The sequence below is a fragment of the Chenopodium album genome, chromosome 10 (genome assembly GCF_948465745.1).
Source record: "Chenopodium album chromosome 10, dcCheAlbu1.1, whole genome shotgun sequence".
In the NCBI taxonomy this organism is placed as follows: domain Eukaryota; kingdom Viridiplantae; phylum Streptophyta; class Magnoliopsida; order Caryophyllales; family Amaranthaceae; genus Chenopodium; species Chenopodium album.
Genome location: NC_137843.1, coordinates 54,873,253 through 54,933,715, shown reverse-complemented (window position 1 = coordinate 54,933,715; position 60,463 = coordinate 54,873,253). Strand labels below are relative to the sequence as shown.

General features: G+C 34.6%; 5 protein-coding genes across 10 annotated transcripts; 3 read left to right on the top strand and 2 right to left on the bottom strand.

Moving 5' to 3' along the window:
• Positions 1 to 11,535: 11,535 nt before the first annotated feature.
• Positions 11,536 to 20,466, top strand: LOC145562561 (COP1-interacting protein 7-like). Of its 5 annotated transcripts, none has more exons than XM_081622872.1 (14): positions 11,536 to 11,745; positions 12,103 to 12,164; positions 13,238 to 13,417; positions 13,494 to 13,614; positions 13,730 to 13,769; positions 13,987 to 14,039; positions 14,156 to 14,208; positions 14,291 to 14,443; positions 14,580 to 14,797; positions 15,899 to 17,415; positions 17,792 to 18,784; positions 19,144 to 19,513; positions 19,971 to 20,036; positions 20,125 to 20,466. In XM_081622872.1, the coding sequence occupies exons 2-14, from the start codon at positions 12,106 to 12,108 to the stop codon at positions 20,190 to 20,192; spliced, it is 3,891 nt and encodes a 1,296-aa protein (XP_081478998.1). In that variant the 5' UTR covers positions 11,536 to 11,745; positions 12,103 to 12,105; the 3' UTR covers positions 20,193 to 20,466. The 5 variants fall into 5 exon arrangements, with proteins under 5 accessions (XP_081478998.1, XP_081478997.1, XP_081478995.1 ...); XM_081622871.1 differs by having other exon boundaries at positions 11,536 to 11,904; XM_081622869.1 differs by having other exon boundaries at positions 11,536 to 11,904; positions 12,063 to 12,164.
• A 245-nt stretch (positions 20,467 to 20,711) lies between these two features.
• On the bottom strand, positions 20,712 to 24,686 carry LOC145565435 (putative protein phosphatase 2C-like protein 44). Its single transcript, XM_081625443.1, has 5 exons — positions 24,516 to 24,686; positions 21,833 to 22,135; positions 21,329 to 21,611; positions 21,037 to 21,158; positions 20,712 to 20,928 (listed from the first exon to the last, which is right to left on the bottom strand). The coding sequence occupies exons 1-5, from the start codon at positions 24,684 to 24,686 to the stop codon at positions 20,791 to 20,793; spliced, it is 1,017 nt and encodes a 338-aa protein (XP_081481569.1). The 3' UTR covers positions 20,712 to 20,790.
• Positions 24,687 to 24,763: 77 nt separating this feature from the next.
• Positions 24,764 to 26,532, bottom strand: LOC145564159 (large ribosomal subunit protein eL14y-like). Its single transcript, XM_081624497.1, has 5 exons — positions 26,429 to 26,532; positions 26,220 to 26,321; positions 25,304 to 25,433; positions 25,109 to 25,221; positions 24,764 to 25,009 (listed from the first exon to the last, which is right to left on the bottom strand). The coding sequence occupies exons 1-5, from the start codon at positions 26,429 to 26,431 to the stop codon at positions 24,956 to 24,958; spliced, it is 402 nt and encodes a 133-aa protein (XP_081480623.1). The 5' UTR covers positions 26,432 to 26,532; the 3' UTR covers positions 24,764 to 24,955.
• A 15,029-nt stretch (positions 26,533 to 41,561) lies between these two features.
• Positions 41,562 to 43,883, top strand: LOC145564158 (uncharacterized). Its single transcript, XM_081624496.1, has 2 exons — positions 41,562 to 42,101; positions 43,284 to 43,883. Exons 1-2 carry the CDS (start codon positions 41,967 to 41,969, stop codon positions 43,506 to 43,508), a joined length of 360 nt encoding a protein of 119 aa, XP_081480622.1. The 5' UTR covers positions 41,562 to 41,966; the 3' UTR covers positions 43,509 to 43,883.
• A 1,102-nt stretch (positions 43,884 to 44,985) lies between these two features.
• On the top strand, positions 44,986 to 50,936 carry LOC145562560 (glycolipid transfer protein 1-like). 2 transcript variants are annotated; one of them, XM_081622866.1, is made up of 7 exons: positions 44,986 to 45,135; positions 46,486 to 46,623; positions 47,557 to 47,612; positions 48,014 to 48,144; positions 48,516 to 48,651; positions 49,923 to 50,051; positions 50,668 to 50,936. In XM_081622866.1, exons 2-7 carry the CDS (start codon positions 46,497 to 46,499, stop codon positions 50,701 to 50,703), a joined length of 615 nt encoding a protein of 204 aa, XP_081478992.1. In that variant the 5' UTR covers positions 44,986 to 45,135; positions 46,486 to 46,496; the 3' UTR covers positions 50,704 to 50,936. The 2 variants fall into 2 exon arrangements, with proteins under 2 accessions (XP_081478992.1, XP_081478993.1); XM_081622867.1 differs by lacking the exon at positions 44,986 to 45,135 and adding an exon at positions 45,396 to 45,510.
• Positions 50,937 to 60,463: the final 9,527 nt, after the last annotated feature.

Genomic DNA, 60,463 nt, shown 5'->3' with positions numbered 1-60,463 from the left:
ATATATATATATATATATATATAATCGGGTGCAAAAAACTTATATTAAGTAAAAAAAAAAAAAAACTTTATTATGTTGAATTCATATCACTATGTGTGCACTTAGGTGTACATAATTGTAAAACTTTATTACTTCGTATGTTGAAATCCTATCTCTATGTGCTCTCAGGTGTACATAATTGTAAAACTTTATTATGTTGAATTCTTTATTAACAACACCTTAAAATAAAAAATATCAACTAAAAAAAATTAGGAGGGATGCTCTAACCACTTAAGCTATACTCACTCTCATATTTTTTATTAATTTCTATGTATTGGATATAAGTGATATCCCTTCAAAAACAAAAAAAAGAAAGAAAAATGTAAGCGATATCTTATTTTATTTTGAAAAAATATATTATAAGGTTGGGATACAATGAGAAGGATCTTAAAATAAAAAGGAACAAATGTGCATGTATTTTTTTAATACCCCGTATTTTTGAAACGTATTTTTAATTAATTAATATTATCTTAAAAAGGGTATTTTAGTAATTTATTTTACTATTTGAATTTTTGAGCCAAAATGATATTTGATTTTTTGCGCCAAAAGTATTTTAAAACTCAATTATTAATTTGGATTTTGGATAAGATTTATTATCCATTTATTTTATTTAAAAACCGGATTGTTTATATATATTTTGAATATTTTAATCAAACAAAATTATATTTTAAGAGAGCCAAATTTCCTAAATAATTAACTAGGAATTTACGGATTTTCTTGGTAAAGAAAATCTTATTTTCTTAGTGAAATTAAATAGTGAATAATTGGTATTTTCCTAATTAATTATTTTATACAAAATATATTATTTACGCAATCATTTTTCATCCTTAAAATCTAGCAAATATTTCCCTAAAACTATAAGTGGAGGTCCAAAAATATGAGCATAGATATGCTCAATATTTTCGGCCACCATATGCTAATTTTGGGTTAATTATTTTGTTAGTTTTGTACTTTAATTATCTTTCTCAAATTCCTTATTCCCTTAATTCCTATTTTCCATCTCACAAAAATTTGATCATCTTATTTTCCTACCTTATATCTTCCTGGATTATTCTTCAAGTAATCTCTTTTGCCATATTATATTTCATGACAATACACCGTCCTTAAATTAATTATTCTTAGTCACCTTAATATTAAACTTTCCATAATTCTTTAACTCTATTCTCCAAATAATTTCCTTAATTCTTTTTATCATAATTCTTTCTACATTCTCCTACCATAATTCTTTCATTCATGAGCCTATAAATACCCCCTTCATACCTCTCATATTCTTCACACCAAAACTCAATTCTCTTTTTCTCTCTTATTCTTCTTTTCCCTAAACCTTTTCATACTTTTCTTCTCTTTTCATACAAATATTATCCCGCATACCTTTAAAGCCAGTTTTCGGGCACTTCCGGTCAGTTTTTGGGGTTTTGATGTTTCACAAAACATTGTTCCTCTCAAAAAATCCTTGAGTTTAAGTTTAAGAATCACCCAATTCGGAGTTATATTGAAGGAGTTATGGCCTCTGCAAGTTCTTCCTATTCTTTTCAACGAAAATTCAATTCTCTTTAATCCTATTCTTTTATCTTCTTCATGGTTAGTTTTCTAAAATACAAATACCTATTTTAAAGCTATAATTTTATATTAAAGTATTATTTTAAAAGAGTTTTATAGTCCATGCACATTAGATTTGAGTTGATGTTGTGATAACCTTATGGTTATGTCATTTGCAAGGTGTATTCGTGATTGAACTTTGAAAGTGCGAAGTGTTGATTGATATTTGGAATCAAGGTACGTTTAGGTGGCTAGATACCTTTGAAAGTGATTGGTTTGAATAACATGTTTTATATGATTTTATTGATGATTTTATTTGAATTATGAAATAAATTATGTTTGGAGGTATTGATTTTAATATTTGTTTTAATAAATGTATTTTTGAAGGATTGATTTTCATATCATGGTTTGAATTACTTATCATGTTTAAATAAAGAAATTGATTTGAAAAGTTTGTTGAAATAAATAAAAGGGTTTTTAAAGGAAGCTAGAGTTATTGATTTTGAAAAGTTATTAATATGAGATTTTATTCTCAAGTATTTATTAAAAGGTTGATTTTGAAAGCATGATTTAATTGGATAAAAAGGAGTTTTGATTTAACCTATTATAAAGGTTTATTATTTAAGGAGGAATTATTGAATTAAAGCTTTACAAGCATGTTAGTAATCTCACTTTGCGGATTTGGTTTGATAAGGACTTGGACTTTATATGTCCGGGTCTTTCCTCAAGAATAGCCTTGTAATATAAGAAGACTAGCTTGGGGGGTGTGCACACTTGGGTGAGGAATTGGTTTCATTATTTATTCTATTGAAATATTGGATTACTGGTATTGGTTTCAAATCATGAATTTTGGAATGATTGGATTAATTATTGGAATTGGTTTTAAAAGCATGTTTGCAAATAAAATTGAGTTTACATTATCTTACACTTATCGTACTTAGCATATTTTGTTAATCTATATTTCCTATTAGTTTTGGTTCGCCCTATTTACCGTAATGGTAAGCAATGTTGACTATTTTCAGGCGGAGTCATGAATGAGCATATGGGAGTCCCGGGATTTGTTTCACCTAGTTTAGGAATGTTGGTCTCGTCTATTTTGAATACTCATAACAGTGTTACTATTTTTATAAGTATTAATAAAAGAAAGTTGAGTTTTCCGCTGCAAGTTTTGTTATAAAGTTAAGTATTTTGAGTAGCTTTGCGTAATCACACGGCGGTAACACTCCTAAGTCTATCTCTACAGTATAATTATACGTATTATATTAGTATTTCCGTAGAGAGAGATTTGGGGGTGTTATAATTTTATATTATATGTACATTTTTTTTATATTGAATATGCATAATTGGTTTCAAACTGCTTAAATTTTTTAATTTTCTGCAAAAAAAAATTATGCACTTCAAATTTGAGTCAAGGAAAAAATTATATATATATTGGCATCTTATTTTTATATACAAGGAAAATATTTACTAATTTTACATTAATGTCATATTTAGGTAGGAAACCAAATAGCAGATTAACATTTCAGCATACTATCAATTCAAGTATTTCACTATTAGTTTCATGATCAGTCCTTTTACTTACTTATTTTCTCGAGAGTGATTTCATCTTTTTTTTTCTCTCTAATTACTAGTTAGGGTTTGTTCTAATTGACTGAACTGAGCTAAACTGAATTGAACTTAAGTGAAGTAAAGTGAATATTTTCTGAGAGAAGGAAATTAAGAACTGAACTGAACTGAATTTATTAGAGCTGAACTGAATTGAACTGAACTAAAAATAACCAGAAGAGAACATTAATCTCATGTAACAAACCATATTCTAGAGATTCAGTATTTTCTACTGCCTTGTGGAGTTGTGGTCAATGTTGATAAAAACATTATTAAAAGCATTGAAAAAGTAGATAAGCTAATTCTAAAGGAAATGCATAATTACATGTAGTAACCAAAACCATTTATTTAGGGTTCGTTTGGCATCACTATGGTTTTCTGTTTTTTGGTTTTTTGTTTTTCAAAATCATATGATATATATCCTATAATGAATCAAAAATTAGTCAAACTTATTAAGATAAAAATATTTTTGAAAACTGACAACAAAAATGTGGAAACACCTTTTTCTTGTTTCCTGTTTTTGGTTTTTTGTTTTCAAAAAAACTGAAAACTTAAACAAAAAACTCTGCCAAACAAGCCCTTAATTTCTAAAAATGATTGTTAGACCCCAAAAAAACTTAGATGTTGATTTTTTTTTTTTTATTTGCCATCCATTATCAATCAACAAGTTGGTCCATGATATTAAGGGCCAATTATTGTAAAAATGAGACTTAACAAGCATACTTTACTCTTAGCAAATTGCAATAATACTTTTAAGACTTTAGGTAGGACAACATGAGCCTTATTAGAGGTACTAGAGTGCTTGAATGGTGTGATTAATATTACTGAGACTCGTCACAATTATTTTTATTAAATTATTTATAAACACAATTTTCAAGCTAACAAAATTTGATCTTAATTCGCTAAGAAAGAGTCCAGATAAGCTAGCTATTATTGTAGATTTGTAGTACATAAGGCTCACATCTTGGTCATACGGCGACCATTTATTATTATTATTATTATTATTATTATTATTTTTTTAGAAAATATGGCGATCATAATATATATCACCTTAATTGGTGATAAAAAAAAAAAAAAAATCAAAGTCCAAAACAAAATTCACATGGGTCATCGTCTTCATATCTCTTCACCATATGTCTTGATTAAAAGGCTTATTTAAAATAATGCTTTATTTTTTAAGCATGGGAGTTATTAAAGGCTAGTATGCCATATGTCCTTTGTAAATAACAAACAATCTTCACCCATCAAATTTCTTAGATATAGAGAAAAAACAATGGACACCCACAAATTATAGCTAGTTTTTATTCAATGGTTAGGGGTAAATGTTTTTATTCAATGGTTAGGGGTAAATGTATTCTTCAATTCCCAAATCGCATATCATCTTATTTATCTCATATATCATGCATCATAATATATAACACAATTGAACCCAAATTATTTCAAAAACAATAGTTGAACATTGTCAAAAACATATAAATACTACTATAGGGGAGATTGTTTTAAGGGCTTTCACAAATTTACATAGAATTTTAGATAATGGGAACATTGTTAATGAGGCAAGCATCAAATTTCTTGCAAGAAAAATATAAAGCTGCAAGATTGGCATTAACTGATATATCTGAAGCTGAATTGTAAGTATAGTTTGTTTTATTTTGTTAAATTTTACAAAAATAATGACAATAACAGTAATATTAATAACTATTTTTTTTTTCCTACTTTTAAAAATTATGTAGCTTGTTTCAGCTATGGCTGAGTTGACTACACACTCCAATTAACAAGCAAGTTCTCCAATCTACTAGGAGAATTTCAAGTTACAATATAAGACTACTCCCATCTGTTTTAAAAGAATTGGCATTAGCCAAACTCGACACATATATCAATATGCATGAGTTTGACTATTTATATATTTAATTAAATAATAATAAAAATTATTAAAAAGTTAATAATATGTTAAATATGTATTCAAAAGTTATGGCTAGAGTTATTAGATGGACAGTAAAAAAAAAAGTCAAAGTGTGTCAATTATTATGTAATAGAGAGAGTATAGTTTTTTTTTTTTTTTTTTTTTTAAATAGTAAATAACTTCATTAATAAAAAGTCATACGACATCTATAAAATAGATTCGACTTTAACAAATACATATGATATTGAATCAAATAAAATTTTTCTTTATAAAAACTACGATTGTTGATAGTTTTTTCAAAAGAAAAACTAAAATAGGACGCTACCAATGGAATTTCAAGGTGTGCATTGACACACGTACATGTCAGTCGAACTGATGCATTTATTTAGATACAGAGAAAGTAATTTGCTTGAATACCAATTAACTTAATATGATGTATATGTTTTTCCATTATTCTCTTCAAGAAAACTTATATAGTTAATGCAATCACAAATCTTATATATGATGGTGAAAGAATTTTTCATATTTAAATTTACATTAATAAAGGTTAGTAGAAGCAGTTACAGATGATAATCCTTGGTGTCCTGATACCAAGACCATGGCTCAAATAGCCGAGGCAACATATGATTTTGATGGCTATTGGAAAATTGTTGATCTCCTTCACAAAAGGTATGATAATAATTAACTAAATCGTTTAGAATGGTGACAACTTTTATAATATTCATATACGTAGTATATACCTTCTCATGAGCTTTATAACATGTGATATAATGATATGTCTTTATCAATATAACTATCAATTGCATTTTAATAAAATAAATCATTAAAATTTTATGTTTAGATCTACCCATATAAAAGTAACTTTAAATTAAATCTTTTATCACATAGTATGATATAAAAATTGCATATTTTTTAAAAAAACACTTTAAAAAATAAAAATTAAACACTTAATTACATAGGTTACACAATAATACACACATTAATTAACTGATTAGGACATACATGTATTTGAAAATTGGTTGAAACTCATTAACAACTTAAAGGCTAGCTAGTACAAAGTATCAATTTTTCTCAACATTTTTATGTAATATTAAAGAAATTTTAACTTATATAAATTAAATGTGCAGGTTGTGTGATGTTAATTGGAAGAAATGGAGACAATCTTACAACTCATTGATATTGCTGGAATTTTTAATAACACATGGTCCTGAGGATTTTGCAATAGAATTTAGAAGTGATGTTGACGTTATTAAGGAGTTGGGAACATTCCGTTACATAGACAAAAAGGGGTAATTTTCTCATATGTACATCCCTCCTGCCCCCTATTCTACAAAATATTTTGTCCTGTTTATCGAACGATATTACCGTAAATGGTTGGATGGTTATAAAATAACTTACGTACTCGTACATTATATATATAATACATCTGTCTTGTACTAATTACAACACTTTTAGTATTGGACTACTAAGGTCTAGCTAGAACTATATTATATATATATACATACATATATATATATATATATATCGCTTTTCATTTTTCCGTTTGGATTTCTCTTATATTGGAATGGATTGAAAAGTTTTGATTAATTATATATCATTTTCTTGGCTATATACCTTGTATATTAAATCGTATTTGTAATATTTATCTCATGCATGTCAATGTAGAAATATGCATCTTTTTTGGTCATATAAATATTTTTAATTTTAGAATATTGTCTAATTGATAATGATATGATGATAATCCAATATAATTGAACCACATTATATTGTACATTTTAAATACAAGAACAATTGTAAAAGGTCACTAATATTTTCAATATTGTAATCATTGTAGGGTGAATTGGGGGCATTACATGAGAAACAAAACAGAAAGAATTTTAAAATGTCTTCAAGGAGGATCATCACTTCAAGAAGTTCGATCCAAGGCAATAAAGCTTACAAATGAAATCCAAGGATTTGGAAGTTCATCATCATCAACATCTCCTTCATCAACTGCATCCCCAACAAGCTCATGGCGATCATCATTTGAATCTAGTTCTCCTTCAAGTCCTACGTTAATGCATGATGACATTACAAATTACCAAAAATATGGTGAAGTGAATAGACAACCCTTTAATCGACAACAAGACTTGTTAGAAGTTAATTCTCCGAAAGAGAATGTCTATCAACATAAAATGCTTACAAATTTCCTTATTGATGATAGAGACATATTGGATTGGAATTCAATCGAAGAAACTTTCACTGAAATTGATTTGAATGATGACTATGAAGATCGAAATAAGAAAAAAGTAGGATTCTTCAAAGGAATTTACGGGAAACATGTTGGATATAGCCCATTGAAGAAGGGAAGTGAGCGAAAAAAGAACACTTGAGTTGATAACTATATATTGTTCACTAAGAAGATATTAGCTAAGAACTTCTTCAAGAGTCAAATAATTTAATTAATGAATGACTTTGCTTGATAATCAATCAATATATTACTTGATCATAGATTCAACCAATTGAAAATCATTTGTTATAATGCTTGAATATCTAATGGTAGTAATTTAGCTATATGAGAAAGTAATGATGAGGAGTGATACAATACGATTTCTACCATTATGATATCATTTAATAATACATAGTATATATGTACCATTGTACTTGCATGGGTGGTATGTAATAAAATTTATGTGTTATTAATATGGTTGATATACATATTAAATAATGAATGAAATTCATGAGATCAAATTCATCCTTACCTAATACAGAAGTCTAAAATTGTACACTAATTATAGTTGATTATGAATCACATTAACGGACAATAAACAACTCAATTTATGTCAATTCAGATTCACAGTCCAAAAAACTCAAACCACATATCAAGCTAAGTATAAGGCTAAAAGTCTAAAACAAATTAACAATATCTAATTTTAAACGTAACCATTGTAGTTTTTATCAAATTTGTAAAAAGAAAATCTCAAAAATTAACAATGAATATAGCAAAAAAAAAAAAAAAATATTAAAAACTTACAACTAAAGACAATGAAAGAGATATGAGACATGGAACCACTGCAAAAATATGGAATAAATTGTAGCTATAAGATTGTTTGTTTGTGTGCAGCGTAAATGCGGGACCATGGACCATTATAAATTCATCATACTTGTTAGTTGTCTTATTTGAAGAGAAATAAAAGATGGACTAAATTTATTATTTGGACCATTAATATTATTTATATATGTATGATGATGGTGAGTTGTGATTAGGGATGACAACTGGTCGGATTCGGAGCGGATTATGCTAAATCCGACTCCGACTCGATAGGAAGTCTGAGGCTAAATTTGACTTCAACTCCGACTCCGACATCCGACTTCGAGACTCCGACTCCATTATCCGGCCCCCAACTCCGACTCTGATTCGACCCGACTCCGAGTTTTTTTTCGTTATTCAATATAGTTTGAGAAATTGGGCTATTTGGGCCTTTACAAACCACACCCAATGCCACCATGACCCATAGAAAAATCCACTATCTATTGGAGTCGGAGTCGGATAATTCGTCAGAGTAGGACACTTGTCGGAGGCGGATTTTTTGTAGGATCTGACTCCGACCCTCCTCCGGCTCGGAGTCGGTTTATTTTAACGGAGTCGAACTCAGATTACTTTTTTCTCGGATTCGAAGCGGATTTTTTACCTCGGATAGGGGCAAAGTAGGATCGAATCCGGACTGGATTGCCATCCCTAGCTGTGATGGAAAATTTGGAGTATTAGATATGAAAGATGAACCTAAACTAGGTTGATATATGTTTTGGTTTTTTCTGCCTTAATAGATTTCTTTTTAGAGGGGAAAACGGGTCGTTGGTAGTTGCTATTGCCTAGCCGACAACCAAAATAAGATGAAGTTAAAGCATGAAACAATTGTCTTTTTAAGATTTGGAATTCTTTTTTTTTTTTTTTTAAAAAAAAAAGAATAGGTCTTTTTAAGATATTTTTTTATTTTTTTATTTTATTTTTTTTTTACTACATTGAGTATAGATAATTTTTTATTCACTAAAAGAAAAAAGAGGGGGGGGGGGGGTGCAAGTATGTATGGAGACTATGACAAGAGAGGAAAAATAATATTCTTAGGATTAGTAAGATGAATAAAAATAACTATAGAGGTATATTTCTATCCAATATATTGATGCAATTATTTATTCAAAAACGGCTAAATAAGTTAAGGCAATGATGCAATTATTCATAAAACGGAGGGAGTATAACTTGATTAAATTCTAAAATACTTTAGAGTTAATTAATTTATTATTTTTATTAATTTAAATCTCTTTATTAGGTTTTTTCCTAAAAAAAAAAAAAAAAAAAAAACTCTTTATTAGGTTTAGACTTTAGAGGTTTGCAAATTGTGTTGTGTGGAGCTTTGGACATTTCATTTTTTTATTTTATGCCAATAATTATTGTAGGTTTATTTTTTGATGCAAATTTTTAATTTGTAGGTTTATGCTACAAGTACATAATTTCTTTTCCGTGATATAAAATTCCAACAAATCAATTAAATTATTCTACTCCGTACTAATTATTACTCGTACAAGGAATAAAGTACTTGTAATAAACTAGTACTGGACTTCCTGTAAAAAAAAATAAAAAAAAAAAAAAAAAAACAACTAGTACTGTAATATTTTTGCTAACAAATTATAGAAGCTATTTATTTATTTTGTTTAATGAAACATTGCATTTATTTCTATTCTCTGATAAACGAGTATGATGATACTAGTGCCAATGATAATATGAGTCAAGGGTGTAGTTCAGTAGTTGAATATAAAATTAATAACGATTTAGCAATATATAATTTGGTACATATCTTTCGATTGATCTGTCAATAAATTAAACAGTTTAATACGAATTGAGCATGAAGTTGCATTATAAAGATCATGATCTTAATATCTTAATTAACAGAGGTACCATATTAGTGGTCCCATTATATATTCAACAATAATAATGTCTAAATGTCACTAATTATATTATATACTACTTGCATATGGTTTTAAATTTGTACCTTTATAAACTTTGATTTGTATATATGTGATCTCTTAGAAGATGGCTGATCAGACAATGTAGATCTTTTTCTAATATTTCTTCAATTATTAATTATGGAGTACTATCTTATTTGTTTATCAATATTAATTTTCGAAGCCATGGAAGTAAACATATACGTAGTTCATGGGACTTATTTGTGGTCAAACATGTTTAGATTTCAATTTCTTACTTCGTACCTCAGATTCGAGTTTTTTTAAAAAAGAAAAAAATTATGAACAATATTCTAATTATACTATGCATTTAATTAAAATAGGACAATGGTATTTGCCAACTTAAGATATACAAAGTCTTTAGTATTTTGAGCTAAGGTTGAGGTTATAGAGTAGTGACAATTGCTCCTACCTTGTATCCCCGTGGTCTAGGGATCAAATCTCATGAGACTCATTTAAGGGATTTCCTTATCTCCCACTTCAAATAAGCCAATTATATCAAAATAAATTGGTAGAACTCTGAAACTTTATGAAATTATTTGAGAGGTTACATAATAAAAAATACTTTATTTCTCCTCCAATTCTCTCTACTGTTTTTGTTTTTTACAATTTTTTGAACTTTCACCTACACTACTATTTTCAATTTCTTCTAAAACTCCGAGCATGGAGAAATGGAGCAAGTATTTAAAAATGGTGGGAATAAATTTTTTTGAGAGATTTTCCTTAAAAAAACAATACATAAAAGCTCGTGCTGAAACTTTTGTATATAAGTAGTTTTACCACCTATAATAGCATGCATTTCGTATTTACTGTTAGGAAAATTTGTCCAAAAGGTACTTACATGCTCATTTTTTTGCGAAAAATGACCTTATATGTTCAAAGTGGTGAAAAAGGTTTTCACAAGTCACTTTGTTGTGAGGAGAGATCTTGGCGTTAAAATATGTCTCTTGACTTTACTTTTTCGATATTGGCGTGATATTTTTAAAAGGCCATTTTGTTCTTTTTTTCTCCACGTTTTCACTTTGTCTCTCTCCTATTCCAAAATTTTCTCTCAAAATTCATTCTCTTTCTTTAAAATCATGGGAAAAAAGAAGGAAAATGCATTTATGAAACATCACGTGCATTTCACATGATGGTCAATGCCGGAAAAGTGTAGTCAGCGGTCATTTTTTAATGTCAAGATCCCTCTTCACAACAAAAGTGAGTTATGAAGACCTTTTTCACCACTTTAAACATATAATGTCATTTATCACAAAAAAGTGAATATATAAATATCTTTTGGACAAATTTTCCTTAGTGTAAATCTAATCAGTTCAATTTTGTTCACTTCAGCTCAGTTTAGTAAATATGAACAGACCTCAAGTAGAATTCCAAAAAGTTAAAAAAATTTAAAACTCGAGCTCTTCATGTCTCGTCTCATTAACACCCATACGAGCTACGACTACCGAGTTTCCAGCACATCTTCCTAGTACATCTTCCTAGTTTCCTACCAAGGAGAAACAAAGAAGGCGAAAGAAAAGAGAGGAAAAACACAACATCATATTGCTCCTTGAAATTGGAATCTTTGGATCTTCCGTGTTTAATTTTCTCTTTCCTCTCATTAATTTAATTTCTTTGTTGCCGTTATACCTTTACTCTACTAACTCCTACTCTCCCATTTGGTGGGTCTCACTCATTTTCTCTCTCCATTGAAGTAGTAGCAAGCTCTATTTAACTACTTTTCTCTGCTAAAACCCCCTTTTAATGCTTCTTTTACCCATTAATTTCCTCCATACTTTTTCTTAAGGAAAAAAAAGGAATCTTTTTGAGCTGTCAAAAAAGTAATTTTTATTAGCCTGAAGAATTCCCAGAAATTAGATCTTTTTTTAATTTTCCCGGAAAAAATTATGCTAAATTGAACATGATTACAGTAGAGTTTTATAAATTTTAATTGGGTTTTCTTTTCTTTTTTTTTTTTTTTTTAATTTACTCTCTTCAGATTTTGGGTTAGTTTAATTGATTAATTGTTCTTCATGAAGCTAATGAAGTTCAGTACTCGCCTTGATTCTATTGTCTTCCAGCTCACACCCACTAGAACCAGGTGAATTTTTTTACTTGCAATTTCTTCCTAATTATCTTGTTTTTATTTTATTTTTCTGGGTGTTTTTGCATTGCTTTACTTGAATATATGGAAACTTGCTTATTTTATATTTGTCCCAGTTTTTTCGTGGGTTAATTTTTAAAATTGTAGAATTTTGATTCTTTAATTTTTGTTGAATTATTGGCTGAAATGGGTAATTTCTATTTGTATTAAATATTTACATGAGGTTTGTTATAATCTATTTAACAGATGAAGTATGTATTGGGTCAACAAAATTATTGTGAAAAATTATGTTGCCTATATTTTGTTTTGGAAATAATAATCATGTTGCCTGAATTGGCACTAAATATTACAGTAAAATTTTCAGTATATTATTGTGAAAGTATTTAGTATATTTATTGTATACCAAATACGTAGTATTGGATTGTTGCCTTTGTGGGTGAGCAAGAACTATGTAATGCAAGATAACATGGTCATGGGTTAGAAAATTAGATTAAACTTGTGCTACCAAATTCTCCAGTCTTGCATTTTGATAACTTAGAAATTTTACCTACCGGTATTTGAAATGTCTTGTTGATTTATGTTATTAATTTGGGTATTTTGCAAATTTGCAAAGAGGTGAATGTGGATAGCTCTCTATGAAATTGTAAATATTGATTGTATGCTTGTGGATGACATTAAGATGTGTATTAGAGTTGCAGTTATAACCGAGTAGTTGTTTTGGCGGTCCAAATTTTTTTTACACATTGTCTCAATCTTCCATGGTAGGATTAGAAATGGCTTCATTGCTGCAATAATTGGACAACACACGCTCACACTGTTGCTTACTCTTAGTTGGGTGTTTTTGGAAATTCAATCATAACTTCATAAGCCATCCCTATATGTATAAAGAAAAATAAATAAATTTGGACATCCCAAATTAGTCAATGAGATCAAAATTTTCGAATGAAGAGAGTTACTTAAATCTAGTTTTGCTCTTGGGTTAATACCAAATGGGATGTTCTGGCCGATAAGCATTCAATCTGGCAATTGATATTGCGAGGAAGTCAATCTAATTGCTACTCTTTCATCAGGTGTGACCTAGTAATAACTGCTAACGGGAAAAGTGAGAAGATTGCATCTGGTTTGCTGAAACCTTTCTTAGCTCATTTGAAGGCAGCTGAGGAGCAGATAGGGAAGGGAGGATATTCTATTGTCCTTGAACCAAAGAATGGAAGTGATGCCGCATGGTTTACGAAGGGAACAGTGGAAAGGTTTTGTTGATTCTAAATCTGTCTACTGTTGATTCCTTTCTTTTCCAAGTATATGATTTTATATCCTTGTATATAGGTTTGTTCGTTTTGTGAGTAGTCCAGAGATCCTTGAGCGAGTCTACACTATAGAATCAGAAATCTTACAGATTGATAAAGCAATTTCCCTTCAGAACAGCAATGATAATGGGTTGCACAATGTAAGTACACACATGTCAAATGTACAATCTATAAAGATTACCTTTTATGACAGCTGCTAACTTAGCTTAGATAAATTTTGTGATTTTATTTTACTAATTATCTTGTGTTTGTCAGGTTGAAGGCCTTCCAGCAAAATCTGAGGAAAGGCTTGAAGGTACCTCAAAAAAATTGATAAAAATTATCTTCTTTTTGGTGCTACTACAAACTATCATCTGCTTCAAATATAAAATTTGCATTTGGATTTTTTACTGTTTCCTTTCTGATAGCTATATACAGAGTAATTATAACAGAGCATTTAATTGCAAATTAAGGACTATTTCAAGTGCTTTAAGATCTACTGTGATTTCATAACGACTTTTGACATTGAACAGGCACCAAACCTGTGCCCGGCTGTAATGAAGAGAATGCAATTGTGCTTTACCAGGTAACTTTGGCGTGTGTGTGTGTGTGTGTGTTTTTTTTTTTTTTTTTATAAACAAAGTAGAATTTAAACTGGCCACTGGGTTAAAAAAAGAAAATGGTTGATCTGTTTGTATGCAGCCCCCCAGCAATCGATCAGAGGAAAATGCATCTAGTGTACAGGAGAATTCAAAGTAAGCACTTCAGTGGTTTTACTGAGCTTAAATAAGTGTAAAAATTAGCTTTGTAGATCTAATAGTTGAAATGCTTTATCAGAGTTCAACTTGTACAAGTTCTTGAGACACGTAAATCGGTGCTACAAAAAGAACAAGGCATGGCTTTTGCACGTGCTGTTGCTGCTGGCTTTGAGATTGATAACATAGCTGCACTGCTTGCTTTTGCTGAATGTTTTGGGGCATCACGAATGATGTAAGCTTCTAACCAAACAGTGTGGTGTAAAACTGTAAACTGTGTAGGGATTAAGCATATATCATTTTTGCATGTGCTTTGGCAACTTTTGCATTTAGGGATACTGTTTTACTAATGAGTGATTTTCATGCCACAGGGATGCATGCAAAAAGTTTTTGGACTTATGGAAGGCAAAGCATGAAAGTGGTCAGTGGGTTGAAGTTGAAGCAGCTGATGCAATGTCATGCCGGCCAGACATGCCTTCTACAAATGCAGCAGGTATTGTGTTTCTGAGCCCAAGCGAACAGAAGGAATTCAAGGAATCAAGCCCGCAGGGTGAGGAAAAGAAGGGAGTATCATGTGTGGCTAATACAGGTGGGTTATTAAATCTTCCTTTTGATTTTTTTAAGATTTATCATTCAATAGTAGGCTATCAGCAAACTTAGACTGCACATAGTTCATTGTGGTTTTATTAATTTATTGGTTCAAGGTTTTAACCTTATTTGGTTTGATCAGATGAACTTTTAGGATCCTAGTCCTGCCTAGATTCTATAACTTGGTAAACTTTGTCTATAATTGGGCTGTTCTTAGATAAATCTCATACAGAAATAGTGTGGGCTGACACTTTGAGTTGCTTGAAAAACAAACTGTTCAAGTATACCAATTTATTTTTGGGATGACTTGCTTGAAGTTAATCGGGGGCCTTGGTAGCCCGCTTGTTCTCGTCTGTCAAATTTCCTAGCCACTTTCAATCAAGTTTCAGACATAAGCTCTATTTTTTTATAAAAATAATCTGGTTTATCCTTCAAACATCTAAAATCAATTAGGGGGTGTTTGGCTCATTATATTGGAATGGATTAGTATGGAATCTCATACTAGAGAGGATGGATTCTAAAACCCATGCTAGTCTAAAGTTGTTTGGTTTTATTGTTGGAATGATTTATGTACTTCATTAATAGAATGGATTGTGAATCTTAGGGGAGAGGTGTGTATAGGATTTCATAGGTATGGGGTAGAGTTAGAACCCCTTGGGTATGAGATTCTATAATTAAAAAGCTCAACCAAAGAAAAAAATAGATGGATAGGATTCCAACTCCATTTCAACCCATTCCAAATGATCCAGTCAAACAACCCCTTAGATGGGCCTTCATATAATCATATGTTTGATTTTATATGTTGCGAATATCCTACCCTTTTTGGGCTGAAATCGTGCCGGCTGCTGAATGATTGTACGTATAGCTTGTATGTCTTCTGAAGTATGCGCGCTATTCATTGCCATATTCCACGTTGGTAAATGGTAGTGTTTCACTCTTTTTATTTTTTGGGAGCAGAAACTTGTGTTGGCTTGATAGGTGTCTGGATGTTTCTTCACTGCTAGTTTCTTCTTCAAAGTAGTTTCATCTTGTTCCTTGGTAGCCTAGATGTTTCTCTTTCCATGTTTTCTTAAAATCTGCCCACTCATACCTAATATTTTAGCAGATCAAGTACATTTGAACCCACATGAGTACAGCCCTGGCCAGTTCCCACATCCTATGTACCCACCCTGGCAAATGCATCCTCAAGCAAATGGCATGCCAGTTTTTCAACCATATCCCATGCAGGGTATGCCTTACTATCAGAATTTTATGGGGCAGAGCCCTTATTTCCAGCCACCTTATACGCCACATGATGATTTAAGATTACATTCTGATCGGAAAACAAGACAGAGAAGGCATTCAATGGATGGCCGAGACATGAGTGCTGAATTTGAAACTCAAGAGATAGATGCTTCCGGAAAAATGCATGATGATGTTACAGATGAAGAAGATTTAACGAGTACAAAACCCAAGAATATAGGTAGCAAGACTTCCAGAAAGAAAACTGTTGTAATCCGGAACCTTAACTATATTACTTCTACGAAGCAAGGCTCTTCAGATAGTAGTGATCCACAATCTTGTTCAGATTCTGGAACTGATGATGAGGGGCAAATGAAGGTTGATGAAACAAAAAAATTGAAAAAGAAAGGAGTCTATTTGAAGTCGGATGATCCACGAAAAGAAAGAGTATCTGGACAGGCAGGAGATGATGGACACTGGCAAGCTTTCCAGAACTTCTTACTGACGGATGCTGATGAAAATAATGATTCTGCAAGGAGTAGCATGTTTGCGATGGAAGGTAATGTTCAAGGAAGAAAGCGACAATCTTCTATCAAGGATGACTCGTCTGCTCTTGGAATGCATAACATTGGTAAAAATCATGATGTAGATATGGGTGAAAGTGTTGACATTGCTGGAGATGCGACCTGCTTGCGGAAACCTATGGATGATCAAATGCTGAGCTATGGTCAAGATCCAAACTTAAGGCATAATAGCAAAAGAGATCTGCAATTTATGGAATCAGGGGGCCGGAGTGGTGGTCATGGGAGATCTATGGATACGAACCTGGAATATGTGCTCAATAAACAAGAAAAGCTGACAGCTATGTGGGACCCTTCCCTAGATCCTGTCATCAGAAATGGGTTTCAAGGTCCATCTCATGTCAATAATAAGGGCTCATCACATGGCATGCCTGATGAGTCTTTCATGGTCTTGCAAAGAGCAGGCTCACTAGATCAAGTTACAGGTGATGGAAGGACAGCTATGGATATGGATTGTGAGCTCCCTTCGGTGCTTCACAAGACAGATGACCATACTTACGAGCCAAATGTTTTAAATTTAATGCCTAATCGTGCGACGGAGGATCAGCCGAATGGTTATGATCCAGCTATGTACTGTGAGATGCAGGCTCAAATTAAAGATGCTGCCAAACTGAGTGGTAAGAAGGAAGTTGCTATGGATGCCAAAGGAGGGTCAAGGAAGGCAGTCAAAGATCAAAAGTTAAAGGCTGAGAGAAGAACCTCAGTGGGTACAAGAAGAGAAAAACTTACTAAGTTGAGCCCTGCTGAAGATGCACGAGCACGTGCAGAAAAACTACGAGCTTATAAGGCTGATCTGCAAAAGCTAAAGAAGGAAAAGGTACAGTTTTTCTCCTTGCAGGCCTGAGCTGTCTATTGATCAAACGATTGCCCTTGTTTTGTACTGTTTCATGTCAGTGTCTAGGATCCTCATTGCAATACCTCTGTGTGTGTGTGTGTGTTTTCCCTGGATTTGTGGTGAAATCCTTTATTTTAGACGATATAACAGAATAGCTTTCTATGTTCATTTTTGAAGAAATAAAAATATTGCACTCTCTGGATTTTCTAGGGCATTTTCTTTACGTTGTGCCAAAGTCCTTTAGCTTGTTGACAATTCTGTAATGTTTCATTAAAACTTTATTTTGTGATAAACGAAACCAGTAAAAGGACTAAAAGCCGCCTTTAAAAGAACCTTTTTGCTCTTAATCTATTTTCAGGAAGAAGAACAAATGAAAAGATTAGAAGCATTAAAGTTAGAGAGGCAAAAGAGAATTGCTGCTAAAAGTGGCGCCAATACTGCTCAGTCAGCGTTGCCATCACAACAGGTGAAAAAACACATGCCCAGGCTTTCTCCTGTCTCTCAGAAAGGCTCAAAATTTAGTGACACGGAGCCTGGGTCAAGCTCACCATTACAGAGATCCACATTAAGATTTATATCCAAGGTTTCACCTGATACCAGTAAATCTTCCAAGTCAGGGAGATTAAATAATGTAAGTAGTACCAGTGCAAATAGGCTAACTAGGTCAGCTTCATCACTGAGGTCAAGAAAGGCAGAGAATACTGGTGCTACACCAGATTCAAAGGCAACAGTATCCAGGATCAGAAGATTATCTGAGCCAAAAGTCACAGTCCATCGCATATCCTCAGGAAAGGCTGGAAGTGCTGAAGTAGTTGCTAGATATAAAACACCTGAAAAAAAGATGCCTGCCACTTCCATTGAAGACAAAGAAAAGTCTTCCGCTCGTCCAGAACTGAAGGTTAGAACATCCAACGCATCCACAGTAACTGCCCAAAGAAAACCTACTAAAGAGATGTCCCAGAAGTCAAATGACAAAACACATTCTAGTGGTCTTGCAAGTGCTAAAGAGATGTCCCAGAAGTCAAATGACAAGACACATTCTAGTGGTCTTGCAAGTGCTAAGGTGAATAGGGACAGTGCCAAAATTCCACTCCGTAGGGATGATGACAATACAGTAGTTGAAAAGACAGTTGTAATGCTTGAATGTGAGAAACCTTCTGCACCCATCTCCCACGCACCTGAAGACGGTATGAGCGGCCATACAATGCAATCTCATGCCTACAATCAAGTTGGTAAAGCAGAGGAAGATGCAGCTGTCCCTTTACCAGCTTCACCTATTAATGTGAAAGAAGTTGACCGAGAAACATCAAATTGTTCTGTTAAGGAGCAATCTCATACCTGCTTGGATGAGGTAATTTTAAAGAAAATCCCTTTTAAGATGTTGATCTGTACATGCTGAGTAAATATTAGATTGTCATTTGTTGTTGCTTTGAATTTTTTTTTCTCTTTCTTATTTAATATAATGTTTTCGCTTACATGCCTACATCAATATTCTTTGAGTTCCTTACACCTTTACGAGAGATGATATGGGTTGAGATAGTTAACCATGACAGATGGTTGCAGTCTTGAGCATTGAATATTTGACACTCATATGACTTTCTTAAGATTTCTTTTATATTATATTCCCCCCCCCCCCCTCTCTTTTTTTAAAGTGACTGTTAATACTTAGTTAGCTGCCTCGTTTGTATATCTAACATTCTCTGCTGACAGACTGAAAAAGTGTCGCAAGATTTATCCCAAGTTGACACTCACAAAAAACCATACCAGCCACCCTATGCCCGGGTCTCCTCCCTGGAGGACCCCTGCATGTCTGAGTCGGTATATGGGAAGGCACCACCAACAAGCATAGAAATGGAAGTGACAGCCATGCAGACAACAAAAGTACATGTATCTGATGCTCATAAGCTAGGTCTTGTTATATCAGAAGCTGATTCTGGGAAATCGTCAAAAGGTTTTAAAAGGCTGTTGATGTTTGGAAAGAAGAACTCGACCACAAGTGAACGTAATATCGAGTCAGATAAATTAACTCTTGATGGCTCTGCAGCTGATGATAGTGCATTGAATGGTTCTTCTAGTGAAGGTATATTCAAGTCTTTCCTTGATGGAATGCTGTGGTCTTGATAATAATTGTATTTACTTTTGCGGTCATATCTTTGCCACTGAAATGATTAATAGGCAAAACTCTAGGTATTATAACTACAAGCCTACAACATCAATTGTGAATATTGGAAAGTAGCTGTCTTTTTTTTTTTTTTTTTTTTTTTTTGGTGAAATAATTTGGTTATGAAATATTCATTTGGTTTAGTATACTTTCAAGGATTGACTTAAGGCCATAGTTAACCAAAAATAACAGAAACAGCACACATCACTATATGTTGTAGTCTAGCCCTTTGTCAAACATGCATTTATATAATTCGTCTTCTGCTGCTTGATTTTTACTTCCTGACCTCTATACTTCCACTTATTATTATTCAGGGTGCCCACAGTGTGAACATATCCCCTGTTCCCACTAACCTTTATTCTCTTATTGTGAACAGCTTTTACTGTGAAAAATCTTCTGATTCAAGAGGAGAGCTCAAGTGCTGGTACTACTCCAAAGAAGTGTAAGCACTTGTCTTTCATCGAGTTTTATCCTTCATTATTACTTAGATTATATGTTCTTGAAGTTGAACTCTGGTTTCTCAATTGCAGCTTCTCGACCCTTCTCGTTGCTGTCTCATTTCCGAAGTAAGAATAGTGAAAAGAAGTTGGCCACATGAAAAGGATGTTGATCAATTTTTGGGATGAAAGTCATGATTTTGTTCACTTAATGATTCTTCACCATGAGAAATCACTGGCCTCTGCCGGAAATGTTAATGCCCGAGCTTGTAAGTTCACAATCTGTTGCATGTATTGCTTTGCGCCTTTGCCCAATGTAGTGTGACATGTAGGTATCTTGTTGTAAAGCCTTGATAACTATACATCTTGAATATGAATGTACAAACCTTGTTTGATCATGGTAATTTCAGAGGAAAGTATATTATTATTTGCCTATTTTATTGAACCAGGGTGAAAGAAGCCCTGATTCTGAAGGGTACAGCTAAGATCTTTTCATTCGTGGCACGGTACTGAGGACCTTCTCTTCACCTGCTTTGCACTCAATTGATTTTACTTTTTAAAACTGTTCTTAGTTCATGATTGTTATGGCAAATTGAAATCTTGGTTTCCTTATCTTATTATATGAGATTTAAGAGAAAAACCGCGGTTCACTGCTTATACAGTTTATACATGTGCTCTTCAATCTACCTCTAGTTACAGACTTACAGTTAATCATCTGATGTGATTGTGTACCAAAAGGCATTAAATATGTACCCTGTACTAATCAAAACGAATAACTAGGCAAGAAATATTGCTCTTGCTCATTCTCATAGACGCTTCCCTTGCTAAGCACTCGGCAGCTTCTTGAGGATCATCTATGTGCCTGATGAGGTCCACTGCCTCTTGATTCCTCATTACCTGATAGGCAAGGGAAAATTTCAGGCAGAGAAATTTTGCAGACAATAGTTTTACATTTCACAAACACTATGGTTATATTTATGTAAGAGTATAATGATATAATGTTACCTCAAAAATACCATTACTTGCTAAGATAATAAATTCAGTTTCTGAATCTATTCTTTCAGAAGCAGCAATCAATTCTAAACTATCTGTCTGTTTTCTGCTTGATTCACTCCCTGAATGACATGCTTGTATGCGTACTCTAGGAATGCGCATTGCCCCTGTTATGCAGCCATGAATAGACAAGTTAATTCGACATTGCATTATGAAAAATATGGACACCATGGATTTAGCCATGGAACTTGGAAACTACGTTTATCACCAAAAAAATAGTTTCCAAGTTCCACATACAAACAACAAAATAGAATTGAAGTAGACAAGTAGTTCATACCTGAAATCAGCCGGTGAGGCCAATGCCTTTTTCCGGTATACTGATGTGTAACCCGCAACTGATGAGCCATACCATCTCTGCACACGATAGCTCTATAACCACCCATCTGCGCCATCACAATCTTCTCCCCATTGATAATCATTGCAGATGCAGATTTTACCATCTTCTCCGGTTTATCACTCTCAAGCTTCGCTCTTGCATCAAGGTAAGCCTTTCTCATTGTGTCTTTGCTAGCTTTGACCACCAGAGACTATAGTTCAACATCAATATAAGCTTGTCAAACACATGATCATGGTACCTAACTTACTGTAATTAACTTTGTCTCATAAACAACATCAGGAATCAACTAGGAGTTCCTCTCATGCTCTCATGCTAACACAGTACACTACGCCTCAAATCATTACACACATGACACAATCAAAAGGGTCTCTTATAGCAAAGGTATAATTGAAAATTGATACATGATCATACCTCCTTTAATTTCCTGTCAAAAAAATTTGACTGCAAGTACCTGCTGATGCCATCACCAATACTAGCATCCGAAACACCATAAAACCACAACTCGACATCCTCCTTTTCTTCTCTTTGCACAACAATATTGTCTGGCTTCTCTACTTCATCCTCTTCTCCTCCCCACGACTGAGCCTCGAGAATATGATACCCGTGTGAGATTGGTGTCATCCATGATGGTTTCTTCACATTCTTAGACCCTTTTACATTAGCCGCCCCAACAACATCATCAGACCCCTTAAGCAGACTCTTCCACCTGAAAACCTGCACCAATTTAACAAAAATGTGTGATTCAAGAGGTTCTATTTTGCCATTTCAACATTGATCATCATGCAAAATATTGGATTGTTAATTTAATTACCAACTTTTCTATTAACAAAATTTTTTCAAATAATCTCATTTTCCTACATACTTGACTTTCCGGCTTATTGACTTTCATTTGACTTTTTCACGTGATCAAATAACCAAAAAATATTTGGTAGACATATTATTAAAAATGAAATAACTAGTTTGAGTAGTTTTTTTAGAATGACTTTTGCATAATAACAATTACGGAGTCACAACAGACAACTGATTTTACCGAACATTAATGTAATTACGTAAATGACTAAGGATGACAATCATAGTTTTCATTGCATACAATTACACATCAAATCATATCTTCTAATAAATAAAAAATCATTAGAAAATTTAATGGAAACATGAACAAATGAAAAATAAAATACCTGGAATTTAGAATATATGTTTTTGAGTTTCATGGTAGAAACTAGGAAGAGTTTGAATGCTTTGCGTAAATGGGTAGCTAATGGGTAGAAGACTAGAACATTTGATGTGGGAGAAAAAAGAGAAAAATTAGCTTAAAAATGAATTAACAGAGGATTTAGGAATTAGGCAGATTTCTACTTCCCTTGTTAACGTGAAAATTGTGAAAGTTTATAATAAAGTCTAATGTTTTTAGGTTATAACCTATTGTTTAAGCAATGTTTAAGTGCTTTTAATGTGGCATGTTTATTGCAGGAAATCATACAATAATAATTTTATTTAAGGGAGTAATAAGGCTATTCTTTCCTTTTTCATTTGAAATGAATTACTCATTTACTTGTAACTTAAAATATGAAGGCAACTTTGATTTAATTTTAATTTTTTTTATTGCTTGTATTCAGATTAAGCTATAAAGGGCAGTGAATCAGCTTTCATAACCATGGTTTTATTTTTTCTAATTTGTTACACGAAAATAAGAAGATTTAGATTTTAGGGAAATATAAATCAATAAATTCATAGTAGTTCTTTTTTACGTATTGATTTTAGCCGCTATTCATATGATAAACTTTGACCTTTGATATGTTATACACTTTTAAACATAAAAAATTAATTTGTTCTTGTGATATCTCGTTAACTTTGTCTTATAATATCAACAACTTCGTATTTATAGTTTTTAAAGTTGGTAACAATCAAAGCTATGTTGACAAATGTTATACTCCGTAAGTCAATAGAGTACGGCGAAAATATTATAAGTCGCTAGGAATTAATTACAGTAGTAGCTAAAATTTTGGTTGAAATTGGAGAGTTAGCATAAAGTTAGAAAAATAGTAGCCGGAAAATGCTTTTAATGTGGTATTTTTAGGTGATACTTTAGATGCATTTAATTTTAGGTATGTTAAGTTAAATTAATCGAAAACAATTTTTTTTTTTAAAAGCAAGTGTTTTCTCATCTTCAGGACCAAAGACGATTCAAAGAGTTCGATTTTTGAGTTAACTAGTAAGTCTTGATAGTGGTGTCCAAAACCCAAAATCAAATTCTTGTCGGCTCTCTGTAAAATATTCATTTGGTCAATCATTTTCATCCCTCCCCCTTATTATCCAAAAGAATGCTTTAGGTATCTCCAATCAAAGAGGCTAACCTAACTTTTCTCACTTAAAAAAAAAAACAAAAAAACAAAAAAAAACAAAAACATGTTTTCATAATTTGACATATGCAGCACTTTCTACACCAAATCATAAACTTTTGGAGGGGAAATATTAAAAAAAAAAAAAAACAAAAACCAAAAAAAACGGAAGGTTCAGAATACACTACCCCTAATTTAAACATGACAAGAATCATAAATCTTTGATAAAATCACAAGATGTCAACAAGAAGCAAACTTGTTAAAAAATATAAGCATGCAGATTAGAAATTCAGTACGTAGGCAATGATCAATGTACTAGTATGGTGGTAGCTAACCTAGGTTGAAAAAGGGAAGGTACGAAACCATGGAGAAGGATATGTTCATATCTTTACTCGTTTACAAGTAATCCGCAGTGTGAATAAGAAAACTCAAAAACTTGTTCTCCACTCCATACAGCCAAAATCCAACTTCCCTTGCCAAGGGGATTAAGAGGGACTTAAAATCACGTCACAATAGTGAATCAAGCGTACCTAAAATGGCAATAGTCTTTAAATCCGAAGGTTTCATCTCTTTAAAAAGAAAGGGGATAATGAAGGACTCAGTAACCTGGGATTAGGCCCTCTTCATGACCAATGAGTAGGAAGACGTGTTTCCATAACAAAGAAGATACGGGTTGAGAAGAGGAAGTTAGCAAAGTTAGACAAGATTGGAATGAGCACTTGACGAGTACCCCTCCTGTTAAATGTGAAAATGCAAACATCAGCATTTTCTTGAGCTCTACAACCAAAAGTAATGCCAACCTCTCTAAAGACCAACAAGTGAACTGAACCTATATGCAAGCCAAAATCACTCAGCATAGGAGCACAGCCACTCCTGCTAGTTGACCTAACACAGCCACATGAGTCTGCATGTCTGAATGTCTGATCCATATAACACGTAGAGAGAAAACAATGGAGTTGATACCACAGAAAAAGTAACAGAAACTTGAAGTTGAAATTCCAGAAACTCTTCCAAACAGCAGATTTCTAAATTCATTACTCAGGCAAAAAGTATTCCTTACAAAACCAAGACAGTAGAAATGAAATGCCATTGCTATCAAGTAGGTACTTCACAAAATATAAAGTTGATCAAAATTTTCTAAATCTTAAATATCAAAACGCAATGAACCAGAGATAACAAAATCTTGATTCCTAACATTTTATGCAGCCGATTTCTTCAACTTTGCAAGCTCCTGCCTAACTGAGCCAGCTTTCTGCACAAGTAGAACAGAATGACAGATAATCAGTAAAACCACAGTCCACAGACTTAATCTTGGCAACATTGGGATTGTAGGATGAATAGAAACACAAACCTTAATCTTGGCCAACATGATCTTGAATCTGTCAAAGTCGTTAAGACCAGCTCTTCTCTTCTGGACAATCAACTTCCTACCCCATGAACTGTTCTCCCACTTGTTCTTAACATCTGCAACATCATTCCAATTAAATCACAACGCACACGAAAGGCATTAGTGGCAAAACACCAAATGAGACCAAAGAAACCCTACCAGCAGCCTCCATAGCTTCAACCAAGGCTTTCTTCTTTGGTGACTTCTCAATCTCAACCTTGATATCAGTCAAAGAGAGCCTCTTCAAGTTCATTTGACCCCTGACCATATCAGGTGCATCAACTAGAACCTATAAGCAATTTTCCAGACATGCTAAGATTAGAACAAAACTCCATTCAGGCCTCAACCAAAACCCAAACCATAATTGAGCATATACAACACACAAGATATACTTTGCAGAAAGATGAGCATACAGGAGTCCAATCGAATCCATTATGCAATGTTCAGTTATTTATGGGTGCATATGACCATGGGATAAAAACATAACGCTTGTATGTAATGTTAAATCATTTACAGGTGCGTGGGATAGATTAAGCAACTCTACAATTATAATTCTATTTATCGGTACAGTTGAAAGTTGAAATATCGTGCCCATGTTATATGTGCCAAGAACTCGAATACCCGAGGTTAAATAGAGCTCAAGCGGGCAATGCAGCCAAAATACAGTCACTAAACATACAATTCACAGCAACACTCCATATCAGTGTATTGAGTACACTGAATACTCGAGCATGGACAAGCAAAGCAGCTAAAGGAATGAACTCCTACATACTTCCGCTAATCATATACAAGTAGTTCATGAATATACTCAATAAAAGATAAAGTCTTGCGAAACAACTATCAAAAACACAAGATTTGGGGAATGTTTTCAATCAACAAATAGCCAATAAAAATCACAAATTAATAGAAAACAAATGCATCATCAAGTTCATCAACAAATCAAAAAATTATAACTAAGACAAATATTCAACTTTCAATTGCAGAATCAAAACATAACCCAAATCAATTCAACTCAAAAAATGCAAATCAAAACCCTAATAAAAAAGAGAGAGAAAATGCAAAAAAAGGGAATTACTCTGTTCTGGTCAAGAACATCGACAATGACGACAAGTCGGCCATATTCTTTGCCGTAGTTAACAAGAGCAACTCTTCCGATCTCAACGTATCTCTTGAAAGGCTGCAAAAATCAATCAATTCGTCAGAAAATTAGGTCATTGCATAAATTCAAGTTAAATATAAAATTTCCATCAAAATTAGTGGGAATAAAGAGGAGAGAGAAAGAACCATTTTGGATGAGTTGTGAGTTTCTCTGGAAATGGAGTAGCGAAAGAGATGAAGGGAGGCAAGTGAAACTGGTATTATGGGTCTAGGGTTTTTTTAGGGTTTTATACTTTCACAATTACGAAACTTTCACTTTGGAGTATGGGTTTGGGTCGGGTGGATTTATGTTGGGTACAGGTCGAAACGGGCATATTGTCCATTTTTTTTTGAAGGGGTATATTGGTCAATTAGTTTTTTTTTTTTTTTTTTTTTTTTTTTTTTTTTTTTTTTTTTTTTTTTTTTTTTAAGAATAAAGATTATTTTTATTATTTGTTTTTGTTTTCATTAAAAAAAAACCTATATATTTTTTTTGAAGCTTTTGAAGAAAAAAAAAAAAAAAAAAACCTATCTAATGCTAAATGCCTAAATGTACACAATTTTTATTTGTGGTTGGCCACACCGTGTGGCCGGGGTTACTCGAGTTACTCGGTCGGGGGTTACTAGAGAGATTCGGTTAGGGGTTACTTGAGTTACTCGATCAGGGGTTCGATTAAGGGTTACTTAGTAAGGGGTCACTTGAGGGGTTCGGTCAAGGTTACCTGAGGGGTTCAGTCAAGGGTTACTCGGTCAGGGGTTACTTGAGGGGGTTCGGTTAGGGATTACTTGTGGGGTTACTTGAGGGGTTCAGTCAGGGATTACTTGGTCAGAGGTTACTTGAGGGATTACCCGAGAGATTACTTGGTTAGGAGTTACTCGAGGGGTTACTCGGTCAGAGGTTACTTGGTCAGGAGTAACTCGAGTAATCCCTGACCGAGTAACTTGAGTAACCATGTGATCAGCCACACAGAAAAATCCTCCCTAAATGTATTAATAAAAGCCCAGGGACAAAGTGTCTAAGAGTACATATTTAGAACAAAAAAGAAAAAAAGAAAAATAAAGCTTTTCGTTCTCTTCCCTCCTTATCTCAAATCTAAGTTTTTTTTTTCTTCGAAAATAGTTATTTCCAATTCAATTTTATAATGGAAAACTTGTGTGCACCTGGTTCACAATAATATTATCCTAAATCCCATACGCGCGCAACTTGACATAGTGATCGTAATTTTAACATGGTATCCTTTATTAAAACTCGTTTGACCTTCAATATTGTGAATCTGAAGTATGATGTTATATTTTTTAATATTAGTGACCATTTTTTTTTAGGAAGAAGGAACTTAATTAATTAAAGATAAAGGTCATACAACCTAACAAAAGAAAATCCAGATTAGCTATGCTAATACTACGACTGAAAGTACCAGGCAAATTAAAACAAAGAACAACAAATGCCATTAGAGCTACATGATAACAATTAGGAATAAACTTGACATAATCCTCATTCTCAGAGTAACACACGTTCCTCCACCCTTCATCATCAAGTACTACGCAGAAGGTCATCTTCATAAGCATCATTAGCACAGGCAGGGGGATTTTCAAAGAACTTTGCTCCTCCCTCCACCTCCTTTGCAAGCTTAGCAAGGTAGTGTGCCACCCTATTAGCTTGTCTTGGAACATAATTGAAGGAGAAGTTGCAGCCTTTGTTGAGCAGCGCCTGCATATCCCTCAGAATGACCACGAATTCGTGCGTTCCATTCTTTTCCACTTCCTCTAAAATTGGCTTGAGAGAAAGAGCATCAGTTTCAATGACTACATCCTTGAGTCCAGCGTCGACTGCTAATTGCATACCACCACATATTGCTAGCAACTCAGCCTGTTCAGAGCTTCCTGCACTTATATGCCAAGACTTTCCCAAGAACCAAGCTCCATCAAAGGTACGAGCTACAGCCCCTGCACCAGATTTGCGCTTGTTTCTCCATTCCCATGCACCATCAGTGTTGATCTTGATACTACCTTCCTTTGGCCTTTGCCATCTTGATTCACGAATCAGAATAGCTGGAATTATTCCTTTTCCCTGAAAAATATTCAAAATAATTTCCAAATCCAACTTATATCTGTTAAACAAAGTTAGAGGATGGTAAACGGCAAATTGGAAGACTGTGTAATTCCTAGCTCTCCAAATGTGCCATAATGCCACCGAGAAAGTCACTCTCCAGTTAATGCTCGTATTCAAGTTATAATTTATCCATTCCTCCCAATCAACATTGAAAAAAATCTGGAAATTAAAGTCTTTGTCCATTTTTTTTAAATCAAAAATTCTAGACCACAAGGTCCTAGTGTTGATACAATCTCTAAATAGATGCATATGACTTTCATCCCCTAGATTACACCTAGTACAAATTGTGTTAAAATTGTCAATTTTGGAGGCAAGAATTGTGGCTGTAGGGAGGATTTGATGCGACACATTCCAAACTAACATTTTATACTTATAAGGAATGGGAAAATGCCAAATCTTTTTCCAATTAATAGGAGGGAAGGATGGGTGAAAATTGAAGTTAGAAATAAGCTTATAAGCACTTCGAATATTGAAATTACCATTCGACTCAACACCCCAGCAAAGGGTGTCTTCAACCGAGGCTATTGTAGGAAGAGGAATGCACTCAATAAGATCACATAAATAGCTTGGAATGATATGCTTAATCCTATTAGTGTTCCATTTCCCATTTTCAATAATATAATCAACACTCCAATGTGCCATATAATTAGGAATTGGATTGTCAACTACCAAGTAAATAGGCTTATCCCCTACCCAATGGTGGTACCAAAGGCATATGTCTCTCCCATTACCAATTCTATAAGAGATTCCTTTCGTAAGTAGCTCTTTACCCCTAAGAATATCTCTCCAAAGAGGGGAATCCCGAGGGCTTGGAATGCTATTAAGGAAGGAAGATCTCTTAAAATATCTAGCACGAAGGATTCTAACCCATAGTTTGTCCGGGTCCTTAATAATTCTCCACCCAAGTTTGGCCATGAAAGCTAGGTTCCAATTTTGCAAATTACGCATACCAAGACCCCCCAATCCCAAAGGGAGACAAACTTTCTCCCAACTAGTTCTAGGGAGGTAATGAGTTTTGTCCACCTTATTCCAAAGAAATTTCCTACAGCATTTCTCCAAATCCTTAATGATAGTATTAGGGAGGAGGGTAGTTTGCATCACATAAAGTGGATAGGAATTAAGAACGGATTTGATTAAGGTGCATCTTCCGGCCATATTAAGAAGTTTAGCTTGCCAACCTCTTATTTTATTCTTAGTTTTATTAAGGAGATCCACATAATCTGCCTTCCTAAGTCTATTAGGGCTAATGTTCACTCCAAGGTACTTCCCAAAAGAAGGTGCTCCCTTAATATTAGAGGCATCAATAATGGCTCTTTTTAAGGAGAGACTCATCTTTGGTGGGAAAATAACTTTAGATTTAGTAGGACTTATAAATAGCCCCGACCTATTTCCAAAATCAAGCAAAACGTCCTTAATAGTATCCACATTTTCAAGCGATGCTTTTCCAAAAAGAAAAATGTCATCAGCATAGAAAAGGTGAGAAATACTTACCTCGTTATCAATTTTAACCGGAGTCCATTTACCCTCATTTACCTTGTTCTCAATCATAATTGAAAGTCTTTCAAGACAAAGGACAAAAATATAAGAGGAGAGGGGGTCTCCTTGTCTAATTCCCCTAGAAGGGGTGAAACTATTAGTCACCTCCCCATTCCAAAGAATAGAAATAGAGGGAGAAGTAATACAACTAATAATTAAATTGACAAGGTTTATAGGAAAGTTAAAACCTAACAAAGTTTCACGAATGAACCCCCACTCCAAGCTATCATAGGCCTTAGAAATATCGATTTTGAAAGCCATAAGGTTCTTCTTGCTTGCTTTTTTGAAAAAGTGAGCAATTTCCTTAACAACTAACACATTTTCATCGATAGTTCTTCCTTCTATGAAACTTCATTGAACCGGATTAATAAGATTTCCTAATAGAGGTTTAATCCTATTAGCAATGACTTTAGTGATAAGTTCATAAATTGAATTGCATAAACCTATTGGTCTAAAGTCATTCATACTTTCTGGTTTCTCAACTTTAGGAATTAAACATATATAGGAATTATTAATGTGCTCCGGAATTTTTCCTTCCTTAAAAGAGTTAGACACAAGATTTTCAATAGAATTGCCTACAACGTCCCAATATATTTGGAAGAATTTAGGTTGAATTCCATCCGGACCCGGACTTTTCATGGGGGCCATCATGTTTAAGGCATTCTTAATTTCCAAATTCGTAACATTATTAGTAAGGGCAATCAATTCCTCCTCATTAACCACTGCATTTGGAATGAAAGTCACTAACCTAGGCTGACTTTTTTGAAGTGAAGTAAATAATTTAACAAAATGATTAACACACATCAGTTTAAGCATGCCTTGGTCATACACCCAATTTCCTTGGCTATCCTTTAGAGATAAAATTTTATTCCTACAGTTTTTAATTTTAACCAAGATGTGAAAATACTTAGTATTCCAATCACCATATTTTCGCCAATCCACCCCAGCTTTTTGAGCCCAAGAAATTCTTTCTACTTTTAGCACATTATTCAGTTGGCTAAGGAGGTCTTTTTCAAGATGAATGAGAAAGGAAGAATAATTAGCACATAATGCTTTTTGAATACCATGAATACGAGCAATTAACCTATTTTTATCTTGAATGACTTTGTTAAAAACAAGCTTATTCCATATTTTAACTTCTTCCGTAAAATAATTTTTGGATTCGAAAAAATTAGTTCCTTTTTTCCAAGCATTGGTGAAGAAATCATCAAAACTAGGGTTTTCTAACCATGCCTCTTTACATCTAAACGGGTAATTCAAAGCACGATTAACACAACTAGTAGTAACAAGAATTGGACAATGGTCCGAATAGGTTTTTGGTAGATGATATACCTGAGTTTGGGGATGAACTTTCAACCACTCTGCATTAGCAAGAGCTCGATCGAGTCTTTCCCTAATTAATTCCGTTCCATCTCTTCCATTATCCCATGTGAACGCAGGTCCGTTATGTTTGAGATCGATAAAGCCCTCAGCATTAGTCCATTCCATGAAAGCTTTCCCTTGGGAATTAGTAACCGGCCTCCCTCCCATTTTCTCCGATTGCATTGTGACTTCATTCATGTCACCTAGAAGCAACCAGGGAGTGCTGGTAGGAGGAGAGTTATCCCCCATCATCTTCCATAAGTCTCTTTTGTCTTTTGAAGATGAGGGAGCATGCACACCCGTAATTAGCACCTCAGGGTCAGTAGGAGAAATTTTAAAGAGAGAGTGAATGACATGAGGGGAATCCGTAGCAAAATCAACTAGCATAGCTGGTCTACGCCACAAAAGCCATATTCCACCCTTAAGCCCGTTAGCAGGGAGGGTACGAAATTGTTCAAACCCTAGCCTTTTACACACGGTTTGAGCAATATCATTGGACGATTTAGTTTCTAAAAGAAACAAAATATCAGGAGTGTGTAAACGAACAACCTTTTTTGCATGAGGAACAAAATCCTTGCTAGAAGCACCCCTCACATTCCATAAAATTATCTTCATATTAACTGATGGAAAAGGGAAAGCAGGGAAAATCCCTTGATTGTGCTCACGATGATTGGTCGATGTTGGGAGTAATTTCCCCCAATCCCTCCATAGGCTGAGCTTCCCCATCGCCCATATCTCTTCCATCGACAATGGTTGTGCAATCATCCTGATGTCCTGCATCAAGTTGCCTGTTGTCATGTATGTGAGGTTGATATCGACCCCCACCGTTTCCTTCCTTGTTTCCAGAACAACCAAGAGATTTTTGTGTTCCATGAGATTTAAACATTGATTTACCAATTGAAGGTGATAAACTTGAGGGTTTTTTGGTGGTGCTTCGAGAGGAACGAATAGAGTTTCGTACTCTGGGAGGGAGGGGTGCACAAATTGATTCATCATTACTTGTATTCCGGCATTGATCAGGTTCAATCTTTCCATTGGAATCGGGTTCATTCTCATTACGGGCCAAAGGTATGGTGTCGAGAAGGTTGGGAAGAGGTGATGTGCTAGTGATTGAGGTGAGACCTGGGATAGATAGGATGGGGTTTGGGTTCGAATTCTGGCAGGAAGTTGATGTGGAAATATTGTTGGGCGAATTGGAGGGGATTGGAGTTGAAATTGGGATGGATGGTATGGTGTTAATCTGCGAAGTTGAGTGTTCCTTGGCATATTCATTTGATTTGTTTGAATTCGAGGGAGTGTGGGTAGGTTGTTCGAGCGAATCATCATTGATTCTTGCTCTTGTGAGGTCTGATTTTCCATGATTGGAAATAGGCGAGAACGAGGTAGGTAAGGGGTGAGATGAATGATTTGAAAGGGAAGTAGATGATGAACTAGGAATAATAACAGGAGAAATATTGAGAGAAGGAAGCCGATTGGTTTTTGATGAAGAGGTGCCATTGGTAATACCATGGTTGTTCTCCCTGGGACTATCACCACCATTAATGTTGTTTGTTCCCAACACTAATGTTTTTTCTGGGTAAAACCTTTGCCTAGATCCTCTTCCTTCGAGTGTTTGGTTTCGAGGAGTTAAAGTATCATCTTTATTATTATTTTTCTCCGCAGACTCTTTCTCTTCCTCTTCTAATAAAACTTCCCACTGATTATTTTTAATTCGATTTTGGCGGCTGTTGGGTTCCCTAGATTGCTTCCCTTTAATCTTTTCAATTGTTTTTCTCTGTTCCTTATCCTGCTTTCCCTCCTTTTTATTTTTCTCATCTTTTTTAATACTCTTTTTTCTCGATGCTGCCAAGACCCACGATCCGTAGGTATCTACTTGCTCCTTCTGTGATCCTATGTGTATCCCTTTTTCAGATTGAAAATTAGTTGCAGGTGCTGTAACCTGAATTGCAGTACCCAGGGACTTTTGTGCTTCATGTTCCTTGCTCTGCTCCAACACCGGCGTGCCTTGTACAATTTCTTTTCCTTTTTTCATGTGACATTGATCCTTGGTGTGACCAATCCTCCCACATTCAAAGCATAATGTGTGGATTTTTTCGAATTCAATTTTTTGCCAAGCTTTGCCCACCCAAACTCTGGTAATCAATGGAGTATCCATGTCAATTTCAACACAGACTCTTGCATATCTGCATTTGCTAATTTTATCCGTTGAGTAGTCCACCCTTATTGGATTACCCACCACCTCTGCAATGCTGTATAATGCTTCTTTGTCATAATATTCGACTGGAAGTTCTGGAAATCGAATCCAAACTGATATGTTCTTGAAATTTTCAGCTGATGGTCTGAAATTGGGTTTCCATCTTGCCATCATTAGGTAGTGATCGAAGATGAACCATGGACCCCCAAATAGAGCTTTCTCCAAATCGTCTTGCAGCGAGAACCTAAATAGATACACTCCATTTTCCATTTCAATAACTTCAAGTCCCCCTCTTGGATTCCACATTCTTTGGACTCTCTGAGTTATGAACTCTGATCTAATCCTTAATCCCAGGCATTTTCCAATTAAAGTTAGATTCCATGGTTTTCTGAGCTCCCTAAGCTTATCTTTCTGGAATTTTACCGAGTGAGCATGATGTATTACCTCATCATCCTCCTCATCCCATTCCTGTGATGACACCACAATTTTCCTTGCCTCCTTAAACCATTGGGATGAATTAGTGACTGCTTCCCTGAAAGAACCCATTAATTTCTTCGCTGGTACCTGCTGCTTACCCTCTACGATTCTCCCAGACATTATTGGACCTGTGTTATTTCCCATCCCCTGCTCCTGCTTGTCTATAATATGGGAACTAACACTCTGATTTTCCATATTGATATCCATAACTTCGTCAATTGAAGTATGATTATCTATCTCCATTCCTAAATCTAGTCTAACAACGGACCTATTCACTAAATCGATCTCTTGTGTGGACTCCATCCCTATGTCTAGAGATGATTCCATTTCACTATCTAGAACAATGGACTAAGTAGAACGGAATTAATCTAAGAAAGACTCTAATAAACTACTTGCACAATGCAAAGTACATGAAAGTACCTCGACCTTGCTCCCAGCTAGAGGAAAGCTCCCGGAGCTCCAGTCACCAAAGTGATGGAGGTGTTCCCCGATGGCTAAGTTCTAGAGAGAGTATTTTTTTATGGACTCTTGGTACCTTGATGGGAATCAATCCATTCTTAATATTAGTGACCTTAATTATAAGATAATTACCTTTATATTCACATTGATCAATACATTAAAAAATACATTAAAAAATTAATCTCTTATGACTTTTATAATAACACAATGACTTTAATTTAAACATAATGACCATTATTTTAACATGGTGTCTTTTTTCTATACTAGGGGGGTCAACGCGCGCGATGCGCGCGATACAGCTAGTTCTTTTAGAAGGATTTTTGTAGTTGGCGTAATGTTTTATGGCTGTTAGCATGGTTTTTTGTTGTAACTACTCTGTATATAGCAAGATCGTAATGTTGTTTATGTCACAAGTGATAAAAAGACGTTCAACATACATTTAAGCATGAAATACTAATGTTGTTGAGTGTTTTGAACATCTCTAAAATAGTGTACAATACTAAAAATGACTTTTCTTTAAAAGGTTGAGTATGAGCCAATACCAGCAAAACATTTGAATATTGAGAAATAACAACACAAAAATGAAACTTCCTTGTAAGAAATATCAAATACATTAAGCCACTAATATAAGTGAATACAATCCTAAAATGGCTAATAAACGTTTTTTACAAATAAGAGTTTACAGTTCTTCTGTAGAACTTGCACTCCCTAACACCCACTCGAAATCATCTCCTTGCTTGCAATCTTAACCTCTCTACAGACACAACCTTGCCATCCTAAACTATTGGCTTAAGTCCATGGTGAAGTTGAATAAAGGGCTAGAGGTTCATTTCTTTCACAACAAATATAAATATTGTACACGAAAAGGAGATGTTCTTAAGGATTTACACATTTTAAATCTAGGACCTTATATTAGGCCAAGACCACTTTAGCCAATAGAATTGGAGATAACAAGGAATGAACAAAAACCTGTGATATTTTCCTCCATGGCACGACCTTCATCTATAGGATAATCAGAGGTCTATAGTGACTGCATCAACATATATAATTAAATCTTAAATTGCAGTCTCCAATTGAGTTCAATAAAGAGAAATGTAGAATGGTAGGAGCTTTTAAAAACCTTGTGGTTGCTTCATTAATATGACTCATATTTAGCATATTCGGGAATTCCCCAAGCTTGTAGAATGATTGCGTCGAAAGTAAAGGTTTAAAAAATTGAAGTCCCAAGTTGAAGAGACATATAGGAAGTCAGATTGAAAACCTATGATATCTTCCTTTGGTTGGCTTTGATCAAGAGTTCCCCAAGCAATAGGTTAGGGAGTGACTGCATGAACAATATTTGTTATAAAATTTAAGTCTCCAATTGTAGAGAAATGATCAAATAATTGAGACAGTGGTTGCAGATTACACAAACCTCTGGTATCTTCCAATAGCAGGGATCTAATCTTGCCCGTATTCAAGGCTCCTCTAGCTCCTGATTTACCATCAATACCATAGTCAGGTATGCGTCCTTGCAACATCCTTAGTTTGGGCTACCCACCCCTCTCCATGTGATATGGGTTAGAGATCTCCTACAATGGAGACAAGTCCATACCTTCAATAGTGCTTAATTATATCATTATATCTCCCCATATGTTTGTTGCACAATGCAATCAAATAGACAACCATCATAACAATAAAAATAAATTTGTGTAGCAAATTTAATGCAATAATGACTTTATTAAACATAATAACAATTAACTCACATTTGAAATACTTGTCATGACCATATGATAAATCACATCTCCAAAGCATCAAGTTCCCAAATATCTTTCCAGAGATTTCCCAACTACCACTTCACATACATATAATCATAGTATAATCATAGGAAACCCGCACTGAAGAAGGGAAAACAACAGGGATAACAAGGCAACTAAAGAACTTGCTTCCAATTAAAGTATTATATAGGAAAACACCATTTAGATGACATTTATTAATGCAAAATGTAAAATTCGCTAATACTATATATGTAATATAGCAGGATGACCTTTAATTAATTGCATGCATAAGCTTGTAAAGAAGTTCATGCCGAAAAAGGAACTTGCAAATAGCTTAAACATCAATTATCAAATGGAAATTCCCTGTTTCTCATGGGGTTTGATTTAGCTGACAAGATTGTAGAACCTCTTAATAATTAGTACTTGTATAATTTTGAGTAATATGATGTTATGAACTATGAAGGGAAAAAACGAATTTAAAGTCAGATAATATTCGATTACTTGAAAGAAACTATACTAAATGCACTAACTAACCTGTTTACATTATAGTATTAGATACTTAAGATAAAAACTAATTGAAATAGAAAAAATCCACAAAATTAATGCTTAAAAGTGAAGAGAGAAAAGATGTTAAGTGAGCCTAAGACTTGCTATCGGCTTCATCATCATGATACTTGCTACTACTTTGTTTTTGCTAATAAATTTATACTTTGTCATCAAATTGAGAAAAAAAAATTAAAAAATTGCTAAGAAATATTCCAGAATGAGCATAATCAATAAATTCAAGTGATGAGTGAAAAAAGGAGCATGATCAACTATTTCGGCTTAGGATGTGCATAAATGTATACAGGGGAAAATCAAGAATTATGAGCACAATTATTCATATGAACCAGAAATCAAAGAAAATAAAGTTAAAATTCAAACCTAAAAAAGAAGCTTGAACAATAATGGGCCAGCAAGTCGGCTACCCAACTTGAATTTGATAATAATTCTTTGCCGTTTAGAGTTCCATTGAACCTATAGCAAAATCCCTCATGAGTTATGATAACCAGCAACAAGAAGGTCTTCCCTCGGAGTTATCAATCAAGGTCGAAGTTATCCGTCAATTAACAATAATCAATTCAAGGTCTTCCCTCGGAGTTATCCGTCAATTAACAATAATCAATTGAAGACAAATTCTCAAAACAAATCCCTCAAACCATAAAATCAACACATTCAATTCGTCATTTCAATACATTCCTCTCAAATCACAATAATTTCCCATACAAATGTCCAACAATTACAAATAATTAGTTCAATAATACTAAAAAATAATAACTAAATAAATAAAAACATACACACATTTTGAACTTAGGAGAAAGATAATAAATTATCAGCACAGGCAATATATATAAGAAATGAAAGCATAAGCTCCATGTTAATCATGCATGGTACCTCCAAAGAAGATATGCAATGGAGGACTCGGACATTAGACAAAGAGAAAACGAAAAATCGTGATTGAGACTCGGAGAAGATGAACACGACAGAGTGACAGGGGAAAGAGAAGGGAAAAGTATCAAAACTTTAGATGGGGGTAAATATGTAATTAAACTTTTTGAGGGATATAAATGGAATCACACTATTCATAAGAGTTAGTTTCCACTTTTTATAAGGTAGGGAAATAAAATGACCATAATGTCTCTACTATTAGTGCTCTATTTAAGACTCATATTTGTGTCAGTAGTTACAATAACATACAATGTTTGATTATGTAAGTTCCTAATGAGGTTTTTTTTTTTTTTTTTTTTTTTTTTTTTTTTTTTTTTTTAATGTTCCACCCGTTTCACCCTTTGAGTTAATCTAGATTAAGTGATCAATTTTGGGTGTTTGGGCTTTAATCCCCTCCTAATTGTTGTTGCAAGGGATCGATTACACAGTCCTCCCTACCAAGTGCAGTTTCAATCATCACTGCACCAACAACCAATTGGTTGCTAAGATCGTAATGATTATCAAATATTCATGGTGGTATTTTGTAGTGATATGTGTGAGAAATATGTCAGCAAAAAGTCATCTAATTTTGATTAAGGAATAACTTAAATTGGCTCATCAATGTATTATGGGTCAAATTTTTTTAGGAGTGGGGGAATGGTAAGGGAATTTCCACACCAAATTTTCTCTACAGGTGACATCCTTATCACGACCAAACTTTGCTTGGTGTATTATGTGTCAATTGATGTGGTAAAAATTGATTTTACTAATAGGAAGTATAAAATACAGAGTATTATATTATTGTATAGCCGTACTCGATATTTAATTTGTGTTAGCAACTTCATTATATAAAATACAAAGTAAAAAGAAGAAGGAATCCTACGAGTACCTTGATTTATTTACCTAGTTTTCTTAAATGCTTGGCTTAGTGTAAAGAGATTCGTATCCTCAATGTCCACGAAGAATCACCCAGAAGATTAGATTAGATGCCTCATCATGCGCTCAAAATTCAACTATTGAGATTTTAAAAGAATTGTCAAAGACTAGCATGAAAGCATGCATAATAAAGCTAAGTAACATTAATATATATTATCGAATATGATAAAACTAGATGAAGCGCGTGCGATGCACGGTTTGTTTGAATTTTTTAATATATTTATTTATTTATTTATGTGCTAAAATTTGTTATATATTTAGATAAAATTTCTGATATCAAAAGATAATATTTTATATTTAATTAATTTAAACTGAGAAATCTCATTCGTCAATTTTTCTTACGTTTCATTTAAATTATTTAATTCTAAAAGAAATTAATAATCTCGTATTTAATTGACTACCACTAAAATTTATTATCCTACATGGCGCGCTGAAAAAATTCAATCCTACGTGGCTCTTTAAAAATTCGGGAAAAAACTCCCCTTTATATATATATATTAGATTGTAAATAAATAAATAATTTATTTTATTAAATACGGGTCCTACTGTTGTGATATATTTACGAAAATGCCATGTTAACTGGACATTTATATTGTTTTATTTACAATTTTGCCATTTGATAAACAAATTTTGTTTATCAACTTGATTAAATGGGACTTCCTCGTTGAATACTTGTAATGATAATTAAAATAATAAGCACACGGGAAAATATAACTGCTAGTAGAGGGATAAGAGGAAGCTAAGTGGCGGCAAAAAAAAAAAAAAAAAACCTTTAAAGCTATGTTCCTCGAACTTTTATATATGATTACCTCATGAATGGAGTCGAATCTAGTCTTACCTCTATGATATAGATATGAATATGTGGCTCAACATTTCGAACAAACACTAATAAACTAAGGTCAAGTTTCATAACATAGTTGAGTTTGACATTTCATGAAATTTTTTCCATGGAGGCGGATGCACAATGCTCCGTGCATCCGTTTTTTTTAAAAAGGCGGAATAAACATTTAGTTGTTCAGTAAGAACATACAGTTAGGGCCTGTTCACATTTACTGAACTGAGCTGAATTGAACTGATTGGAGCTGAACTGAACTGAACTGAACTGATTGGAGCTGAATTGAAGTGAACTGAATTGATTGGAGCTGAACTGAACTGAACTGAGCTGAAATGAATATTTTATGAGAGAGGGAAATTAGAAGCTGGACTGAACTAAGCTGAAATGAATATTTTATGAGAGAGGGAAATTAGAAGTTGAACTGAACTGAACTGAGCTGAATTGATTGTAGCTGAACTGAATTGAATTGAAATTAAGTAAATGTGAACAGGCCCTTATTTTATAAAGAACATCTAACTATATTATAAAGAACATCACATATAGTTGTATTGTAATGAACATATAGTTGTTTTGTAAAGAATATATAGCTATTTTGTAAAAAAAAATCAAACTTAAATGTTCTTTATATATATCTACAGAACATCCGTAATATTAATAAAGAACATGATAATTAAAGGCGGAATGAACATTTAGTTGTTCAATAAGCCTAAAAATGCATTTTTAGTTAAAAATCCAAACCCGACCCGAAAAAAGCACGAATAGCCCGCTATATTTTCCGGGTTTGGACACGAGATATTATGTTTAGGCCCGGCCTGACCCAAATTTTTGATCACCTATAATGATAATATAATGTAATGAACATTATTTTTATTCAACCACCATAATCTAAAGACAAAATTCAAAGACATTTCAAAATAAACAATTAACATTATGTCACAAATAAAAGTACATTATACTGACAATCAAAGAACATGAAGATAAAGAACATTATTTAACATTCTATAACACGTTCTTTTCACTTTAACTGAATGTTCTTTACATTTCTATACAATGTTCCTCACAATTTTATAATATGTTCTTTTCACTTTAACTAAATGTTCTATACATTTCAATACAATGTTCTTTCCGCTTTTTTTTTAGAAGATATACACTATGCAGATCGTGTATCCGCCTGCTTGAACCATGCATTGAACATTTCATACTCGTAGTTTAATAATGTATATGATTAGTGTCATTATTGTTGCATGTACATGATATATATTCTTATCTCTAGGAACAAGAATTATTTTTCATTGTTCAAAGATCCAAGGGATGAAGGGAATGTGTTCTCTCTTGATATTTTCTCTCAAAGATGGAATTTTTCCTCTTCATTATCAAACAAAAAAGTTAGGAGAAGGAACCACCATATAGAATCCTTAGCTTGTCTACAAATGCAACCAAGTAAATTGTCAACACTAGCAAAAAATCAGGCCATGATAAAGATAATCATCTTCTCAGATTGCTTGAATGATATGCTATTGAGTTGATAAAGCTAAGACTCAACCCCCTCACTATTGACATTTATTCAGATGTGATACATGATGTCAACAGTATCAAAACGTGAAACTTAGCTACCTTTTTTTTTTCTTTGTAAAAAAGAAAGATACATCGCACATGAATACAAAAAGTCCGTTTCTCTCAAGACTAAGACCTAATTATCAAAGTAAAGAAAATAAGATAACTTAATGTTTGAAAAATTAGAGGGTCTTTTTGTTGATGACTATCTATTGTGTGACTTAGCGAGACAACATAATACGTTGCTTTATTACGAAAATGCCATGTTGAAATGCAGTTGGGAAATCACACACAATTGCTTTCTATGTGGCAAATTGTCAAACACTTGGTGGGCAGAACTTCTCCATAGCTTGAAGTCTAGAACTCATTTTTCAGGAACATATATTTTACTTCTATTTCCTCTATTTTCATTTTATTTTTTGCATTTTGGTTCTTCCTCCACAACAAGTTTTAATAATTGTGCATTTGTTGCCCACCTAAAATTAAGGGTAGTTTTGTTACGTGAATGTCTCAACTTGTATAAAAATATAGTGAGCTGCAAACGGTAATGATGTAGACGGGATATGATAAACAATTTTGCTTAGTGGTCACCACTGACCACCCTAATACTTTAACTAAGTTAGTTGACATCCACATGCAAGAATTACAGACACTTTGACGCACTCAATTTTAACTATAATTAAACAATTACGACTATCATGCAAACTGCTAATCTTGGTTAAGGGAATTATTCTGTTGTAGAGAAGTTGGCTATTTTGTATGGTGGGCGGTTAGTGAGGAATCTGTCAATGTGTAAGAATAATTTGTCCCTAAAGCATTAACCAACCTCCTCCCTTCACAAAAAAATAAAAATGATTTTTAATCAGATTGGTATATTCTTTTTTCTTTACTAGTTAAATTTATACTAATATCTTTGCCTTTAAATCTTGTGGTATCTCTTCATTGTTCTGCAGTCTTAAACAAGTGTATTGTAGGCTGAAGCTGTTAGCATCAGTACCATGAGTGAAACTTGTATGACAGGAGAGATTGCGAAGGAGATTAGCCTGAAGGATATCTCTAAGAAACTCGAGGAATTCGCTCAGGCACGAGACTGGGAGAAGTATCATAGTCCCAGGAACTTACTTCTTGCTATGGTAAGTTTGTACTAGTTCATTTTGTAGTACGTGTATGAAACTGTTAATTTTTATGTCGTAATTGATTGTGGAAGAACAAAATTGTCATGTTTTAGTAGGCTAGTTTTGTCAGTGTTTCAGAGATGCTCTTCTGAATGATAGCTTTCAATTATGTAAAATCGAACACTTTTACAATTTCATAGTAACCCAATAAGAAAGGCAGCATCTGCATTCTTTGTCATAATTCCCTCATTTCGTTTTAGTAGTCTTTTTCAAAATTACTTGCAACACTTCTTACCAGCTGTTTTCATTAGGTTCAAATTTAAGCTGGTTAAGTTTTCTGGTATCCTTATGCTGCCTAACCTGTTTAGCTCCCGTATTTCTGATGACTCAAGCAATAGTTAAAGCAGTCAATTATGATTTAATTTACATGTCTGGCTTCTACATCCACTTTTCAGCCAAAACACCATTCCTTAGATTAGACTCTTGAGCGTAAGCTAATAAACATGTAAGATAGAGGAATGACTCGTACTCAAAACATGTATTGAGCCTTATCTTGGTATTAATCCTGGTATATCGCCAAATGAATCATTTTTCAGTTATTATGGACTAGAGATAACATTTGATTCACTATCTAGGGGAGCTTAATCCGTCTGATTATGGTGGTTATTAGTTCGTTAATTATGATCCATAGTTCATTACCCTATGGAACCTTTTAGCAGGTTCATCCTCTAATGTCGGTGACAGTGTAGGAAGATTTTCATCACAACAAATTTAAGGTACAAATGGTGTACGTGCAGGTCACTGTTATAGCGCGACACCTAGAAGCAGGACCTAGCTAGATGCTATACAAGTATATGTGGTTGATTGTGATGCCTCGTCATACAATTACTTTTGATGAGGTGAAGTTTCAGGTGACTAAGATTGATGGTGATGTTTACATGATTCTTTCCGGTTGAGTAGTTGGTACTGATATTAGTGCCTAGTGGGGGTTCAAAATAATTCATATATTCTGAGGTGACACTTCCAGAATTAGCAGATGAGAATATTTTCTAATATGAAGATTATAAAGATGCCTTCTCATTTGAAATCGTTTGATTAAAGATACCATGTTAAAATAAACATTTTTCATACCAGGAATTTGTTTGTTGATGCTCTTAATTTCCGTTCTCATCTTTATGTCTATATGCTTTACACTTGTAGGTGGGTGAAGTCGGAGAGCTGTCCGAGATATTCCAATGGAAAGGAGAGGTGGCAAAAGGCTTACCAAATTGGGAGGACTCAGACAAGGAGCATCTGGGTGAAGAGCTATCTGATGTGCTGCTATATCTCATCAGACTGTCTGATATCTGTGGCATAGACCTTGCTGATGCTGCTCTGAAGAAAATGGTAAAAAACGCGGTTAAATACCCTGTCAATACTCAATAGTCTTTAAGGCTGTTGCATTTTTCGTTCAAGATCAACCAATCAAGACATCTATCAAAGTGAGCAAATGGTGTAGTTGAGGAAATGCAACAATTTTATAAAGCAATTTTCTTGGTATTTAATTTCTTTTTGCTATAGTCCAGCTTGAGTTATACCAATCGTGTTCTCAAATGTTCAAGTTTTAGGCTGAAAGAAAGCAATTGTATCATAATGGACATGAACATGATGCAATAGATTGAGCTTGTTTGAAGAATAATTACAGCATTTGATTTACTTTAAACTTTGAGATATAGGGAAGAAATGCTTATTGCATCAAAAATGTTGTAAACAAGCGCATACTTCCCCTATGATCTATGTAGTAGTAGCAAGGTAACAATGGTCGGCGAATGTAACAATCAACAACTTAAAATCAATTCAACTTATTTTTGCTACTTTCAATAATTTGTACTCGTTTTAATTATTTGGTCTAACATGAGATAAGTTGTGTATTAGTACCAAAATAAAGCTTATTTGGTACCAAACTAAGATAACCTGGTACCAAAAATCCAAAATATGAAACTAGCGTGTCCCTTAAGGGGCCGTTTGGTTGGGGTTAATCATCAAAGGGAATGAGAATAAACTGCCCTCATCACCTTTTTTGTTGTTTGTTAGACCATTTTTCCCATTTTCTTTATCCTCTTCATTACCACAAATCCCTCTAAGTTCATTCCCCACCCCCCCTAGACTTTTTCATTCCATTCCCTAGCCACCACCACACCACCATAGCACCACCCTCTTACCTATTCTCACCATCGGAAAATCACCCATCGCACCGCCGCTCCTCCCCTGACAGTCGCTGCACCGCCTCCGCCCCTCCCCTGCCCGTCGCCGCCCTTTCCCTCACCCCGCAAATCTGCCCCCTCCCCCGTAAAACTTCCCACAACCACCGCAAAACCCTAAAAACTCTTCTCCCTCCCCTTAAAACCGTCAGCCGCCTCTCCCACCACCCTCGAAACCCTAGGGGGAAGGGCGGTCGACGGGTTTTACAGCAGGGAGAATGGTTTCTAGGGTTTATTTGGGGCTGAGGTAAGTTTTTCGGGACCGAGGGAGGATTTTCGAGGGGCGGGGATGGCCGGCGAAGGGAGGCGCACGGTGAGGGAGGTGCGACGAGTGGTTTGGTGGCTGGGTGGTGGCGGAAAACGGTGGATAGTGAAGGTTTTAGGTGGCTGTGTGGTGGTGGGATTGGTGGGGCGCATTCCCTTTGTTTTTAAAACAAACAGCATAGAAAATTTTAGCTATTTTCATTTCATTTCTTGTCTTTCCCTTTGTTCATTCCATTCCGATTACCCTGTGCGAACCAAATGACCCCTTAAATTTTGTAAACGTATTACAATTAGGAATTATCGAATTAGGCAATGGATAATTGGACATCCTTTGTTCTCCTTATGTAATACTACGTATGTATTATTCAAATCTGAAGTGAAATACGTACTATAGTAAATAATTGGGCGTTATCCGGTAATAAGTGGGCGTAGTTTAGTACTCGTACCCCAAATAAAGTGCTGAGATCGACTCTTTCCCCCCATTTCTCCAAAGCTTAGCTTATTGGAAGGCAAATAACACCAGTTGCACTTGCAAGAGAGATAAACAGGTAATCACCCTTTTCATTTTATCACCCACATAAGTCTTTCCCTTAAATTTAGATCGATCAACATTTAAATCAAATCCCCAGCATTTTAATTTCATATTTCTTGGTACAATTTGATTAATTTATGCTTCATTGATCATCATAGATTTTGGAATCCGATTCTCTAAAACCCCCTTTTTCATTTCATTCGATTCTTTGCTTTCTATTTTATTTTTACGTAATTAGATCACCTTTGCTTCAATTCTACGCTTTCTGCTGAAAAGGGTACTTCTATATTCCTTTCTTTCTCCTAAATTTTGAATTTTTTAAAAAAATCTTTAGTTATAAGTTTGATTGCTGCAAATTTTGTTGGATCTGATCAGATTGTTGTTGTTAGTGGTATGCTTGTTTATATATTTTTTTTTATGACATTTTGTTGGATTTTGTTTATAAAGTTTGTAATTTATGTGTTTAAGCTTCATTTTGATTGTTTAATTGTTTCATGGTGTAAATAAATGTGTGAATGCAAAATGCTTTATTGAAGTATGTTTGATGTATTGATGATGTCTATTAGTGTTACCTGATTAGCTTATCCCAGCGAATTGCAATCTGAAAAATGAGAATTAATGTGCGAAAGTGGTACATTTTTGGCCTAATTTGACATTAATAGGTAGCAAATCTTGATGCTATAAGATTGAGTTTGCATTGATATGAATGGGTTTGTGTATGATTAATGAAATACTCTTGTAGTTTGACACTTATAAACTTTGACTATTGAGAGTCTTATCAGAGTTTTTGCCAATTTTTACCTTTAGATTTCGATAGTTTAACAATGTGTTGGTAAAAAAAATCGTTTGATCAATAATGTGCTTAAAGTCATTTCTTGGAAAAGTTGAAGTTTTTATGATTGGCTGGTTATCTATGCCGATACAAATATAATATTGCCTGTAATTTGCTGCTTTCTGAGTTGTTGATCAATTTGAACATTTTTATAAACGAAAAGCCATTGGTTTTTTTGGGCGTTGAGAGAGCCACAAAGGTCAATGTTATAAACTTCACTTAAATTCAAAGTTCTTGTTGTTTGCTTGTTGCATTGCTGTGTTGGCCATAATTGTGCTGTGTAGACTCTTGGTTTCAATACTAAGTTTGGGCTTGTTATTATACTCGTTGGTGTAAAAATGCATTTGAACACTAAAAAATTAGAATAAAAAAGAGAGTACTTTTCACTTTTCAGAAGAGAAATCTCCAAACCTAACTTTACACCTCTCTGTAGTGCTTGTCTCAGGCCTAAGTAATGTGGCCTCGTTGTGCTTTAGAGTTCATATCTGGTATGCTGATATCTTTAATAATGTGTTATGTAATTGTTTGGTGCAGTTAGGGACAATATGGAAGGAACTCAAGGAAGTGTCTTTACCCCAGCTTTGGAAGGAATTAAGCTGGTCAAGTCCGAGGATGGAGAAATATTGACCAGGCCTTTCTTGGATGCATGCAAGCACATTCTGCCTGTCATAGGTCCGTCAATGTAGTGTCTGATGTTTAATAGTTTCTACTAGCTTTTAAGCCCAATAGCCCATGCAATTTGCACGGGCTATAATAGGTGATATAAGATACTTATATGACACTCCTAAAGTCTTTATAATGATTATATTCTAAAACTTGAAGTTAAATATATTATTATAAAGAGTCAATATTGTGATTCCTGATTGTAGTATGAAATAACGGAAGTCCCTGCCATATCCACCTCATTTTTTATTACACTTATTCAAATTATATTGTGTACAGGATAATAGTTTTATTACCCAGTGTTTGGAAAAGCGCCCTAAGGCGCGCCTAGGCGCTGAGGCGCAAGGCGATAGGGGGTAAGTGCTTTTTTTGGCCTGGGCGAGGCGATTTTGATTAGGCGCACCTAAGGCGCCCGAGGCGCACCTGAAGCAAAATTCTGCCAATTTTTTTCAATTATTTATATAGTGCGCCTCACTTCAATGAGGCACACTGAGGCGCGCCTTAGGCGCACCAAGGCGCTGCGTATCCCTTATCGCCTCAGCGCGCCTTGAGCTTTTTTATAAATTGTTATTACCTCTAATTTTATAGGGGAAGGAGCTGTAGCATAGTCCCAACCTCATGCATTTCTGGTTATGACTTCACAATATTAGGAAGTTTATGAACTTAGTTTGGACATGAGATATAATTGTTACTTCTTTATCAGTAGCTTTCTATTTGGTAGTTTATGGACTGCTCTTTGTTGATTATGATCACTCGGGTGAGGTTTTAGCTATTAAGGAAGACATTGTTTATTACTTCTGAGTTCTGATTACATTACCTGCTCAGTGAATTAGAGTGAGGGAAGATCCCCCCCCCCCCCCCCCCCCTCCTCTCTTCTTTCCCTCATGTCTGCAATGTTTGGCTGATATAAGCGTTCTTATTTTTATATTTTGCCCGATGCAGACAAATTTGGTGCTGCAATGACACTTGTAAAATCTGATATTGGTGGAAATATTACGGTAAGCTACTTTCCTTCTCAAAATTCTTATGTGCATACTCTTTTCTTTTTTCTTTTTTGCCCATTTTGTGGTTCATTGTTGGGTTGTGGGTTGGGGGAGGGGGGGGGGGGGAAGCTACATATGTAACTCTGTCCCGTGATGCTTCCTTCTTGGATATCTTCTATGAGCCTTCTAGTAGGATTATGGAAAAAGTCTCCTACTTGTATTTTGGTTATCTTCGTTTTTCTATTTTTGTTTTAAGCCTTTCTCTACAGAAAAATGCATGATCACAAGGGAAACACCTCCTATTGAAACTTTTCCTGATTTGAATCATGTGATCTCTAAGCCAAGTTGAAATTGACAAAATTTTGGATGCCTCTATATCTTTCTTAATTTGGCATTGATCAGAAATATTGTTGCAGAGATTGGAAAACAAGTACAACTCAGATCCAGAAAAATTTAAGTATTTGTATAGTATGGTACAAGTGGAGGTTGAAAGTAAGACAGCTAAAGGATCATCCAGCTGTACCAACGGCCTGCTTTGGCTAACAAGGTAGATCATAGTACGATTTCATGTTTGTCTTTCTGTATAATTTGTTGCCTCTTATTGTGAAGGCAGGTTAATACTTGATACTCCACTTCCAAGTGACAAGAGTTGATCATTACGACCGACTTGTTACTTTTGAGTTTTTGTGTTGAGGTGTTGTGGTGAGGCATTGACAATTAGCATCCTTCTCCTTTTACTTTTCTCACTCCTATCATGATCTATGGATTCCTAATCTCTATATCATAACCTTCTGTCTGACCCAGCATGTGATGAATACTGGTGTTATGTGATCATGAATGGGATAAACTTCCTTTTATCAAAGTATTTTCTCTGTTTTTGCAATTGGTAGTGCATGACATTTTGTAATTACTTTGTAGAGCTATGGATTTCTTGGTGGAATTATTCCGCAATCTGCTTGAGCACCCAGACTGGTCAATGTCTCAAGCTTGTACCGACTCCTATGGCAAGACCTTGAAGAAATGGCATGGGTGGCTTGCCAGTTCAAGCTTCTCTGTAAGTCAAGAAATCTTTCCACTTCCAGTTAATAGAGTTCCGTGCCCTTTTATGTGGAGTATTCCTAAAATTGCCTAAGTATGTTTTTCTCTTGTTTGGATGGAGTGTGTTCATATTTTGGTGAAATATATACATAATTTATACTCCATTCAATCAATCAATCAATCAAAGCCTTAATCCCAAAAGTGGGGTCGGCTAACATGAACCAAATTTGATTATTCCGTGTAGTCATCAACATAAATCTTTCTCCTCCATCCCTTACGATCCCAAACTTCATCCTCACGTAAATCCATGCACTTCATATCCTTCCTCACTCCTTCCAACCAAGTCATCTTTGGTCTCCCTCTTCCTCGTTTAATCCCTCCATGGTCCCACTCTTCCACTCTTCGCACTGGTGCACCCTCGGGTCTCCGTCTTACATGTCCAAACCAACGCAGACGATTTTCCCTTAATTTATCTACAATGCCCGCCACACCTACTTTCTTGCGAATAACCTCATTTCTGATTCTATCTCTTAAAGTGTTTCCACACATCCACCTTAACATGCGCATTTCCGTAACCTCCATCTTTTTAATATGCTCTTTCTTAGAAGCCCAACATTCTGTACCATAGAGCAACACTGGTCTTATGGCAGTCCTGTAGAATTTTTCCTTCAACTTTAAGGGAATGCTGCGGTCGCATAACACTCCCGTGGCCGCTCTCCATTTAAGCCACCCTGACTTAATCCTGTAGGTCACGTCTTGATCAATGTCACCATTCTTCTGGATGATCGACCCTAGGTACTTAAAACATTCACTCATGGTCAAATCCTTTCCATCCAAACTCACCACTTCATTGCTTGTCCCCCTCTGAGTGCCAAAACGACATACCAAATATTCAGTCTTACTCCGACTTAGCTTAAACCCTCTAGATTCCAACCTTTGCCTCCATTGCTCCAACTTGACATTAACCCCATCCTTAGTCTCATCCACCAAAACGATATCATCTGCGAACAGCATACACCATGGAACCTCTTCTTGAATTGGTCTAGTTAATTCATCTAGAACCGTTGCAAAATTAAGCCAATTGTAAGCTTCTTTAACATGTACCCATTGCGTGGCATTGTCTATCTATCTTCATTCCAATTGTATGTACAAAGTATTTAGGCAGTTACCCCATTGTTGAAATTTGCTGACTCATAGATAACGCAAAATCTGCTGTAATGGTACCCTGTCTGTAGTGTCAAAGGTGTTTGCCGTATAATTTTCACGGAGTATGAACTGTTCTTGCAGATTGCAATGAAGTTAGCTCCAGATAGGAACAAGTTTATGGAGGTGCTTGGGGGTGATGCTGTCAAGTGCGACATTGAGCAGTTTTTGACCACCTTCAATCCCCTGCTTCAGCAAAACCACAAGTTTTTGGTAAGATGAACTTAAAATAATCAATGATAAATGTGTGTGAAACTTTGAATGTCTTTACAAGTCTTTCTCACTAATCATTTTTTTTTATCGATGTTATTTAACAATGTTGCATAGAGAAGTAGAAGTACCCAAGTTTTACCTCTTCCCAGTCTTAAAACCCACAACTTTTCTTCTCTTTATTAATTTTATTTCTCCAACCATGCCAAAGTAGTCTTTCATTTATAAAATTAGCTGAGGGTACAATTAAGGTATACGTAACATGGAAAAGTATAAATTTCAATTTACTAAATTTATAATGTGGTATCATTTTTTGAGGCGTCCAAAATACAATCATGGCTTATAGTTTTGGGACAGGGGGAGTATGCTACAAGTTGGTGTTGCCTTCACAAGCTATTAGATTTTTTTTTTTTAGCTCTGATTGAAAGTGTAATGTGTAGCGGGAAACACATACGTAGGACTTCGTTTTTTGTTTTCCACTTAAATGTGGTAATCTTTGCAACTTATGCTTGGAATTCTAGTTATATGGCTTGTAATCCTGTATCTTGTTTTGGTGATTTTATGCATTAACTTACCATGCTCTTTATTCTGTTGCTCGTTTTTCCTTCTCGTGTTTCAGGCTAGTGTGGGCTTGGATGACATGAAAGCTTCTTAATGCACAAAGGAAGTTACATTTGAGTTTTAAGTTAGAATTGCACACTTTGAGAATATGCAGACCAGATACTAAAATTCCTTGTTTTCTGTCTATCCTTTTAGGAGGACATAATACGGAGTACACTTGTTCTCTAATATACGAATTACAAAGTACTAGTTACAGAGCCTTAGTGCCTGTTTTTCTGACAATGTAATGTTACCCATCAAGATTGTAAATCCTCGTTTAAGTCATTGCATCTTGTCTTCTGAACCTGTTTTTGATAGTAGTCTAGTTTGTGCATCTTCTTGAAAGTGCATGATTGTGCTCTGGTAGTCCCAACTTCCACCCCCTCCAAGTAAATGTGTTTTTTTTTTTTTTTTTTTTTTTTTTTTTTTTTTTTTTTTTTTTTTTTTTTTTTTAAAAAAAAAATAAAAAATAAATAAACACAAAGGTTCTGAAATGAAATAGGCTAAAACGCTAAATTCATTTTGGACCTCTTAGGCCCTGTTCTTTTGAGCTTTTGGCAGAGCAGGGGTCAGTAGAGCAGAGTAGATTAAATTTCAACAGAGCAGAACAGATTTCAGGATAGCAGAGCAGAGCAGCGTCGAGCAGAGCAGATTTCAGGATAGCAGAGCAGATTTCGACATTATTATTATTATTATTATTATTATTATTATATCTTAAAAACAAAAGTCATACAACCTACAATAAATTAGTGGGAAGCCGAGATACAATCTGGGCCCCCACTCCTCTAGCTATAACAAAGCCTACCCTAGTGAAGATATGAGCTGCAGCACGAGCCCCAATGTCTTGCGTCGTCGAGAAACCTCTGAATCCACTTCAGCAACGCAACAACCTCCTTCTCTATTTCCCCAAGCGAAGAAAAGGAGAAGGAAATGAAACCATAGCCAATTGCCCGACAACGAGCTTCATACTTAACCCGCTTCCGATGAGCTGCATCAGCCACAACCCGTCCAGGAAAAAAGTCAGATAACCCTGTCTGTGTCAAAAGAGAAGACCCTGTGAAGCCGACACATACATCACGACCACGATCCCATGAATAAAGTAACACATCGACAGGTCTGAGGGCCCCGTCATTCCCTCCAAACAACCCTTTGTCAACCTTCTTTCTTGCTGAAATCCCAGATCTGTTGCAAATATCAACAAGTGTATCTCGAACAACATTATGCCGATATTTAATACCTACAATACCAGCACACGACACCGCGTGGTCGCCGAAAATATCCCTAGTAAAAACCTGAGAGCAAGCAGAGCACGGTGTCGAGACAGAGAACAATGGAATACCCAGTCGGTAGCACAGCACACATCGGTATGTCTTTGTGTTCATCGTCTGACCCAACCCAGAAATAGGGACTGCCCGAAGCCAAGTAGAGGTGTGATCTCCTTGGTGCAACTTCCACAATGCCGACTGACGAGAAGACAAAGAAAAGGCGGATTCTGCAGAAGCGGTAACCTTTGTGAAATATATATCTGCCAATTTCTTCATGAGTTTAGGGGCACCGACCTCACAAGGATTACCTAAAATGTCAGACTCCACCGTTCCATTAAACAGACTCAACGCATCCTCAAAAGCTAGACCAAGACCGACAATACCAGTACGATGCAGAAGCTTCGTCTGCAACCCAACAGACTGCAACCGAGAAGCAAGGAAAGTATAATGACGAACATCACCTACGGAATAAACACCAAGCCCTCCAAACGCAAATGGTAAGGTGGCAAGGTGGCAAGCCGCCACTGCCAATCACCAAACCCGGGCCCCGAAGTAGTAACAATACGCTCCAAGGAAGATCGAAGAGCCTCGTCAAATACGCGCTGAGCCGCCTCAAAAGCACTTGGAGGACAAGTACGCAAGGCAAAGTACAGTTTAGAAACTCCAGTAGATGCCCTAAGTAACAACAACTCACAATGAGAATCATTTAGCATAACAACCTTATCCATAAGCGCAATGGTCTTGGTTACCCTCTGCATCACAAGCTCGCCACTAAACTTGGAATCGGAACTAACGGGACCACTAAGCAGCTTAACGCCATGCAAAGGTCGAGCAATAGAAGAGGGAAAAACACCCACAAGCCTGCTTCGAGGGTCTTCTGTAGGCCAGAAAACTTCAGTTTTTTTCACGTTGAGATGCAACCCAAAACGAGGCCCTTCCTCCATAATCAACTATAGAACCTTCCCTATCACCAAAGTGTCGCCAATAATAGTGCCGTCATCTAAATACCACGCCTGAAGACATACCGATTTTACACACAAGAAGTTGTAAAACCAAAGAAAAAAGGAGAGGACCGAGGGATCACTCTGCTGTACCCCCTGAGACGACCATAAGGTGTGGTCCCCATAATACAATCTGGCTGGATTAGAGTAGCAGAATTCAACCTACCGCGAAATACCTGGACAACAACGACGAACTTCACGTAACATGACCGCACGATCAACTAGATTAAAGGCATTTCGAAAATCCACCAACAACATTGAAAGACCAACATCAGAACCACGATCCTCAACCAATCGATTCACAGCATGAAGAATTGCCTCACCACCTGAAGGAACCCCAACGCCAAATTGAAGACCATCAAAGTAACTGCCCAAAGACTGGCCAACCATAACAACACCGACCTTCGAAACCAAACGCCGCCAAACAGTACCCACAGCTATAGGACGGATACCACCACCGGACTTGATAAGTGGTGTGAGAGGAGCACTAGCAATATACTCTCCTAGTTCCATAGGACATCTGCCAGCAAGAAAGAGATTAACCACCCCGGAAATAGAGTTAACCAACTCATCTGAGACAGCTACAGCAGCACCACTCAAGCAATCCATAAGATGTTGAACACGTAAATCGTCCCTACCACATGAAGTGCCACGCGGAATACTCCTAATCCGATCCAAAACAACATCAGAAGTAGCAACGAGATGAAGTTGATCAACAGGTATATCAGTAGGCAAGAATGGAGTTAGAAAAGAAGGGTGTTTTGATTGTAAATCTGCAAGAGTGGCCTCATTATACGAAGCAACCCCCGAAGAAGAAAGAACCCGGACTGCAGCTGTGTAATGGCCATCACAAATCTTCCTACGACATTGCTTGATATTACGCTCATCCAAATCAAGGTCCTCATCAACCACCGACAAAGTAGGAGAATCCTCTGCCAAAGTTTCCCTCACAAGCTGCTTTCAACCACCCGGTGCACTCCAAGAGCAAATAGCACGAGAAATACTCTCCTCTTGATACCGATTCTTTACGGACTATTACTATTACTATTATTATTAAGTGCATATACCATTGATTTAGGTGAGTGAAAACATTAACATATGTGTACCATATTTAACATATGTTAATAGTAGAAAGATAAAAGACAACGGTTTAACATCTTCAAATTATTACAACCGCATATCAAAATAGGGATATAATTAGATTAGAGTTTAACATCATGGTGAATTAACCATCCACTTCCATATGATAGTCATTTTCATCATCTTCATTGTCACTTAGATCTTCGTTGTTATCACCTTTATTGTTGCTTTTGAGTAAATAGGGTTGTTGGGAAGAACATATTTTAAAGCACACAATTTTTTGCAGCTTTTGTATTCTTTTTATATCATTGGTAATAATTATTAAACAAAATTATGTATTTAGTATTATTATTACATATTAAGTATCGCTTTTCAAAAAAAAAAAAAAAAAAAATTAAGTATTATTTATTTTTTTGAAAGAATTGTTATAATTATTAAAAATTATTAATTAATAATATTATATATTAATTCTTAATATTTTGAATTATTTATTATTATTATTGATAATAATAATTATTAATAATTATTATTATGTATAATAAATATTAATTAATATTAATATTAATATTAATAATTATTATAATTATTATTTATAATTATTATTAATATTAATAATTATTTATAATTATTATTAATATTAATAATTATTATAATTATTTTTAATATTATTAATTATTATAATTATTTAAAATAATAAATTATTATCAACAATACAATATTAATTATTATTATTCAATATTAATTATTATTATTATTGTTATTATTAATTATTATTTGAAAATAGAGCAGAGCAGAGTAGAGCAAAGTAGAGCAGATTTCTTTTGAGCAGAGCAGATTTGATCTGAGTAGAGCATAGCAGCTCAAAGAATGGGGCCTTAGTAGGTCACAAACTCAAGTAAAAACAAATTACTTTTCACTAATAATTTTGCCTTTTTTATTCACTGTTGCTAAATTTTGTGATAGTTACCTCACTTCTCAAAACATAAAAGTTAAGTCTACCCTGTTCTTTTGAGCTTCTGGCAGGTTAGAGCAAAGCAGGGTTGGCAGAGTAGATTTTATTCTCTTTGTTTCGCATTAGTTACAACACTTTTCATTTTCGACCGTTTCATATTAGTTGCAACACATAATATTTGAACGAAAATTCTACGATAAATGACGCGTACCGCTATATACCACTAAATCAACGTACTGTAGTGTACCACTAATAAATTTAATTAAATATAGTATTTATTTTTTGCATTTTTTAAACATAGGTTGACTTTAGCTAAGATGATGAATTGCATTATTGCTTTGATTAGTAGTTTAAGGATCAAATCTTTGTGCTCACTATATATTTTTTTTCCCTTCTCGTATTTTAAATTTTTTTAATTTATTTCACATCATACAACCTCTTTAGATTATTCGTTGGACTACTTTACATATAAAAAATACTTATCAATTTTGAATCCTTCGCAATTTATTAGATTCATTTTTTCCCTCTAGACTACGTTCAAAAAGAAATATCACATACTTGTTTGATTTATTTTACATCATACAATCTATTTAGATTATTTATAGGACTACTTTATATACAAAAATACTTATCAATTTTGAATCCTTATCTATTTATTAGATCCCCACCAAAGTTATAATTACTCATTATCGTAAACTCAATTTTATTAAGGCTCTTGCTAACGAACGCCCTCGGGGCATTGGATAAACATTTAAAATATTACCTAACGTGGTATTAATTTGGGAAAGCATGACAAATCACGCTTCGGTCGGTGTAATTAATGTTCATTTTAATTTAATCTTTCTACTTTTAGCTAGCTTATCCAACGTCCCCGGGGCGTTCGTTAGCTTTTCGCTTTTATTAATTCTATGTCATTTAATTTACAAAATACGAATAAAAAGGAAAATAATTTGAGGCAAGGTGGATAATTAAATTTAGCATTCTAATTACGTTTAGCATGGTTTCCAATGCATAATGTTGACCATTTAAATTACTAAAAATTATAAGAAGTTGATGAACACTATCACTTCCGTCCTAGACTAGCTAACTTGTTGAACTTTTTTTCACTCTTTATATATGTAACTGTAAATATTTTTTTTTATTAATGTAATTCAGACATTTTTTTATGAGATTTGTTGTTACATAGGGGAGATTCTGAAATTGCAGAGGCTTGGTTCGATCAAGCCGCCGAGTATTGGAAACATGCTATAACTCTTACTCATAGGAATTATATTGAAACGCATAATTGGTTGAAGATCACAGGGCGTTTCGAATAAAAGAAGAAAAATTCTTATTATTTCTAATTTTTTTTATTTAATTTGTTAGAATTCTTTTTGGTCTTTTTGTAAAATAAAACGGAATCATTGTTTGAGGAAGAACCAATCAAAGAATTTTATTATAGTGATAGAAAGTTTCATAAGATGGATTTTTTTTTTTTATATTTATATCAATGTAACTATATAAAAATAAAGTCAAAATAATGCACTAACATGTTCGAAGTTTTATTGTGTTAATTACTAAATTATTTTTGAACAAATGGTGTTTGAGCAAATGGTGTTTTTTTTGTTCCTTATATTGAAAAATAGGTGAAAAACTCTACAATAAATTCTACAATTCTATTTTTTTAATGGCCCTTTACGATTCTATTAATAACAACTCAACCAATTCAATCAAATTTACTCGTATTAGTCGTATATATATAGTTTATTGTAACTATTTTATTCTTAACCTATCAATATAACTAGTATGTAGCCCGTACGATGTACGGGTTTAATTTATTGGTAAAATATTTTTTTTTTCTATAGACAAAACATACATTTAATTTCATCAAAAAAATAAAATTATTTTAAAAAAAATAAATCAAAACATACATTTAATTTCATGAAATCTACCATAGAAAAAAAAAGTTATTATTTGTATTAATAGGTGTACATATCATCACGAATTGCATGAGGTAATTACAACATAATTTAAACAAAAAATAAATCAATAAATTCATCAAAGTTAAATTTATAAAGTATTAATTTTGCCATTTTGTGATAGATTTCATGAAATTAAAGGTATGATCTCTATGATTTTTATTTATTTTTTTTTTACGGATGTTTCTGTAATTTATTTGGTAATATATGTCGCAAAAAAATTATTTGATAAATTCATGAAAGCTATCACAAAAATTACAAAATTAATATTTTGAATAAACTATTACATAAAAACGAAAATCGACTTATCTATCAACCCCATTATAATTTAGAACTTAAAAAACACATAAAGGAATGGAAAAGTGTATAGAAATTAAAATGTAAAAATTGACTTAAAAAATGTGAAATTAATATAAGGGGAAGAACACTTGTAACTAACCTTTAAAATGCATAGAGATTATAGGTAGGAGAAAGAAAGATGATTGATCAAGTAACATTGAATAATTGAAAATGAATTTATTTGTAAATATTAATAGAGAAACTTTAGGGGAATAGTGTCATTTGGGAAATGATAATGATGGAAAGTGTTGGTAGTGTCATTTGGGAAATGTTATGAAAGCATTATTGGAAGAAATAGAAAAACTACCAAACAAAAACCAAAAAAAAAAAAAAAATAAAATAGAAAGAAGAAAAATCCTACATGGCACTCTATATGGCCTTTAAATTTTCCTGCTATTAAATATTAGTATAGATTAGAGAATAATAATATTCTTCTTCAGGAAAAAAAAAAAAAAAAAACTTCCGCTCCAGTATTTTTCCTATAACATTTTTTGTACGTAGAAAGTTGAAAAAAAAAATTAAATTTTTTTTTATATCTATATAGTACTCTAAACCCGCCTGATACCTAGAAATTTGTTGCAAACTCCATTAACAATGTAAATTGTTGATATATTTCCATCCAAAATAAATAATGTATGTATATATACTGATTTAAAAAAAAATAAAAAAGTTGCGGCTCAATGTTATCTTCTACTTACAAATGGTTTTCTTCATCTTTCTAGTATGAAAAAAAAAAATCAATGGAACTAGGATGGGGAGGAAAATAAATTAACTTAAATTTCTTTAAATTAAAAGAGATGCACTGTCGGTTTCAAAAAGAAAAAAAAAAGAAAAAGAAAATCCAATTAAAAACAAGGGGATATAATTTTATTTTTTATTTATTTTATTTTATTTTATTTTTATTTTATTTTTTGAAGAAACCTACTCTGGGTGATTAGTTCTCATTCATAGTAATATCAGAGTCCAAGAGAGGAACAATACAAACTGGAAAGTTCGACAACCATACTCTACTACCTATTACCCATGGCAAGCAATGAGCAAGTTCATGGGAAACTTTATTACCCTCTCTACGGACAAAAATCCAAGACACCCAACCAAGAATACTACTAGCATGATAAATATCATCTAAGATTAAATGAAAGTTACTTCCCCCCCCCCCCCCCCTTCTTGTGACTTTACAGCATTGATCAAGTTTAGACAATCGCTTTCTACCACTAGCCGCTGAAACCTATACTCTACAGCATGCTGAATACCAATTAACAAAGCCATAGCTTCGGCAATGTGTGGCTGCCATCTGCTCTCAGTCCTCCAAGCCATCGCCCATAGAGCAGCCCCATCCGAGTTCCTGACGACAGCTCCCACAGAGGAGCCCAACCCCTCTATCACTCCCCCATCAACATTGAGCTTTAGCACATCACCCTCGGGGGGGGTGTCCATCGCACACGAGCTGAAGCACTCACTCTTGGGCCCTCTTCTTCACAAGGCATCTCCTTCACGAGTTTCCAAACGTATTCCATTGAAGCCTTGGGATTACAAGCTTCACCTTCGAATACCCAACGGTTTCTAGTGTTCCATATCGACCAACAAATTGTCATAAACAGACCATGATCTTTCTTTGGCAGCCTATGTAAACCTGTGAGAGCCATATCTCCAAAATCATGATAGTCCCCACCCAAATCACCCAAGAATCCGCTTTCATCTCAGATCATTCTTGCTATGATACAATCCCTAAGACAATGTAACTCGGATTCATTCTCAACCCCACACAAAGAACAAGTTGGATTCTTATCTGACAATCTTTTACTAAGTCCCTGAAGAGTAGGCAAAGCTCCACAGCAAGCTCGCCAAAAAAATATTTTGATGTGTGGGAGAGTATTCGCATGCCAGACTTTCTGCCATATTGCAGTAGGACATGAAGAAGAAGCTTTCTCTTCAGCTTTTGAGTCACCATAGATTGCACGATAAGCCGACCCGAACTGAGAATTCCCCACCCCTCTGACGCATCACCTCGAGGTGAAATAATCTTCCGAGTTTGAGTACCCGGAATCCACGCATCCTTCCAAACTAATATATTCAATCCATCACCAACACGCCAACAAAGACCACGCTGCAACACCCACTTCACTCCCCAAATTCCCCTCCATGTATAACTTGGGTTGCTTCCTAGCTCTAAAGTTAAATAATCCCCATTCGGAAAATATCGAGCCTTCAAAATTTTTGCCATTAAACTCTCCGGATACTGCAATAATCTCCAACCTTGTTTAGCTAAGAGGGCTGCATTTGTAATCACGAAATCCCAACCCTCCCTTAGCCTTGGGTTCACATAATTTTTTCCATGCTATCCAATGGATTATCCTCTCACCCTTTTTTTGACCCCACCAAAAGTTTGCCACCAAAGATCTCATTTCGTCACAAAAAGAAGAAGGGAATTTAAACACACTCATCGCGTAGGTTGGGATAGATTGGGCCACCGCCTTAATCAACACCTCCCGACCCGCTTTAGATAAAAAACACCCCTTCCCCCCTTGAAGTCTCTTCCATAAATTCTCCCTAATACCCTTAGTAAGCACCCTCTTCGATCTTCCAATCACCGCTGGAAGGCCAAGGTACTTATCATGCACATCCACCTCCTTAACACCCATCAAATTCGCTAACTCACTCCTTCTCGCTCCACACACCCCCTTACTAAAAAAAAACCGTCGTCTTATCAAAATTCATCATTTGACCCGACGTCTCCTCATATACCTTCAACACCCCTCTAATCGTACTCACCTCCTCCGGGTTCGCCTTTGAAAAAATTATGCTATCATCTGCAAAAAATAAATGCGAATCCAAAGGGGTCGTCGAAGCCACTCTCACCCCATGAAGGCTACCTCTTTCAACCACCTTGGTCAACAACCCCGACAAATCCTCTGCACACAAGATAAAAAAATACGTGGATAGAGCGAGGATCACCTTGCCGAATACCCCTAGTTGGAGTAAACTCCCCCGAAGGTGCCCCATTAATAAGAACTCTAAAGGAGACAGCCGAAACACAATGCATAACACGATCAACCCAAAGCTCTGAGAATCCCATCTTAGCAATCACTGCTCTAAAAAAACCCCATTCTACCCTGTCATAAGCTTTAGCCATGTCAAGCTTCAGAGCCATCACCCCACCTTCACTTCCTGACATTTTCATATGATGAAAAAGTTCGAAAGCTACCAAAATATTATCTAT

Bases quoted from the DNA above. Each gene is read 5' to 3' on its own strand.
- LOC145562561 (XM_081622869.1), top strand. From the start codon at position 12,097: ATGAAGCTAATGAAGTTCAGTACTCGCCTTGATTCTATTGTCTTCCAG. The intron at 14,209-14,290 runs GTAAGCACTTCA...ATGCTTTATCAG, and splicing joins AGTGTACAGGAGAATTCAAA to AGTTCAACTTGTACAAGTTC. The intron at 14,798-15,898 runs GTGGGTTATTAA...CTAATATTTTAG, and splicing joins ATCATGTGTGGCTAATACAG to CAGATCAAGTACATTTGAAC.
- LOC145565435 (XM_081625443.1), bottom strand. From the start codon at position 24,686: ATGGATCAGACATTCAGACATGCAGACTCATGTGGCTGTGTTAGGTCA. The intron at 22,136-24,515 runs GTTTGCATTTTC...AAATTGGTGCAG, and splicing joins GAGCTCAAGAAAATGCTGAT to GTTTTCAGGTGGAAGAGTCT. The intron at 21,159-21,328 runs GTTGTTTGTATG...TACGCATACAAG, and splicing joins GTCTACTTCAATTCTATTTT to CATGTCATTCAGGGAGTGAA.
- LOC145564159 (XM_081624497.1), bottom strand. The intron at 25,434-26,219 runs GTAATTCCCTTT...AATTGCTTATAG, and splicing joins ATGTTCTTGACCAGAACAGA to GTTCTAGTTGATGCACCTGA. The intron at 25,222-25,303 runs GTAGGGTTTCTT...ATGATGTTGCAG, and splicing joins TGAAGCTATGGAGGCTGCTG to ATGTTAAGAACAAGTGGGAG.
- LOC145564158 (XM_081624496.1), top strand. From the start codon at position 41,967: ATGAGTGAAACTTGTATGACAGGAGAGATTGCGAAGGAGATTAGCCTG. The intron at 42,102-43,283 runs GTAAGTTTGTAC...TTACACTTGTAG, and splicing joins GGAACTTACTTCTTGCTATG to GTGGGTGAAGTCGGAGAGCT.
- LOC145562560 (XM_081622866.1), top strand. From the start codon at position 46,497: ATGGAAGGAACTCAAGGAAGTGTCTTTACCCCAGCTTTGGAAGGAATT. The intron at 47,613-48,013 runs GTAAGCTACTTT...ATATTGTTGCAG, and splicing joins ATATTGGTGGAAATATTACG to AGATTGGAAAACAAGTACAA. The intron at 48,652-49,922 runs GTAAGTCAAGAA...CTGTTCTTGCAG, and splicing joins TTGCCAGTTCAAGCTTCTCT to ATTGCAATGAAGTTAGCTCC.